Source organism: Solea senegalensis, linkage group LG15, assembly GCF_019176455.1.
Source record: "Solea senegalensis isolate Sse05_10M linkage group LG15, IFAPA_SoseM_1, whole genome shotgun sequence".
Taxonomy (NCBI): Eukaryota; Metazoa; Chordata; class Actinopteri; order Pleuronectiformes; family Soleidae; genus Solea; species Solea senegalensis.
This window is the reverse complement of record NC_058035.1, coordinates 11724403-11776488: the sequence shown is the minus strand read 5'-3', so window position 1 is coordinate 11776488 and position 52086 is coordinate 11724403. Positions and strand designations below refer to the sequence as shown.

General features: G+C 40.3%; 2 protein-coding genes across 6 annotated transcripts; one reads left to right on the top strand and one right to left on the bottom strand.

The window, feature by feature from the left end:
• Nucleotides 1–3251: 3251 nt before the first annotated feature.
• Nucleotides 3252–17520, bottom strand: LOC122782170 (exportin-5). 2 transcript variants are annotated; one of them, XM_044046410.1, is made up of 33 exons: nt 17278–17519; nt 15962–16083; nt 15800–15872; nt 15381–15518; nt 15028–15210; nt 14859–14885; nt 14569–14754; nt 13632–13708; nt 13473–13517; nt 13253–13343; nt 12848–12931; nt 12634–12759; nt 10941–11031; nt 10710–10838; nt 10496–10611; nt 10259–10414; nt 9249–9290; nt 9058–9147; nt 8715–8914; nt 8522–8624; nt 8248–8429; nt 7740–7840; nt 7545–7641; nt 7300–7436; nt 7092–7189; nt 6913–6959; nt 6482–6594; nt 5815–5874; nt 5612–5706; nt 5415–5522; nt 5159–5296; nt 4402–4566; nt 3252–4170 (listed from the first exon to the last, which is right to left on the bottom strand). In XM_044046410.1, exons 1-33 carry the CDS (start codon nt 17377–17379, stop codon nt 4021–4023), a joined length of 3672 nt encoding a protein of 1223 aa, XP_043902345.1. In that variant the 5' UTR covers nt 17380–17519; the 3' UTR covers nt 3252–4020. The 2 variants fall into 2 exon arrangements, with proteins under 2 accessions (XP_043902345.1, XP_043902346.1); XM_044046411.1 differs by having other exon boundaries at nt 4067–4170; nt 4261–4566; nt 17278–17520.
• Nucleotides 17521–18959: 1439 nt separating this feature from the next.
• Nucleotides 18960–46843, top strand: LOC122781736 (apoptosis-stimulating of p53 protein 2-like). Of its 4 annotated transcripts, none has more exons than XM_044045705.1 (21): nt 18960–19053; nt 19352–19474; nt 30150–30297; nt 31407–31520; nt 32888–32958; nt 33514–33615; nt 34527–34701; nt 34836–35017; nt 35134–35298; nt 35520–35552; nt 37069–37116; nt 38221–38404; nt 40552–40674; nt 40818–40939; nt 41051–41456; nt 42535–43379; nt 44120–44257; nt 44345–44478; nt 44611–44777; nt 44906–45105; nt 45769–46843. In XM_044045705.1, exons 2-21 carry the CDS (start codon nt 19448–19450, stop codon nt 45808–45810), a joined length of 3426 nt encoding a protein of 1141 aa, XP_043901640.1. In that variant the 5' UTR covers nt 18960–19053; nt 19352–19447; the 3' UTR covers nt 45811–46843. The 4 variants fall into 4 exon arrangements, with proteins under 4 accessions (XP_043901640.1, XP_043901639.1, XP_043901641.1 ...); XM_044045704.1 differs by having other exon boundaries at nt 35514–35552; XM_044045706.1 differs by lacking the exon at nt 35520–35552.
• The last annotated feature ends 5243 nt before the right edge of the window (nt 46844–52086 follow it).

The following is a 52086-nucleotide window of genomic DNA, read 5'->3' as shown; positions in this document are numbered from 1 at the left end:
AGTCTTACAAATTCAAATTAATACACTCATCTGCTCTCATCTCACTTTATTAGCTACATAGGACACCAATTGAAATGCAGGATTAAGACCCAGGATGGTCTTCTGCAAACTGCTTCAAGGTTTTTGATGTGTTCTTATTTGTCTTCATACATAGCTTGGTAGTAAAAGTTGTTTATGTGAGTTCTTGTTGCCTTTCTATCATTTTGAACCAGACTGTCCATTCTCCTTTGACCTCTGGCATCAACAAGGCATTTTCACCTAGAGAACAGCCGCTCCCAAAATATTTTCTCTGTAAACCCTTGTGATGGCCAAGTATAAAAATCCCAGCAGAACAACATTTTCTGAAATACTCATACCAGCCTGTCTGGCACCAACAACCATGCCACGTTCAAAGTCACTCAAATCACATTTTTCCCCAAATTATGATGCCCACTCTGAACGCAGGCAGGTAGGATTGATCACGTCTGATTAGATATTTGCAGTCTTGTATAAAGTACCTCAAATGGATACTTGTTACCAGTGACTTTGGTAGAAGTTGAAGTCACTTTTTATAATATTACTCAAGTAAAAGTATATGGGGTAAAAGTTGCTAGAAATAAAAACAACAAAGTACAATACAGATATGTGATTTTGTACACAGTACAGCACAGTAAAAAAAAATATTACAACACTGGATATTAGCATGAACAAGAAGTTGGACAGGTGTACCCAGTAAAGTGGCAGTGATTTCCATATATTTTATCTTATATCATGTAAAAAAAACAAACAAACAAACTCCCTGCTGCAGTATTATTGGCCTTGTTGCTATTGAGATAAATGTCTCTTGTACCGTGTCTTACCTGAGTTTTGTTTTGGCCGACGTTATATTCACACCTGTGCAGGGACAAGGACTTCCACCTGCGTCAACTCTTGTTGCCGCCAAATCCGTGGGTGGGGCCGTTCGTTGGCACTTCCTGCTCCGTACTGTATATTTCCGGTGGATGGAAAGCAACCAACAAACAAACAAATAAACAACATTTTTGCCAAACTTTGTCAAGCCAAGTGGTGTTAGGCTAGCAAATGAAATAAGTCCTCGGTGTTGTTGGTCTCGTTCAAAGATGTGTGAAAGTACGATGAACAGAAAAAACACCTGTTTCACCAAATGTGGATTAAAACGTGAACGACTCTGCTGAAAACCAACTAACTTCCGGGTCTTTAAAATGTCTTAAATCTGATGGAATAAATATATAAATATATATGAATGTGATTTTGACTCAAAAATACACAAGACAATCTTGTTTTAAGTAAAAAACACAGTTTGTTAGTTCCATCAGTGCAATTTAACTGTGCGCTCCCTGGTGGCCCTTGGAGGTATTACATGTGGGCCTCAAACTGGGCTATTAAATTGTCCCATTTGTAATATTCATTAAAACATACTGTATATTATTTTCTTGGATCGAAAATCTAAATACAAATTTACTTTATTTGCACTTTGATGACATAAGTTGATGTTGATTATGGTACTGGGAAAATAACTTATATTTTGAATTAATTCATTATTTCATCCTATACTCTCACATAAGCAACAACTATTTTTTAGGTTTAGACAAGACGAATGACAGCTTTATATTTAATTTATTGGATGCCATAAGGAACTTTTATGTTCATGCATTGACAACTAAAAATCATAAATAATAATGTTGGTGATGGAAATATGTTTATTGCATGTGTTTTTGGAATGTTTTTTTATTTAAATGTAGCCTATGAACTGGACATGCTTGAAGATCTTTATCTTTTAAATAAAACTTTATATCCTTAGTCTATCACTAAAACTGAACATTTTATGACTTGATTGTACATAATACATATTAAAAAAGTGACAGGAGGTGCAATCAAAACAAAGTCACATACCCATTTAAGGTATCAGTGATTTATTTACCGCCACAATTTCAGTTGCAAAACATCAAATCAACCATATACAAAATGAAACGACATAACAAAACGTGAATTTGTCAACATAAAGCATTTATATCTCAATGTCCTTCCTCTAAATCAAAAACCAAAAGATGATTTATTTAAACAAAGTTCATACAAACCACACCACAAACTTGAAAAGTCCATTTCCAAATAAATCACTGTACTGGAAAATCTTAGTGTTGAACAAGCATCTTTTCAAACGGCCTTGTCAAAAAAAAATCATCACAAAGGCAGGGAAATCACGTCACTGGGAAATTAATGAGAAATGTTCCACTTTTTGGTGAGAAGGATGTGAACCTGTTCAAAACTAAATCACATCTACAAAATATCCATTTAATTTGGTTTGAATACACACAAAACATACTTTCATAACCACCATGATGTACTTTGACAGCTCCCTTAGAGCTTAAAAACAATACCTTGGACAAAACAGGAATGTAGTGTTGGTTCATTCAGGGTTGTTTTTTTCCTTCTTTGTGGCTGGCAAAACAACCAGCACAAAACAAAATAATACATTAAAAACAGATCACCACTACGTGAACAGCTATGAAACATAAAAACTTGGATTAAGCTACTCATTAGTTCAACCTTAATTCATCACTTTTTCCTCAAAGATACATGTTCGTTTGTGTCGTCGTTATTCCAGTCTTATGAGTGTGTAATGGCACAAAAAGCACCAGTAGCATTTGTAGTATGATATGTGATCTGCGTTAAATAAACAATTCCAAACAGTATTTAGGTCGCCCACACTGCATCGATATAAAGAACAGACTTTGTCCAACTACAGCTTAACATGTGCAACAAAGACAATTGTTGTTCATAATTGAATCTATAATGACCACTCATAAAAATACAATCCAGCTGCTTTTTTTTCTCCTTCCCTTGAAATTTGTTTCTATTAAATATTTTCACCCCGTTTTAGGGAACGTCTCACCTGAGGTACCATGAAAACATCCTTCAGCTTCATAAAAAAATCAAAAAAAAAACCTAAACTCAAGCTTGTCCAGTGACTGTAAATAAACAAATGTGTGCCAGGATTTGTCCCATATTTCACTTTTTGACCATGAACTTAACAGCAGCATCAGTGTCGCACTTCACATCACAGTCAACACCGACCTCTGAATTTACAACATGTATATGACGAGCTTTGGGTGTGTGGTGCTGGGCAAACAACGCTCAAAAATAAAAGAAAAGGCACAAAATAAAATGACTGAATTCAGAATCAAGGTCCATTTGTGGCATAGCAGAGCAAATATTTGCTATTTTTAGACAGTGTGTAAAATTTAAATGAAATTATTTTAATTTGGTACAAATTGAAGAGAAAAGTATTTTTATTTAATTTTTTGGTACTAGATAAGTATACAATTGCTTGATTGTATGCACTGTTATATTGACAAGAGGAGCCAGGTCATGAAGTAGTTGTAATGTTCTGATTATTTCCTATTTTGGACCTGTGTTTCCCAAACCTTGAAATGACGATCTTCTCATTGTCCACAAACCAAAACAGTTCAGTTTCAATCATTTTTTTGTTATACGGAAAAAAACCCAGAAACTATTCTGCATTCTATGAAATGTAATTATTAAAATAACACATTGAAACTGATTAATCAATTGTAAAAACAGTTGAAGATTCATTTAATAATCATTTCAGCCCTAAACTGAAGGCAACATAAGTCTCCAACACGGGTGAGGCGAGTGATATTCAGCTGCACCATGAAACGTTCCCAATAAATGTTGCTAAATTTTACACACTGTACCTTTAAAAAGACCTTTTTCTTTTAAAGCCAAGATAATTTTCTTTTCTACAACCTCTTTTACAATATGTACAGGAAAGATGAAGCAGAAGTATGCAACATGATTTAAAAGGGATTTTCTGTATAAATCTTGTCTGTAAAAGTGAGAAATGATGTAACAGTGAGTGGTGCTGTGGCATGTTATTATTATTAAGGTTGAAATGTTTTTAAAAATTAGTGGAAAAAAAACACAGAGTGTTGACAGGATTATTTTAGATCGAGACGAGTAAAACCCTCTTCAGTCAGTATGTCGTTGATTTGCTGTGTGTTCCTACAGGGAATTATTCTTTGGGGAGAAGAGAGCTGCCAGGCCCAAAGCTTCTTCATTGTTCGCTACATCTTTGTCTGCCTTTGGCTTTTTAAAGAGCGATGGAAGATTCCGGATATGAACCTCCTTCCTGAACTGCTGGCACAGGGCTTTCTGTTGGCAGAGCACAAAGAGACGGGAGGTTAAACCGAGCCGTTCAAGATCTACTAGAAAGAATTTCATTAGCCGAGCTGCCGCACGTACGATTTACAACACCGGCAGAATCACACTGCTGAGTAATGACTTGCACTATTACAGCCTGCGTCTCTGCTCCCTTACTGCCGTCGGTCTGTGGTGCCATGTCATAGAGTCGTGCTGCCATCTAGTGGCCATGAGTGACATTACCCCAACAGTTCCTGCGATGAGCTTCTTGAACTGGTCTTTCCTCCTTTTGTCTCCAGCTTTCTGGGCATTGGGGTCGATGAGCCGGTGATCGTACTGGTCCAAGGCCTCCACGCTGATGTTGGGAATCTGGGTCATTACAGTCCTGAGCTCCATGTAACGAGGCCGCTAAGAAACACGGACAGACGGATGTAAAAAGGCACAAGAGATGCAATCTGTGGAATTTAAGTCAAACTTGGGACCACATTGTATCTCTAAATCTAACTATCTCCACATATAAACAAAATTTGATTTAAAGATATACTGACAGACTTTAGACAAAATAATAATCAAAGGATACCTAAATTATTTCCTGTTTTTTAAGCTATAATTACTACTATTATTTACATACATTTTATTATTACTATTATTAATATCTCACAAGGGCTGCAAAGATTAATCGATAATCGTTTTCTCATTTTTCAGCTTCTTAAATGTGAATATTTTCTGATTACTTTGCTACATATGACAAAGAAATCATTAAAACCAAGACATTCGAGGAAATCCTAATTTCCAGGTTTGGGAAACACTGATCAACATTTTCTGTAATAATTGTGAGTTGCCGCCCTATATCTTACTATCTGAACTGCTTTTGTCTGATTAGGGTTGTTGTGGAGGTTTTATTTTAGTCAAGGGTCAGTGGGTTGGAAAATGAAAGACTTGGTTGTACCCACACTGTTCTGGCGATATAAAGCAGATATGATAGAAACATTGTTCTCACCAGGTTTTCATAGATGGTCATGGCCAGCTGAGAGAGCGTGGTATTGCAGACTTCGTGCTGCCCATGAATTTGAAGGCCTCTAAGAACGCTGGTGTAGAACCACGTGACCGCCTCAGGAAGAAGATTACCTGTTGTGACCTGGAAAGAGAAGGATAGGAAATATTTACATGTACACATTTAGGATACTTTGGTAAACTTCGAAACAACAAATCTCAGCAAACATGAGGTGTTAAAAAGGTTAAATAGTGTGTCGTACCTGCCGCAGAAGGGTCCAGCAGACCATGGAAGCTGTGCGGTGACAGTTAGTGGTGTCTTTCCATGACAGTGAGGCGAATGATAGGGTCAACAGGGACATGCAGATGTTCTGGGAGAGAAAAGGAAAAGAAAGAAAGAGGTTTAGACATAGAACACAACATTGTCCTTTGAATGTGACATGATGCGTCTTAGGCCGACCTCGTGTTTCATCAGGCATTTTCCCAGCTCGCTCAGCTCCTCTGTGGGCTGCGCAGGAGACGACGTCTGCACCGAATCCATCATCATTTCCTCCTCTGTGCTCACAGAGAACATTTCAAGCAAAAATGACAACAACGCTTTTGGTTTAAAAAAAAAAAAAATGATGCAACTTTTGCATCAAATGATGTCATTCGACTCTTTACCGTCTATTTCCTCCTTGTTTGCTGCTGCTTCAGGCACTTTTCTGGAAATGCAGCTCACAGCTTAAAGGAGAAAGAGGAGAAGAAGAAGAAAGAGGAGGAAGTGTTATGGCCCCATAAATACTCTCACACGGTAAAAGCTGATCAGGCACTTGTGTGCTACTCCTGAAAATCCTACACTTCATATTTTTAGTACCTTTTGAACACACAAAAAAGAGATCTCACCTTGTGATGCAAGACTACATTCAGAGAAATATGAAACGGTAACTCCACCATATGTTTAAGTCTAATCTACCATACTACTTGCAGTCATAGCTTTATCTATGAATTATATATATATATATACACTTTCTTCATGTGTTCTGAAAAATATGTGTATCTGCCAAGAAAAAAGTAGCACTTAAGTCCTAGATTTCATAGCTCAGTGGAGTATAAACAGATATTTATAAAACAGCACTAAGATCAATGTATTAAAATAGACATTTACACATTATGCTAAATGCATGGCGAGTTAAAACACTTATTTTACTGTCAACCTCGGCTGATTACATTTGGGAACATTAATATTAGAGGTAAGAAATTATCTTGGAAAATGTGATGATTTTCAACTCACTTGAATGTTCTTTGTGATCAAACTATTTGTGTAAGGCAACTGAGCAGTTAAACTTACTGAGAAGATCCATCACCTCCCTGGTGAGCAGACGCACCAGCTGCTCCTCCAACATCTCCTGTGTCACCTGGCTCTCCTGACAAACCACCACCTCCTCCTCCTCCTCCTCATCGCTAAAAAAACAAAAAAGGAGTCATCAATACAATTCCAATTCATCACGCAAGACACGATGCCATATACATATATATATATATATGTATATATATATATATATATATATATATATATACATACATACATATATATATATATATATATATACGTATATATATACATATATACATATATACATACATATAAATATATATATATATACACACACATATATATATACATATATATATATATACACACATACATATATATACACACATACACATATATACACACATTTATATACATAAAATTGCAGATTTAATCGCTAGACTCACTTCACAGAGGTTCTCTGGTTGATGACCTGCCACTTGACACTGAGTCTCTGTGGTACAAAGCAGAATAAAGACACCTTTAACTTAAACCTAACATAAAAACAGCTGTGACTGAGTGAATGTTTTATTTTTATTTTTATTGTGAGATTAGTGCAGAGAATGAGGATTATAGAGATTCTGACCTGCTGCATGTAGGCAAACAGAGGGCCCAGCAGGGGGCAGAGGAGAGTGTTGTAGTACTCCTGAGGACACGATTGCACCAACTGCCTCACAAACACCCGTATTCTTATTAAGGAAATTGACTGTTAACACTAAGCAGTGGCTCATATTTGTTTATGTAGAGCAACAACAAGATACAGAAACACAAATATACATCTCAAATAAGGATATGAATCATAGGGCGAAGTCGGTGGTCAGGCACATGGTCGAGAGAAACAAAAGCAGAGCCAGCTATTTCTTCAGCCAACCTCTCGATGGTGTAGAATTCCTGCTGCAGTGACGGACCAACATTTCCCAAGACGTTGAAGCTGTAGAGGTGAGGACAGTGGCAGAGGATGTACAATTTAATCAGAACCAGCATGTGTGGTATAAGAAAATGATCAGGTCTGTGATAAAACTGGAACAACTCCTCTCACCAGTTGTCATAAACTGTGGAGAAAAACCCCTGCATGCGCTCCAGGCTGGACCGATAAACTGGAGAGTCGTAAAAATCCAAAGGATGCTGAGAGAGACCTGGTGAGAGCACAAATTACGAGGGTTTAATCCCTTCTTTCTGTCTGATAAAAAAAGGGTTACTGCTGGAGAAGGTGTGCGCAGAGGGCTCCTCCTACCAAGAACTACATTCTTCTCTGCATCCATCACCTCATGGGCACGAGAAAAGGTCTCACTCAGACGAGCCATGTTCTCTGGCATGAACAGACTGTTGTGAGTCCTGCAATAAGGAACAAATAAGAGACATTTAGCCATTTTATAAATTAACCCACTTACACGTCTGAACTAAAAATCAAAAGGTCAGACTTCAAGGTCTTCAACACACTACAGCAGCGTTCCCCAAAGTTTTCATAAGGGGAGTGACCGACTTTCAAAAGAGGCCAAAATACTATGACCCAATTCACAATACAACTCATGTCAGAGCAACATTTCTGACCATTTTACTGCCATTTATTTAACACCTAATATTGTTTTTGAGTAGGTAAACTAGATGTTCACACAACATATATTTGGTCAATTAAAATAAAATCCTAAATCCTAACCTAGTCTCTAGGAATATGTATGCGTAAATGGAATAAAATGGGTATATTACAGTTTTAAAAAGGGTTATGGAAGCAACTGGCATACCTGATGAGAGCCAACACGTTGGGCAGCAAGAGCAGAAACTGGGCAGTGCATGGGTTTCTGTAGATGGGAGCTCCAGCAGGTGTGTAACCCACCACGAAGCCACCAGCCTTGGCTTCCTCCAGGTCTGCAGGCCACCGTGACCGTTTCACCACCCCCAACATGGCGTTCAAACAGAAACTCAGCTGGAGGAAAGGAATTCCAAAAAAGAAAAACAATGTGTTAGCACCATATACTGAGGGAAACCTAAAACGTGTCTAAAAACAACAAAATATACCTTTCCCCTGTTAACAACTGCCGTGTCTGCGTCTGTACTTTGCTCAGTGACGACCTGATCGGCTCCAACATATGACAGAAACATGGCAGGATCCCACAGTACTCTGAAACACAGGAGATCTTCTGTCATGAGCTGTGAAATGATTCACGAACAATTCAAGGAAAAAGGGGGGAAAAAAAAAAAACTCACTCACCGCCTCATCTCATCCGAGGTCCATTCTGTGACCACTACTGCCATGAGTTCTTCTAGAAAAGCCTTCTGCTTTGCAAAGTCTTTGAACTGGTTACCGATGAGCACCAGAGCTTCTATCAGCGCACACTTCTCCATGAAAGTCAGCATGGCGTCGTTTGAAAACAGCTTCTTCATGTGATTGTAAAACATGTCAAAACAAGGCTGGAGAGGAAATATACGAATATTAATTAAACAGCATGACCTCAATATTTACTACTCATCAGCTCTGTACACTTCAGGTGCACATGAAATCAATCAACTAAAAGCAAACAAGAACCATGTCATGCTGTATTAAGAGCATTTACCAGGATGATCTGTGGGTAATCACGGCAGATTTTGATGATAGAAGAACACGCGTGCCGCCTCACGTTCTTCACAGCTCTGGTTCGAGGTACCTAAGGGGGGCGGTTTCAGATTTTTTGGGTTGTTTTTTTACTGTGGACATCAACAATAAAGAAAACTGTAACTTTATATTTGCTCTTTGAGTGCAACTCACCTTACTGTCCTGACCAACCTCAAATGTGATGGCTTTAAATAGCTACGGAGACAAAAGAAAATTAAGTCTACCCATATCACAACTTCTCACACTGCTTTCTATAAAAAGACATATTGTCAGCACTGAGTTTGCCTTTGTGTACTGTTGCCTCTAGTAATCAGTCTGAGACACGAACTCTTATTGAAAGAATTACAGCCAATGTCTGGTCTTGCAGAAATTGCAAAGAAAAAAACCTTTAGATTTTAGCCACTTACCTAAAGAGGTCAATCAAATAAAACCTACACCTGCTTAAGTCTATGATATATTTACAAAATGTTATCCATGTTCTCTCACCTTAAGACGGCCTTTTTCAACTAGAAAATAAAATATCTAAACCACTTACTCCCCCAGACCAAAGTCCATAGAGAAAATTATCATTTTTACCTCAAAGAGACACTAGAACTACTGGTCAACTGCTGCCTCATTTGTTTAATTTGTGGCACTTAAATCAATCTGAACAAAGAGTTTGGAACACCTTAGTCACAAGATAAAACATTTGAACTTACTGACTGAGGCAGCATGTTTGCACACATGTAAAATCGCAGATTTTTTCCAATGGAATTTCGTGTGAATAGATCACAACGCAACACAAACTTTAGTTTACAGTCAGAAAATGCTGTTTCATGTTAGTGTAAAGCAGCAAACATGATAAAATCAATATTATTAATATGTAGACTCAAGCTGTCATAGATTTCATTATAAGAGCTTGTAGATATGTGGCTAAAATCAGTCTTTTTCTTTCTCCCATGTGTCCTGAGCCAGTAAGAGCGGGTGTGTCAATCTCTCAGGCTAGTTCATTTTTGATGAAGTCAGTGCTAAGAATGTGCCAGTACCTCATACAACACTGAAAAACATTCACTTTGATATTCATATTATGCATTTCCTCATGCCTGTATGTAGGTTTACAAAATACTATGTCGTAGAGACATACAAAAATACAATATGTAATAAATAATGAAAACTCGGCTGACCTTGTATAGGACCTGTGTCAGGAAGTGTGGTCTGTGTACAACAAACGGGAAGAGGGCAGAGATGTTGGTGAGCAAACAGGACAAGATGAGCGGGTCTTTGGTGTCGTAGTTGAGCACGACCTGCAGCAGCTCCACGCCCCGATCTATTGGCAACTTCTACAAAGACAGAGGCGGTTAGAGAGTGGAAGCACTCGCATCATTATGGTCTGACTGAATTGAATTGCTTTAACCATTTACCTCCTCTCCTTGACTTCTGAAGAGCTGTGCCACTGTGCACTCCATGAAGATGGTCATTGCATCCCACTGGACCACAGATGGAGACAGAAGGGAACACAGGCCCTCTCCAGTCTTGGCTAGTGAGGTTTGGAAAAAGGGGAAGTTATTCACCAATATATTTCATTACTATGTAAACTTGTTTTATTGATAACAAAAAGAAACTTCCAAAACTTACATGTGGTATCTCCAATATCGATGGGGCTGGAAATCTGGTACTGTAACCACTCTGCTGCTATCTGAAAGGCCTCCATGGGAACAATGCGACACGCGCTCCGCACCACTTCTCCCTGATGTGCTCGAAAAGCTGCAATGCATGAAAAAAAAAAAAACACAAGAAAACCAATAAGTGGTAGAATACTGAAAGTACTGATCACAACTGCAGTAAAGCCGAATCTATACAACATACAGACAAAGAAGGAGTTGAAGTCCTCGTCGCTGTCGAAGTCCACACGGGAGTACTCGCAAGCTGGATTATCCTCTCTCGATGGAAATCCAGTCTGAAGACAGAAAGAAATGACAGAAAGAAACTCAACACCATGTGCGGCTCGCTACGTAAAAACAACAATACTAGCCCAGACCTTCTACAGCGGCTCCCTGTAGCTTTGACAAATAAAGGAATTTTGCTTTTTCAATTTCAAAGCCTCACCTCTCATTTAGAGATCAAGGCGATAAATGAAGGTGTTTTAATAATTCATATTAAAACACAACTAAATGTATGCGTCACATCCGCTGTCTACATCAAATGTTAGATTTAAAAACCTCCCCAAACCTCACAAACTTGTGTTAGGAATATGGAGAGATACTCCAAACATTTAATGGAGTTATGTGTACATGGAGGAAGTGCACATATGGAATCCTGTCCATCTTTGCGTCCATGTATTACACACATACGGCTTTTACTACTAACGGAAGGACTCAAATAGATCTACAAAGTTCTGTGGTTTATTTCAAGGTAGGCCTACACATTTTCCTTTAAATTTTCATAAACTATTCTTATTCTCCAATTCTTATATAACTTATTACAGGATGTCATCTTCATTTTATGGGTGAAATAGGACTTGAGGCTCTAGGAGGTTGCAGACCCTGGTTTTAGACCCTGTTCAGACCCTTCCATCCTCAGTGATCCGATCACATGTGAAGTACACCGCCAAGTACGACTGTTCAACTCACATCCCCAAGCTGTAACCCTATATAAATCGGATCTGGCGTCCCTGCCCTTTATTCAAATACACACTGATGTTATAAGCGTTTGCAAGAACATGGTTATGTTTTTAACGAGATTAACTTCACAGATTTGTCCATTGTCATCGTGTTTGTGTGTGTGTGTGTAAGTGAGTGACAAGAGAGATGAAAAGAGACTCTCTGCGGTAACAGGAAATACATTTTAAAGGACAATGCATTGGGAGTATTCTCAAGTGTACTGAGTGCGATCTGCCCAGGATCAGATCACCCACGAAGGATGTTGATACCAGGTCTGAATGGGGTTTTAAATAGCATGCTGGCATTCTGGAATCAGAGGCATGACCTGAAACCAGAACCCTGATTTATACTTCATTGTGAGACACTTTTGTGTCAAGCGACAAACATTGCACATTTTTGGAAGATAAAATTATTACCCAACCCTTTCCTCAATGTCATCCCTGTAATTGATTTATTTGGCTCACAAACCACCTTGTTTTCTCTTACTCCTGTTTAAGTTTAAAAACCCTCCTCTCCAATTTAATCGGCTATTTCAACAAATCAAGTAGCATATAAATAGAGATGCAAATAAAGAAGCCAACTGAGGCAGTTGGAGGTGTGTGTGGTTGCCATGGACACAAAGGGACCCTTTCTTGCTGAAGCCAAGTTTGAAAGCTTCTTCCTACCGTTTTAATTTTTGTCGAGCCATAGTTACCAAAAGTGTCAAGCAACAGAGTAAAATAAATCAGGCTTTAGTCCAAATATGCGTCTCTCTGCTGTGCCGCCAGACACCACATGGACTCTGTGACTAACATCACTGCCGGATTAAAAGTAGAACACCACCACCCTTCACCCCATTCTGTGTTCACACAGTTAAACAGGCTAAATAAAGGCACACAACACTCAACACTCTCTCTCACCTTGACTAGGTTGATCATACACGCTTTGAGGTATTTGATGGCCATGTCAATGATGACCGGTTCCTTTGACAACGTCTCGTGTCTGAACAAAGCGCCCCACGTGGGCTGAGTGGACGACTTCAAGAACTGAAGATTAAACGAAGCGCAGATGAATTTCCTGTCCACAGTCAAACGCAGTCATTAAGATGAGAGCTTAGGCAATTTGTCACCTTACCTGACTGGAATGTGTAGTGAAGGACAAAAGAGCTTCCATGTACTTGCTGAGATTTGCAGGTATTTCAACCTCGACATCCGAACCCTGTGGCGAGATCATAGTATTTCTAATTCGGTTCACATCCCGGCAGTGACAGACAGGTACAGGTTTATCAACTGTACACCTTATTGTATGAAACCTGCATATATTATATATCTGTAAATATTATTTTATGTCACATGTTATTTCCAGATGTGAAAGAAAGGCAGAATTGTTTTTTGTTTTTTTCCATTTGGTTACATTGTCATTTAAATTGTGACATTGAAAATTAAATTGTTATAAAACAGTCCTTAATAAAAATGTCTTCAGACTCTTCACATTATCAAATCTGGTCCTTTGGAAGCCCCTGAATTAGGATCAACTCACCACTAATGAGAAGAGCTGTCCTCCCAGGGCACACAGGACCTGACACAGCCTCTTCAGAAAGATATAACGCCGTTCCACCACCTCCACTGCTCTACACACACACACACAGCATACACACACACAGGCAGGATTATAAATCGCAGCCACAAGCATTAAAAACAATGCTTAATAATTTGTTATGCATCTGTGCTCGAGTGAAAGTTCTAGCGTCAGTACTTACTTCAAATCTGTGGATTTCTTACGTAACGCCAGTCCATCTGCCGATCTACACACACACATGCACGCACACGCGCACACACAGACACACGCACGATGAATCAGTGATGGTGGAAATTTGCATGTTGAAGTGGGAATGATGCAGAGAAGCGGCTGTACTCACTGTGCTGCAGAAAGGATGTAGTGTATGGCCACATCATCAAACAGCAGCATGAATGGCTTCCTATCCTCCAGCTTTCCCTGTGGCACAATGACACACGTACTTACATCCATACTATTTATATATTTTTTAAATAATATTTACAGTGGCATGCCTCATCATTTCTTTTCATACTGACTAACAGGAAACCACAGAGAAAGCACACACGTTCAAAACTGAACAATGTGATGTGATAACTGGAGAATACTGACATGTCTGAACGTAAATCTACACTGTAAATCTACACATAATATCTAAATCATTTGTCCAATTAAGCACGAATAATGGAAAAATGGTTTTGTGATGAGCAATATTATTTGTAATGACTGAACTTTTCCACATATTTCATAAAGATCTCGTAAACAGCTGTAGCATTTAATCAATAGATTATTTATCAGCTTCTAAATAAATAAATATTTTATTTAGAAGCTTTTTTTCTTATCTGTGACTATTTTGTAGTTTCTTTGCTCTGTACTGACAGTTAACTGAATATTTTTCATTTGTGGAGAGAACAACTTTTTGCATTTTATGGACAAAACAGGTCATCTATTCATCGAAAAACTAATCAAGAATATTTTTGGACTTCATAACAATAAGCTGGACGTGAAATAAACAGAAGCAGAAACACAAAAGCAAACTGAGGTCATGGGTAATCCACTGATCAGATTAGAAGAAAAAATTTACACTTCAGGCAACGGATCCAAGACATTTTTCTTCCATTTTTCAATTATGTTGACAAAGCCAGAAGCTGTTTTTATGAAGCCACTTTTTTGTAATAACCTTTGTACTTGAATAAAAACGAACTGTATATGCTATTTGAAACTACATTTATTAGTCACTATCAAAAAAACAAATGGGGAAAAATTGGATTGACAACAGACTTGCGTTTACTGTGTCTCACCTTCCGGCTGACGGCAATGAGCAGACACTCCGCTGCCTCCAGCTGCAGCTCCGACTCACTCAGCAGAAGACACAAGATCTCAAGAAGGTGACAGTTTCCAGAGGTGATGTACACCAGGGACACCCAGTCTATGTAGCCTGCGAGTGTATTCAGTGTGGCCACAGCGACACGACAGTGAGCTCTGGCCTGTTAAGTAGAGAAATACGAGGGGCAAAAAAGTGTGAAATTGACATTATCAGGCTCACAAGAGGCTTGTTTAAAAAGCAAACGTACAGTGAGGTTTTTCTCACCTGTAGTTCCTGTCCAGGTACATCTTTCTGGATTAAAAGAAAAACACTGACTTTTGAAATGTTAAAATGCAAATAAAAATGCAACAATAACATGTCAACAAACAAGTACCAGAGAGATTAGATTTATTCCTAGTGACTACCACAGAATCAGAGCGGAGTTTCTACTGACCAGTCTGCGATAGTCCTCGACGTTCAGCTGCAAAATTGCGATCATAAAACTGAAAATGCTTTCCATGTTCTGGGTGAGCGTCTGCTGGATGTCTCTGCGTCGTTGAGCGGGCAATGTCTGAAAGGTGATCACATCTTCTGCCAGCCTCAGCAGGATCAACATCACCAGCTCCGTCTGTGCCTCCTGAGGAAGGTGGACATGAATGTACACTTTACTTTATTCTCTTTTAATGTTCAACCTTTTCAAGGCTTTAATGGAAAAATAATGGAATTTTATACCTGGACCCACATATTTAGTATTTGCACACAGGTTATGACATTTTTACCCAGTGTTGCACTGCATAAGTAACTCACCCCTTGACTCGTGAGAGCCTCCATCTCTTTCAACATATCTGGCCAGTGTTGAGGCCATTCTCTCTTTATCATTTCCACTGTGATTCGGGACAGGACGTCTTTGATGTGGCTCTCCTCCTCCAAAATGGAACACGTGCCCTGATAAGACCCAAAACAAGCGTCAACAACGTCATTATTGTCAACTGTTTTGATAAATGACAAACCTGCTTTTTGTGTTATTTTCAAATAAAAGGTAAATAATGTGATTTCAGCTTCGTAAATGAACGATATTTGCTTCTCTGACAGTAAAGTGAAAGTACTAGGAACACCAGACATTTTTTAAATCATTTTATGACATGGCAAAATTAATAGAAAAAGATAAACTGATTTAAATAATGAATGGTTTCAGCCCTACTGATAGTTATTATCACCACACTTACATTTGATAACAGCTGCATGGTACACTCCTTCAACTGGACTTTTTCTTGCTGTTGCATGTTGTTCCATCGGAATCTGCAGGAGAATCAAGGTTTCATTATATCATATTTAATTGTGTTATACTTGATTAATAAGAATAAGAATAAAAATGACGTTAAACTCACTTGATGACATGCTCCAAGATTTGGAAACCAAAGTGTCTAACTATAGCTGGTTGAGCTTTGTCAGCTAATTGCAGGCCACATGGGACACAGAAAGAGTTTCTCTCTTTAAACTCTTCATAAAACTGCAAAGAAAAGCAAAAGTTGTTATAAAATTTGACAATGACATAAATACTGCTTTCCTCTACACAAGGAACAATATGACCCAAATAATTGTGATTCACAAGATTATTGCGTTTGGAGAAATCAATGTGCTTTAATATATGTACATTTCTTCTGATCATTAAACATAAACAAGTGGAGGTTCAGTCCCTAATTTACCATTATTTGGAACGTAAACATAAAATGTCAGAAGGCAGTTTAACTCATCACTCTTATTTTACAACGAACATAAGTGACATGACCAAAAACATGCTACAAGATATTGTAAAAACATGTTACCAGGATTTGTAAAAGATATTTACGTCACCAAAAAGCTTTGAAACCAATGTTGTAATGAAGAGTTCTCAAACTCAAATGACATAAAATGTGCGTTTTGATATGGAACGATAAATAGTTCACAAATGGAATGTATTTATGATGCAAAATGAATCTGTCATTAATAAAAGACACACAGAAATAACTCGATATTAAGTGACGGGCAGCATGAAATTGAGTGGAGGGCTGGGGATAACATGTTAAATGAATTAAGAATTGAAATTGTTATAAATCCTGAGGTCCCGGGATTACTGGAAAGCTTCCCCTAGTGGCAGTTAAACAAATGACTAGGACTGTATGATAGCGAGCTGCTGAACAAGTGTTTACAAGTTACACACGTGAAATGCTAACTCACTTGTCCATCCACTTGTCCATATTGTGAGCGTTTATAGAGCTACATGGTGCTGCTGCTGCAACAGCTGCTTCACCGGCATCACAATAAACACAAATAGCAGCTAACGCATGGAGCTATTCAAGCTAACTTTAACGATGCTATGCTTAAATCAAAACAATGTCGTAAATTAGAGTTCCACAGGACAGTGATGGTGAATTGTGGTGTAAGCATTTCCATGAATGAATGAAGGTAAGTCGACAGCAGTAGCAGAGTGAGCGTGGTGGTGGTGGTGGTGGTAGTCAACCGCAAACTAACTGTCATCACCACTCACTGCGAAATTAGCCAACATTAACGAGCGTATCGAGAGCGTAAACGATTACGTGAGCGGTGTTTTTGACCGCTGGTTATTAGGTTTTAAGCACACGGTCCAACTTTAACCACATCGCTGGGGGAATAAAGCAAGCATGACAACTTGGAGCAAGCTAACAGTCCGTGGTAAAGATGCTACCTTTAGGGCCTCCAGTCGGTAAATTTGGTTTGTCTCTGCGTCCATCATCACATTGACAGCTTTAATGAGCTGCTCACACACGGCAGACACCTGGTCAGCCATGAATTCAGGTAGCACAACAGTGGAGGAGAAAGAGAGGAGCTCCCTTATGCAAAACCAGCCGCAAAAGGCAGCAGCGAGGAGAGGCAAGCTTGTACCAACGTGCACCAAATGTGCTGCTGCTACCACAGCGGGTTTTTTAATCCTTTCGCTTGCCGTAGAATCAGAATCCTGGGAGTTGAAGTTGAAGCGCCATTTTTTTTTTCAAAGATCGTCTACACGGTGACAGAGAAATCACTTCTGAGTTTAAATTGATACTATTTCATACATTAGCAGCTCAGTTAACGACAAAACACTGTTTAATCAAATGTAAATCGAGATGAAAGCCATTACCCCTTTTTGTTTCATTTTTTTTATCAAGAAATTTGCTCTGATTCGATTGTTTCTTTTTCGCGACACATTCAATTTTACAACCACTTCTGTGTCATTATTGTATTGACATAAACTTACTACGGAAGCCCGTTTCCGCCACATGGGAAAAATAGTGCATATCCAAGACATGCTAAGTCATAATTATTACATTTTAAGTCGTAATCATCTTCCAGATGTTTTTAGACTGTTGTTATTTCAGAAAGACAGAGAAAGTCAGGAAAATACATGTCCCATTTTATATTTAGAGAGAATTACAGTCCATTTATACATGAACAGTGACAGAAACCTGTAAGTTTAATGAATATCATTTAATTTTTAGTGATTTATTCAATGTTATATGGAGACATGTGAGAGCAGCTACTGTACATTTGAAGTACTTTACTAACATATTCATAGATTTATTTCACATTCGTTGTTTGATTGGCAGATTTTTTTCTCCCCTGAAATCATTTAGTTAAAAACTACAAACTTATAAACAACAATATTCCTAATTAAACTTCCTAATTATTCCTAATTAAATGTAAGTTTTTACATTTTACATACATACATTTTTGACAGCTGCTTTAGTCACTTCGTATGTAAACATATCCACGTCCATCTGTTCAGTGTGGAACTGCCACTTTTACTAAAGTGAACTTCTCTGAATCGTCTACTGCTATTCAAGCTAACTTTAACGTTGCTATGCTACAATCAAAACAATGTCGTAAATTAGAGCTTTAAAGTTCCACAGGACAGTGATGGTGAATTGTGGTATAAGCATTTTTTTATGAATGAATGAAGGTAATTCGACAGCAGTAGCAGAGTGAGCGTGGTGGTGGTAGTGGTAGTCAACCGCAAAGTGAACTTCTCTGAATCGTCTACCATTGATTAATTATTTATAAAGTCATATCAGCATGAATCAGTGAAGCCTGTCAAGCTGTCACGTGACAGTGGCATTAACTCCGCCCACTTCAACTTTAGCTTTCAACTTCCCAAAAACAGGCAGAGTGAGACATCTTACATCGGCGACATTCCGACAATGTCATTCGTCACCATGGATACTGTAAGCGTAAAAATGTTTCACACTGATTTGCTGCCTTTATTTTTGTGCTACAAAATATTTAAAGACGTTCGTGTTTAATATTGACACCGGAATGGTCCGGCAGGTGGGCGGTGTTTTGTCTTCTAGAACAGGGCGGAGCTTGAATTCCAAAGTGGAATGAGTTTCCTCTCGAGACGTCACTCTGGGATCGGCTGTGCCTGTGCATCGCCGAGCTTCACTGTCAGTCAGCGGGGGTTTCGGGCTGATTACCGTCGCTTCCTCGGGTAAGATAAAGCTGAAAAATACTGGATTTACTCCTCGTAGATTTACAAGTTCTTCACGATGTATGTAGTTAAGTATTTTGAGCGGTGTTCCGCGCTCGCGACAAAGCCACTGCACAAAGTTGTACAGCGATGATCACACACACAACTACAACGGAAACTTTGGTCGTGAAGGCCCTGTTGCAACAGGTCCACGGGATCAACACGTAGCAGCGATTGAGGATTGAGTGTTTTGTCTGTTTTATTTCATGTTGTGCTGAGTTATAAAGTCACCTAACGACGTGCTTTTTTTGTTACGCAGGACGCGAGAAAGTAGCCTTCCCTGGGATTAAAGAGGTCGCCAGTCCCACGGCTTTCGTCGAAACTACCAGCGGATTCATGCTGTGTTGTTAGCTAAATGCGGTACGAAGCTAAAATGATGCCGGTGAGTTTTTTGGATTAATTTACTACTTATTTCATTGTAGTCACCTGGATGTTTTTTTCTCGTTTCCATATTGTTGTGTTATCGCACTAATATCGCGATATTACCACTTGAGAATTACCTGGACATTTAAATAGACGTGGCAAGTTGATGCGATGGGGACAGTGTCATTACTATGACAACGCTGGCAAGTGTGTGAAGTTTATTATTAGCGGTGTGTATGTGCATGTGCTTGTGCCTGTAATTGTTACCTCTGTAAGACCTAACGAGGTAGAATCTAATTTCCGAGGAACTGGTTAAGTGTAGGGATTGTGGTTAGTTTAAAGTTAGGGTTAGGCATTAGCTGGTTATGGATAAGGTTGGGGAATCATGTCCTGGTTGCACAAATCTGTGTGTGTCAGAGAAAATGGACTATGATGTAGTCTGTAAAGTAAATAAATGTTGTCATCCATTGTTTACACTGCAGCTGACATCATTTGTTTACTCCCTGTCACAACCCCTCCTTGCAAACACAGTTGTTATATAATCCTTTTAAAACCCCTGCTCACTGTCCACTCCCATAGTTACATCTGTTCAACTTGAAGCTGCAACTAATGATTATTTTCATAATTGATTAATCTGTCGATTATTTTCTCGATTAATCGTTTGGTCCATAAAATGTCAGAAAACGTAAAAAAAAACATTGGTCAGGGTTTGTCAAACCTGGAAATGATGATGTTCTCGAATGTCTTGTTTTGTCCACAAACCAAAATGATTCAGTTTTAATGATTTATTTGTTATATGGAGCAAGGAAATGAAGAAAATATTCACATTTAAGAAGCTGAAACAAATCAGAAAATTTGTTTTAATCATAAAATGCTTGAAATCGATTATCATTGTCAAAGAAATATATCTAATCAGTCCTAGAACTTGCTGAAGTTAAAGTGAAGTTGAAGTATCTTGTGTACCTAATAAAGTGGCTTGTGAGTGTAGAGTAGAAGTGTAGTGGGACAGAGACAAGAATATCCAGTGTTTTCATTTTCATTCATTTTGAAGTGCAGCAAACAAAAGCATGTCTGTTTGAAGCAGCACACACATTCAAATTTTTCAATTTTGATGAAGTAAAATCTACTTCTTGGTGACACACGTCAGGCATTGTTTGATGTCGTCACAACTCCGTAGGCTATTGAGGCGCTTATGTTCTTGCCTTATTATGATATTTGCGTTACATCCCTTAGTTACAGTACTCAGTGTTGCAGTACAGCTTAACATTTACTTTACACGGCCAACTCCTCTATTCATTTGTTTGCTTATTGCTTTGTTATTATAAATACTTTGATATTGCCTGGAACACTCGGCAAGCAGAAGGTACCTGCCAAGTCTTGCTTGGCCTCCTGCCATTTTACCACTATCACCACTATCATCACCATCATCATCCCTCATCATCAGACCATTGCTTTTGCTGCAGTGCAAGCGTCTGTTTTTCACCACTTATTGTGGAGAGTGTGCGTTTACTCACTGCCTAGGTAGTGATTTTTTTTTTTTTTCCATGATGTCAAATTACTAATCTGTTGTTAGTTAGCACACCTGATGGTCAAGGAGTAAGATTGAGAATCCAGTGTGACATTAACGTATTTGGTTTGTACAAGTATAAATCTATTTTTTCCAAATAGTTTCTGGTAACTTTTCTTTAATTAAGGAATGTTACTTTGTTGATTACTAGAGATTAGTGCTGATATTAGTTACATAATTGATTAATCTGTCGATTATTTTCTCTATTAATGTTGGGAAATGTTGGAAAAACGTTGATCTGGAAATGATGATGATCTCGAATGCCTTGTTTTGTCCACAAACCAAAATTATTCAGTAGATGATGTTCTTGTTATATGGAGCAGAGACACCAGAAAATATTCACTTTTTAAGAAGCTCGAAAAATCAGAAAGCTTGATTTAATGATTGAAAAAACACTCAAACCTATATTCAAAATAGTTAATCGAATCGAATATTCGTCGTGGCCCTTCTAACAATTCATTATTTGAATGTTCGCATAGTAAAAATATGTGTTTGCTTTTTTAGCACACCCTTTCCGTTTATTTCCAAATCTTTTCCATCTTTCTTGTAACTAAGGAATTTGTACAGGTTATACAACTGTTGCCCTTGTCTGTGCAGACCTGTGCTTCCACTACAACAGCTTCATCATTCATTTTCTCAACAGTGGAGTCAGTGATACTTGCAGGACTCCTTGTCTAGTGTGTGACCTCACTCTACTACTGTAACATACATGTCATTGTCATTGTTGTCACAGACCTAGTTCCTAAATGACAACAATATAAATGGTCAATCGTACATGGTATTATACAAGCTCCATTGTCTTTTTAGACCACAGCAGACCGTTGTGACCCCACCCCCTTTTTTTATACCTTAACCTGAAAACTGTGTGTTTGATTGAGATACAGCTCCTGCTACTTGCCTGATAAATACAAAATGGCCTCCATCTGGTCATGTCTAATGTGAGTTATTGTCTTAGAGATTGCTCTCATAGCCCGTGACCCTGCTCGTACGGGGCAGGGGCTCGGGGGGTAGTGAGAATGTAGTGTCGTAATTGTTGGCTGGGTATGGTAAATAGGGGGTCACTGTTTTCAGAACACAATGAGCTGCAAGGACTTAAACAACTTGTTGTGGAGAGCACATTGTGAATGTGTGCCTGTTCTGTGGCAGCATCCTGATAAGAGATGCCCTACCGTAATTCAACCATAGCATGGGGTCGAAGTCATTTTCCCATGGCTTTTGTCGTGGCTGAAACTGCTCTTTGTCCTGCAGACACTCACTAATGCCACAATATTCAGTTTGAATCATCTGAAAGGTTATTAATAAATGTTTATTTTGGTATACTTTTAAAGTTGGTTGACGTCCCTGGGATCTTAAAAGAACGACAGCTTGAAAAACAATGTGTGAGCATCCGTCAAGAAATATTTCTGCACAAGCCTGCATTCAAATGTCGCAGGCATGAATCCATTATCACTTCCTCATTCCTCTCCCATGATATGACTTGCTTGCTGTGTAGATTTTCGAACAGATAATTTCTTGTGTGCCTGACCCGCCGTTTTTACTTTTGTGTTCACTGACCACACAAGTCGTACAGTCTCACAGTTGCCGGACTTTTGTGGCCGTGTTATGACAGTGGGAAATATGCGGTGATGCTCTGGGAAGCTTGGTTTTGCTGTGTGTCAACAGAAACCTGAGTAGGCTTTATCTGTGGCCACTACAGCCCTTGTGTTTACTCTGTGGGAGAGTATGTGGTGGTTACGTAAGCGGACAAGTGAAAGCCAAGGACATATGATGGCAATGTTTTGACTTTTGTATGATGAAGAGGAATAACTATAATTTATTATCGCAGTCTGCCGCCTGTCGGTTATTTTCTTGATTAATTGAGAAGTTGTTGAACAGACTAAAGAAACCAGAAAATATGAATGTTTAAGAAGTGCAACATTTTGTTTTTAATTGATTAAAAAAAACACTTAAACTGATTAATTGATTATCAAAATAGTTGGCGATTCCTTTAGTCATTGATTCATCAGTGATAAATCTATGTAATGACACGTTGTTCTCTAGTCTGCAAGTTGTAAATCTGATGTAACACCATCATACATACATCATACATACCTGGTGTGTGGTCTACTGCTGCTGTAGCCCAACTCCCTCAAAGTGTGATGTGTTGTGGGTTTATATTATATATCCTCAGCATGCTTTGGTTGTAACGAGTGGTTGTTTGAGTTACTGTTATCCTTCTCTCATCTCAATTTTTCTTATCTCATTTTCTTATCTCTGACATCAGCAAGGAATCTTTCTTAGAAAACCAAGACCATGCTGTGTTTCATTTTAACCACCATTCACTGTTCTGTTCTGATGCTGGGTTTGAACTTCAGCTGGCCATCTTGTATCATGTCCTCATGCTGCAGTGTATTAACTTGCTTGCACATAACTCAGCTGATTTGATGCTTGCATTCAACACATGTACCTAATAAAGTGGCTGGTTAGTGAAATGGAATACTGTAACAGTGTCACAAGTGATTTAGAGGAATTAATGTTTGCTGAGGTAAAAAAAAAAAAGAGATTCATGGTCGAAACTTAAAGCTTAGCTGAGTCTGTGAATAATGTCCTGTGAATACACTAACGCCACAATAGCAGCATAACATTAGCCTGGTTTCTGTATGGAGATCACGCCACAGTCTCCTGAGCAGGTGTCGGCTTACCCATCGTAGAGAACTGCATTTGTGAAAAGTGGACTGACACATTTATATTTGCTGGACGTCCAGAAAGACCCAGGACACAGTGACAACAATGCATCCAAATTAATCTAAATCGTGTTGGTTTGTCAGAAGACGTTTGTGGAGAAGTTCTGTACCAGTCAGTTTGTTGTCTGACCATGTTCATAGTTTATAGCAAACTGTCACACTTGATTCTAGTGACTAGAAGAGGGAGGTGGCCATACAGAGGGAAGTACAACAATTTGGTTTAAATGTGTATTATGTGGCACAGCAACCTAATTTTACATTTTGCACACATCTTAAAGTTAATAAAAATACAAATTCAAACCTGAATAGTCTTTAACATTGATGTACTATTGTAATTTGTCTTTTCGCCACCTATGTGTGTCTGAGGTTTTAAAACTTCAGAGGCATCAGTTGTATACTAAAAGCAATGTTCTTTTGCCAGAAACTCAACTGTTCATTTTTCATGCTACGTTCAACTAGTTCTTACTGCGCGGTGAGTAATAACTCTGTTCACAGACTTTTGTGGGAGGACAAACTATTGAACAGGGACTAAATTTAGACCCGAGTTCTATTGGTCCAAATCTATTTTATGTTCCTGCAGTGTAGCTTTGCCTCATCCATTTACAGACACCTTCACATATGACCAATTAACGTCCCTGCAAGAGTGTATATAGGGTAATTTTGCAAACTGTTTTCACAGTTTTGTGTCTGAGTCACTTATTTTTAGAGCAGTTTAGGGTAATTTTATTCAGCGCTTGTTATCTTCCAAATGCTGTCGTCCTTGTTGTTTTTCTGGACAACTTCATCCACCCATCATGTGGGCTCAGAAAAAAGGATACATCCTCTCCCAGTCATTTTTGACTCCCATTTCGCTTATCTCTCTCAGATAAACACCATGTACCATCTCATCACGTAGACCATGCAGGAACGGAAGAGTATTGCAAGAGTGCAGATTAAGAAGTGATAAGCTAAGTACTGCAATGCAGACAGGGAGAAGAGGTTGTCCTAATCTTGGAGTCACAGCTAGCTGCAGCTTCAGTGTGTAGTTAAAGCAGCTTGTTTTGTTTTTGTTTTTTTCCTCCGAATGTTGCAGCTGAATGAGGCGGCAGTGCATTCTGATTCCCTGTGCATTCTGCCGCTTGTTACGGCTGACCTTTTGTAATGCATTATAGCGAAAGCAAGTAAGAGAGTAAATGAGAAATGTGCAGGAATAATGTATTAAACCACCAGGGAGGTTTCTGCTGGCTCGTCTGTTTGAAGGACTGCTTCACTGGAACTGTGTCAACTCTTGAAGCTGTATCGGGTAGACACACCCACACATGGGGGGGGGTGCTGCTGCTGCAGTGTCTTAAAAATGTGTACTCGAACTCAGAGGTGACTTCCTCAACAAGACCTTGTTAAATCATTTGCTGACCACAGCAATACCTGTAATTGAAGATGTGAGGACAGACAAGCCAGCAGACCTGCAGATGTGAGGCCCCCTCAGATGTAGTCCAAGAAACTGTGTGTGTCCCCTGTTATCATCTGCTGCTGTCACCCTGCCTTATATGGTCTATTTTCCTACTTTCCCTGCCGTCCCATTTCTCCCTTTTATCAGATTATGTCATGTAGCTGTGCCAGTAAATTTCAATATATTATGAAGCTTGCTTGACACCTATTTGCTCTGACTACATCCATACTCCTCCTAAGCAGGTGTAGAGTCAGAGTTTTGTTTGATATATACTTAAACTATTGATTTGGTCTTAAATATTGTGTACTTGTTTTTTTTAAATATTTTATACTGCCAAAGTAATCAGCATAATTGATTTTCATGTTTTGAATTTTCACTGACTCCACTTGCTTTTTTGTGGCTCCTTTGTCAGCATAATGTTGTAATCTGGCCTACCCCAGTATAATATGCTTGGCTTTACAGGCTCTTCAGACCCATGCAACAATGTAAAAAAGCTGAAGTTTTAACATGTTTCTTTGCAATTTACCGTTTTGATTTGATTTTTCAACACGTCAGATTAAGTCCTGATTACTACCGACGTGGATGTTAGTTATTTTCATGTGAATGCGATGTGACGGGCTTGGCTTTCATTTGCTAGTTAACCCAGTATTGCGGAGTAATTTCATTAAAGTCCAATCCCCCTTATTCTTGGAAATGGGAAACTGCAGTGGTGGACACTTTTGATCAGTCTTAACTCTGTCTAATTGCATTTGGACAAAGACACAGATGCGGTAGAATTGACCATCACAAGGAGAGACTGCTTTTTCAAGGAAGGCCATGGATTGATTTGCTGTTCGGATTCTGAGGACTGTTTCTCTAACTTTGTTTACATTTTTTCAACCATAAGTATCTAAATGAACAACACTGCTGCAGTGCACTCGTTCGTTATCTGAACGTTCGGTGTGAGTGCGACGCACACCAACGCAGCATTCCTTACTCTAATTGGCTCTGTGTTCAGTGTTGATCTTTAAACTCAGGTCATCTCACATCGTGCTCTGTCTAAACAGCTGGAACGGCTTGAAAAGCCAGTTAACCTGCTTTGAGGCCCCCTCTGATTTTAACAAGAGGTTGCATGCAAACTACACAGTAAACAGCCAAATTAGTCTCCTTGATAACATAGTATATCAGTCCTAAAGCTTACTGGTGAAAACATTAAATTCTGTGCAATAAACCAGAACTGCTGTTACAGTATACGTACTGTAGTTCTTTGTATTTTTTCTTTCGTATGTCTTTCAGCAGGTGAAATAAGTACTGCCATCTCTCCTCCTCTTATGTTCTTATTATAGTGTCTGATTTTACAGCCTTTCATCTCACACACAGACTCACCTGTCTGTGTCCAGAGGAGAGATCCGGTAGCATAAGCCATTGACCACTTTGTAGCTTTATATCTTCTTTTATGGGCTAAAGCCATGTACTGAATTGAATAGTGAAAATCTGCTCATAAGAATGGAAACGTCTATACTCTTGTTCAGTCTGAAGTGTATCTCTCTTTAACTTTGAGGCATATTAGCTTTGACATAGCTGTGCAAGCTATTGCATTTCTGCTTACTATTGTAAGTCTGCCCCAGTAGTCTGTTGAAAGGCTATATTTTTATATATCGGATTAACTTAATCCCTGAAATATAGCCCCAGTGGCCTTATAGCTGCTCAGCTTGGAGAATATCTTTCCAAAGTGCAGGCTTCAGCACGAAAGGCCACATTTCTCTGCCGTGTCTATAATTGTCAGTCTGCAGTTCTGAGCTGTCACCACACCCAAACCCTGGGAGACGGCTCTGACTTAGCTGATGTCTAGATGGAAATAGAAATCTATCGCTTTAATAGAAATGGTAGCTGAAGCACGTCCCCTTCTCCATCCCCTGGGCCATGGCTTTGCCCTGTCTCAAGTACAAAAGGAAGTGCAATTCAGCAGTTGATTTTGTCATCCACTCTGATGGACAGAAGGCAAGTAGAGCACTTTTCTATCAAACCTTGTCATGTATAATCCACATTGGCACCACTTGGCTTCCAAGTCCTGCTGCTGTTTGTTTCTTAATTGAAATTATTTTACTCACTGTTAATGAACTATGAACTTAAGTTAAAACATAAATAAAAACACCTGGAAAATTGGGACCTGGCATTATTGAGAGTTTGCCAGCAGAAGATCGTCTGGGTCTGATGCACTGACAACACTGGGAAGGATTCCAGCATGTTTGAGCGAGGGCTGTCACCTAGGTCGAGCACTTGCCCGCTGAGAATTTCCTGTGAATTCATTTTTGGCATGTTGTTACATGGGCCCGCTTAGTCATTTTCTGGAATTGTGATAAGGGGGGCTGGTAGGAAAGCTAACGGAAAATGTGCAGAGTGACATTTGCAAACATGTGCGTCCTTGCATTCAGGCAATTTCAGCAAAAAAGCCAGGATCAAGTGCATTTATGAAAGCAGTTTTCATAAATGTTTCCCCCTTGATGATATATCAGATGAGATATCACCATCTCTTGAAAACGTTACCTGACACAGTACGTGTGCCGCTGCTTGGTTTGAAATGATTGAAAAACAAACTCGGCCTGTCATTTTCAATGTCACTTTCTGCTTTGTCTATTCACACAGTTGATAAATCTAAACATTGATGCTCTACCTAAACTCGTGTGATCCAATAATGATATTAAGCATGCAGATTTATGAAAAATGACCTGATTAGTTTGATTAACTGTGCATGTATAGCACATGTGTGCAGTGTCCCAGCCCGTGAGGAGTGACTGCAGGGATGAGATGGATGAAGGTCAGCGGCAGAGTGCTAACTCATCTAGATTGAGGCCCGGATTGTGTGATTGTGGCCCTGGATCATTAAGTTTAGTGCTGAGGAGAATGTGATTTCAGCACGGGCATTGCCACTCCCAATACTCCTTTCCTTTCCCATCAGCGTCTTCTCTCTGTCTTGTTTCTCACCCTCTCCCACCCTCCTCCCCCATGGCTCCGTTGTCTCTCTTTCACTCTACAAATATGAACAGGGTCATTTGAATGTCCTGCATTGCTGGGAAGTTGTGATGATGTCAGCTTTGCTGCACTGTTCCCTGAATGGGAACCTGCTGCTTAATGCAGACTACATGAAATTGGTGCCAGAGTAGGTTTTCTTTAAATTGGAGGTCCTGAGAGTTAAATGTTGTATACTGACTGATTCCAGTTTTGAAACTACATACTGCTAATAGTAAAATTGTCCTGAATTGGGGACAGGAAAGGACCAGTTTTCAGTTTATCTTTGTGCTCTGGGGTGGTCTTCCTTCACGCAGCGATCGTGTCTTCTATGGCCTGTGAGGAACACGGGGGGCAATGTCTGTTTTCAGCTTTCTGCACTGTAGATTACTGACAAGGATGACTCACTGCTGATTCACACTATTGATGGGGATCTTTGGATTTGCATCCCTATGGAACGAACCAGTTGAGTCAGGTCCTCTGAGTCAGACAACTACCCCTCACTTCCACCTTTACCTCATCACCAACAAGGAAAAAAACAACAACCCTCTCTCATTGTGTTTGTCGCCAAGGAAATTTTGGAGGAAACGTGTCACTTGCCCACTCACTCAATAAGACTCATTGGATGAAGAAAAGGGGAGGATAAAGCTACTTATCTTAAGGCTGTTGGACTTTTGCTTGGTGCACCCCATACTTCAAAAGCAGCCTAAATACTTTTGTTTCTGCACCATGACTGCAGCTGCTCTGCACGCTCAAAAGCCCTTTGTGCTTTTGACCCCTGCTGACCTGATGTTCCCACCGTGGCCCCTGTAGACACGGGAGTTCACAGCAACAAGGACAAGAAAAAAAACAAACCTGACAGTAGAACCCAGAGGTCTAGACTACAAACAACAACACTATTCAAGCAATTGTCAGTTTTCCAGGTCAGGGTATGTCTTGGTTGTCTGTCTAGGGTCTTGATTTTCTCTTGTGGCACAATTGAAGTGGCTGTGAAAACTGTAAGCCATAACCCCGGGGCTGAAACAAGACAATTCAGTTACTTAATGTTGTTTTTTACCCCACCTCTTGTTATCATAGCCTTAACAATAGACAATATTGTTTTTCACCTTCACGTCAGTGTTTGTAGAGGTGTAAAATGTGTCAGAATATGACATTTCACTCCCCGATGTGCATTAATTGACACCTTAGTTTGACACAGTTACATTTCTTTTATGAAACTGTTTTTCCAATGTCAAAGATAAGCTGAAAATTAAAAAAATAAATAAATTTAAACCTTGAAAGCAACACAGTGGCTGCCTTTGTTTCAGTGTGCAGTATGACTGGAATGTTGCCACTAAGCATTTGGGAAGATGCTGTTTCACATCTCAGTTCTCTGCTCGGTTTCGGTGTTTTTATTTTTTTTCTGTTTTCTGCGGCAGCTGAAACCTTTCACATTCCACTTCTGTCAGTGACAGCTTCCCTACGATCGACCTTTTTTCTTTCTTTTTTTTTCCCCAAGCAGTGCTGAACCAGTCACTACCATCTGTCAGTTGCACACTGAGATACAAATCCAGCTTCTCTCAAGTCCTTAGTGGTCTGTTACTTCAGAGTGCCTGGCAGAGGTATAAAGCTAGTTTGTGTGTGCGTGCGTGTGTGTGTTGTTTTGTGTGTTTGTGAGGGATCTCTCACGGTGGTGACAGCACTAGTTAGCAGTTGGATGGCAAAGAGGAAAATGGAATTCTGGGAGCTGGCCTCTGATTTCTCTGTTGACACAGAGGAATGAGGACTGGGAAATGGATCCTGCTATCAGTGAAACACACACATTACTCTCACACAAACACACACTGAAGCACAGAAATAGTGGACACTGGAAACCAATTATAGAGAATTATGTGTTCCCGCTGCTTGTACTGAGGTCACCATGGTTCTATATCTTTTGTTGCTATTTATCTTCTCTATCTAATCTTACTGCCCCTTCCTCTCTCTCTCACTCTCCTGTTGTCTCCAGATGTTCCTTACAGTATACCTTAGTAACAATGACCAGCATTTTACTGAGGTTCCCGTTACCCCGGATACGCTGTGCCGGGATGTGGTGGACTTGTGCAAGGAGCCAGGAGAGATGGACTGCCACCTGTCTGAGATGTGGCGTGGATCTGGTGAGTGACGGCGCAGGTTTATCACGTGTCAAGCATCAACACAACATGCAGAACATAATATTAAAAATGACAATGTGTTTTATGTGTGTGGTGCTGTTGACAAAATGCTCAAAGACACTTGTCTGTTATCATGTTTGGCTTCATATTTCCTTAACCTGGTCTGTCAAAGCACTTTGTAAACGTTTTTTCTAAAAGGTTAAAATACACACACACACACACACACACACACATACAAACACAACCGCGGATTAAAGTGTAGCCATTTTCAGGAGCCTTCAGTCACATGCATGTCTTGTTTGTGTAACATGGTTGTTTCCCAAGAGACAGGAGTCGTGTGCGCAGACACTTGTTTGTCATCTTCTTTCTTTAACTGGAGGCAAATTGCTTTTCTGTGGTTTACTATATGTGGAGGTCAGCTGTGTGGTCAGCTGCTTGGTGATTTTTTTTTTCTCAAGGGTTTATCTCTTTGGATCTACAATGCAAATGAAGTAGGAGCCATAATCCCTGCCACAAACACAAGTACCCAGACACTCAGGTGGTGATGGGAGGATAAGATTTCATGCCTGCCTTATTTCCTTCATTCCCTCGTCTTTAAGAGTCGGCGAGTATTCAGAATTGTATCTCAAGGAGTCGGGGCTTTCTAGCCGTTTCCATGGCGATGCTGCAATAAGAGTGAATAAAGTGGCAATTATGGTGTTTGAGTACCTCCAAAAGTAGTCTGAAAAAAAGACTGCGAACGGCTGCAGGCCCCTGCTGACTCCCTGACAACGTTGCACTGATATTTGTCGTCAGATATTGTTATAACGCTCGTCAATTGTTTTTCATAATATTTATAATTTCATTTACCTGTACTTGACAGTAATGTGTCAGGCTGTTAGTGTAATGCTATGGGTTTAAGAAAATGACTGAGGAATACACAATGAGCCATTTTACTTGAGGTTGTCCAAGACCGTGCTTCAAATGTAGGCTGGCACTTTGAGCTTTGCCCCAGATTTGTATTATCACAGGTTTTTAACCATGCCAAACCGAATACAGGTTTTACTGGTGTTTGTTCTCCTCGCACCTAAATGGTGATGTTTGTTTTATTTTCTGTGTTCTCCCATGTGCAGAACGTGCTGTGGGCGATGGGGAGCGGATGCTTGATGTGCTCCAAAGATGGGGTCAGCACAGGGCAGAGGTTCGCTTCTTTCTGCGTCACAACCGAGCCCCTAGCAGGGAGTCAGGTAAGGGTACATTTCCATAGCAAATCCCAGCCACACATAAAACAAGCTGCCTGCATTTCACAGCAAAATAGACAGTCAAAACTGTTTGTCACTGCAGTTGCAATGTCTATATCTGTTTCAGTTGTCACAAACAACACATCCCGGGCCAATTCAAGTCCCTGAATCTCTTATTATTCATTTTATTTAACAAACCAATTGTGGATTCATTTTGAAGAGTCCTGGTGTTTTATTGAGTACAGAGTAGTATTGAGAGAATTTAGAAGTATAACACTGGCCAGAGAGTCGTTGTTCGGACAACGGCTCTCTGCAGAAAAACAAAAGTATTTGACACTAACTTGTTAAACTTCCTGAGACAAATGCAACCCACGTAACATACTGTACACACTCACAACTCTGACTAGAGTAAAAGACATTTACTTCAACACAAGTCGAATGAATTAGATCACATCTTGCCTCTGCAAATGTTACTCTTAATACTATTAGCCAGGAACAGGTTTTACATTTGCAGGCCTGAAAACCTTGAGTAAGCTTTATTTAGCTTGCAGACCAAGTTAGACACGGGGCGTCTTACTCACATGGTCATAAGCCTGTTATTTTTCAGTTTTTCTAGGAACACAGAAAACTCTAGTATTTTAGACTTTCACTATCCTCTCAGCCCCTAGTTGCATAACTAAGCCATTTTACCCCTCACAGCTTGAGTCTGGCTCAGGGATTAGATGGCTGTTTTCCTTTCCTGTTATCTTAGACTGCTCTTGTTTTCCCATACTGTTGCTCTGTCTCTGCAATACACGTCTGAATCATATTTTTGTGTTAATACATTTCTTTTAATTATTTGTGGAAAACAGCATTGTCCTGAATTGAAGTCTCCTAATGTGTGTCATTGAATCGTAGCATTGTCTAATGTTGTAACATGTCAAGGGTCGTGTAAAACTATTATGCAAGCTAAAGGGCTTTGGTTATAGGCCAAGCCTTTAAAGATGGGATCTGACCCCGTCAGCTGACAAACGCCACAGTATGGTTATAAGTGCATTCATACACACACAGACGGATATGTATTAGTTTAAATCCAGAGATTACTGCAAGTCACAATGAGCGCTGATCCCAGTTGTTTCCCAGAGGAGCTGAGATCTACTCCCTCCTCTGCTGCCCAGTGAAAGCCATACACTTACATGCTTCTGCTCTTTTGTCAGAGACGGTTATAGGCAACACAAAAAAAAGAAGAAGCAAGAAGTACCAGTCATTTTCACAGCTGAAAGGCCACTAGTTTGCTCAGTTTGCTTTTTCTTGCACTGAGACCGTCGCCGTTGTGGAAGCTATGCAATAGATTGTGACGTTGAATGGAGTCTCCTGTTGTGTTGGTTGTTCAGTTGGATCAAGAGGCTCGGAGCCAAAAAGGAATGGAATGAAGGGTCCCCAAGACAGGAGGATGGAGAATGGCGTAAGTACTTATATTTTGATTTTTCGAGTATCTTATTTTGTTATTAAAACTAGGGCTGTATAATTTCAGAGAACATTTGTCCTCTAATTTCCAAAACCTTGATAGGAAAATGTGCCTTTTTACAGCATGTGAAATTACACTTCCACAGCTCACTGTAGCTTTAAGATGTTTTTTTCTGTTTATCTGATATGTCACTTTTTGTACTTTACAAAAAGTCAATATGATGACTTGCCAAGGAGTGCAAATTAATTCAGTTAAAAAACAGCCTGTACTGTGTGAATGCTAATCTGAAATTAATGAGAACATTTTCAGAACAGCATTACTATGAAGTCAGCTTGTCAAGCACCTTTTTATTGACTGACATCACAACTTTTGATAGCCCAGAGCTAGTTCTGATTTTCTGACTCCCCTTTTCGTCTTTTATTAGATTTATATTCCTGTACCAGGAATTCATGTCCATAGGTGCTTTTCACGTGATTGCCTCAGCATTTGGAATAAACTACAATGACTTAGAATGTATATATGCCTTTTGTCCTTCTGTTCACCCCTGTCCAGGTGGCGACACCTCGGATGGACATGACGCTGGCGGAGCTTCAAGAGATGGCAGCCAGACAGCAGCAGCAGATTGAGGCTCAACAACAGCTCCTCGCTTCCAAGGTGCATAAAGATGAAGTGCAAGATAAAAGCAGAGACGGGGACTGGGGACGAGAGGGTTGGATATACGGGGTGAAGGGTTTAAGTGGTGGAGATGAAAGTGAGCGCCAGAGCTGGAGAGTGGACTGAAGAAAGAGAAGTAATTGAGGGAAGGTGGCACAGGGAGGTGGAACACAAAAGGTACAACAACAGCTCCAGCACACTAAATAAAATAAAACCGACACTGTAAGTCAGACAGAGGGGATTTGGAGTTTGGAATAGACAGGTGAGTTGACTGGTGGATGACTTTGTTCACAACATATTGGTGACACAAAGAAAGATATTTGACAGACCATTTTTTCCCTCCTACACATTCTTCCGGCACTAAATTATATCTCTTTGCTGAAACAGGTTCTCGTACTTTATTTAAATATCTTAAGTTACTTGTGTAACTTCCTTTCGGTTCACACCCTAAATTTGCCCTTGGGGTAGCAACCTGTGTCACTGAGCCACATGTGTATTTAGATCCAAGTACTTTGTATGCCTGAGGGTAAGACAGCATGCCAGGGAATGTAACCTCAAGCAGTCATGTTACTCTCCACGAGTCAAACAAACAACAGACATTTCCATCAGCATGCATGACTTGACTAGAAGGAGACTGTTAGACTCCAACATCTTTACTGTATACTGTAAGATGCAGTCGTTCAAAACTGATATATATTCTCTTTGGCTAGATACAATGTTTTATTATTTAACTAGGTATTCACACATAATTATTTTTTGTTTAATAAAACGGAGAGATTTGTTTTAAAGCAGCAACACCACCCTTGAATCCTGGACACTCGGAAGTAGCTGCTGAGGAAAGCGTACAGAGCAGTGTGATTTTAACCATGTCTCTGACCTTTGACCCATGCTTGCGCTTCTTTTGTCTGCAGGAGCAGCGACTGCGCTACTTGAAGCAGCAGGAACAGCGTCAGCAGCAGCAGGCGTCTGAGCAGGAGAAGTTGCAGCGCCTCCGAGAGAACATCGAGAACCAGGAAGCTCGGCTCAAGAAGGTCCGGGCTATCAAGGGCCAGGTGGAGCAGAAACGCCTCAGCAATGGCAAACTGGGTGAGCTCAAGTCAAGAGTGCCTGCTCAGAATATGGCACCTGAATGACTGAATTCATTTAGCTAATTTGACTTGAATTCACACACACTTCTCACTGCCCGTCGCCTCTTCTCTCCATGCCTCCGTCCTTTCCAGTGGAGGAGATAGAGCAGATGAACAATCTGTTCCAGCAGAAGCAGAGAGAACTAGTAATGGCTGCGTCCAAGGTCGAGGAGCTCAGTCGACAGCTAGAGATACTCAAAAGTGGAAAGATGGAAAACTTCCATGACAACCAGAGCTCTGTGGCCGAACTTGACCGCCTCTACAAGGAGCTACAAGTGCGCAGAAATGCAGTTTTATTAATGGAATTCAACACAAATAGATTCATTTACTTCAAAAAGATAGTTTGTGCTAGTTATGTGATCTCTGTCTCTTTTTCCTTCTTGTTGATCAGTTGAGGAACAAGCTCAACCAGGATCAGAACTCCAAGCTGCAGCACCAGAGAGAGAATCTGAACAAGCGAAACCTGGAGGTGGCTGCCATGGACAAACGGATCAGCGAGCTCCGGGATCGCCTGTCAAAGAAGAAGGCAGCGCTCCAGCAAAAAGAAAACTTGCCTGTGAGTATGATGAAACCACAACATTCACATAAAGTGATACAGAATAGCCCCGTGTGTCATGATTCATAGTCTGTGAAAGGTCATGACGTTGTATCACATATTTGTCAGGACTGCTGTGAAATTCATGTCTATTATGATATCATTAAGTGATGGATCAGAGCTCCACCTAGTGGCCTTAGATAAAAGCTGTTTGTATTTTTCTTTACCTCTGAAAGCCACAGATGCCCCGGCATTCAGAGCGCATCCATGTCAACGTAAGGCACCTTATACTTGTTTTCCTCTGTGTGGGAAATAATTGTGACCTCATTTGGAGGAGAAGACACCTGTCTATCTTTTTTTCATTCTTTGATCCCTCTCTGGCTCTGGGGATTTATCATTACTCTGATCATGTCACAAACTCGTGTATGATTTTTTTTTTTTTTTTACACTCCCTCTCCTTTACTCTGCTGTACATTCAGTCTCATGTAATACAAACAACTCCTGAGGATGAGTGAGTAGTAATGAGTGCAGACTGACGAGCAGGAGTGTCAGGAGAGATGCTATCAGCTCTGGCTGCACTCGTCACTGAAACAGGAAAAGGGAAAAAAAAGAAGAAAGAAATCAGTTTACCAAAGAAAAACAACCATCATACTAAAAAGAATGTTTTCAACACACACATACTAGAAATCACCAGGTCGAACAATTAAGTCTGTGTTCAAACCCTTAGGGATGCTGAGAGTGGCCTCTGAGCTCTCTGCCTGGTGTCTTCCTCCTACTGTCTCCATTTTCCTGGGGTTGTTTTGAACACCGGTTGCCATGGGACGGCAAATGAGCGTTAGCAGACCTGTCTATGGGACTGACTGCGAGGAAGACAAATTAAGACGTTCACTTGAGGTTGAACACAAGGGTGTGAGGGTGACCAAAAAAAGAACAAATAAGGAATTACTCTGATAGGATGATGAATTATTTCAATTCACCTAAATTTACCATGTAGATTTTATTTTATTTTAGTCTGCTTGTTTATACAGTTTTCCTGTTTTCCTGTTTGTTCAGCTTATTGATTTTGACTCTAACTTTCTTTCTTTCAACCCAATTTAACTTTTACCCAATTAACTGCAATCATTGTTTTTTAACTTGTAATACTTTTGGTATCTTTGTACCACAAAGTACAAGAACAAATGTTTTTTCTTTCCTGTCTAACATTCTTAGCAGCATGATGCATACAATGTGAATTGTAACAAGATGTTACCAGCACTAGATTTAAAATAGAATAGTCATAATTCTAATTTTACACGTTTTCTAGAAGTTGTAAAGATAAGTAAGCAAATCACTCTCTTATCTATTCCATTGTTATTATTATTTTTTGATGTTGACATGTGTGATTAAGTAGGAAGAGAACAGAGAAGGTGAGCGTGCATGTGTGTGTGCATGCGTGTGTTTTGGAGATCGAGGCCTGAATAGGAGTTAGCCAGGAGGTGATTTACCCACACCCTGCCTGGAATCATAATGAGCGAGCCTTTTTCACATCGGCACAAAGACACACTCCATCCAGGCTGCTCTCTCCTCCTACCAAACAGCAAGTGCCCGGCTGACATCACACAACAGACACTTAGAACCATACTGACTGAAGAGAGGGACACGAGAGCTGCCAGATTAGTCATCTCGTACCGCCTTGGTCACATATTTCAGGGAAAAACTTTGAAAAGGCTCATATTAGATTGATAAAAAAAAGGGGGATATTATTTGTTTTTTTGAACTGCTGTTGCATGTTTGTGCTTTTGTTTTCTCAAGAATGGCTATCCTGTTAAAGAGAGGGCTTCAAAAGAAACTCATCCTCAGGTAATAAAAACAAGTGTCAGAGCTGAACACTATTTCTCTCTGATCTGATCGTATGCGTATGACTTCATTTGAGTATAATCCCATCAGTTCTGGGGAGGTTTTTTTTTAGCTTTAGAGTTGACACGTAAAATGAGCCATGATTATTTTGTTTTGAAAGGACAAACAATGTTGTCATGATGTCAACAGTCGTGAGAGAAATGTTTGTCCTTTAGACTTAGTTTTAAAATGCTTAGACCAATGAGCGTGTTAGCTGTGTTTGCAAAGCTTTATAGCATGTGATAGCTATCGATCGATACATTTTTTATAATCAGCATTGGCCAGTTATTTAACTAACTATGCATTTTTGTTCTCAGAAAGTTTATACATTTTTGATAATCTGTATTTAATATTTAGTTTATACTGTACATATAATGTTATTATTTTATTAAATACTGTATGTATTTGCACAAAAAACGGACCATTAGAATTGTTCAGTAACTGATTACTGATGTTCAGCATTATTTTTGTATTTTGTGTTATCATTAAACAGTTATATTTATCATGTGGAGGAAAAAAAAGAGAACTGCCTAAATATATGGGCCCAAAAAAAGGCATAAATTATTGGCCATTGGCTGTCATGATTTCTAAAAACTGGCATCAGCCATCGAGAAACCCATACTGGTCAACCGCTTGTGTGTTATTCTTATGAAGTTATTGTGTTCCAACATCAAGAATTCATCAAGTTTCTTATTAATTTGCAGGATTTTTGCTCAGTAACTGTAATCCATTTGTTTTCCTACTTAAACACCAGTTTTGTAAAGTGCAGAGCTGGTTATGATCATCTGTCACTGCCAAATTCTGTTTTCCAGAGTTAAATATCTCATTCACTGTTGGATGTATTGTCTCTCGGTTGAAGAATGAATCCTAATTATTTTGATCACCTGACTTATCATCAAGCTCCACCAGCAGATTTGAGTCTTGGCTGGCTTTGTGTGTTTTTTTTGTTTTTTTTTAAATCATACCATATTATTATGCCATGTTTTGGTTGCCATTGTATCACTCCAGCTCCTCCTCACTGACCTTAGCTGCTCTAACAGCCTCTTGTTTGTTGTTTCCACTGTACAGCAGCCCTCTGATGGCCAAGCTGGACAGCAGACAGGACCATCTCGTGTGGCAGCGGTCGGCCCGTACATACAGTCGTCTACCATGCCCCGAGGCCCAGTGAGACATGAGCTGCTCGTAAAACCAGCCTACCCTGACGGCACTGCCACCCTACCGACCCACGACCCACACAGCAAGGCCAGCGCAGGTGATTAACCAGACACAAATCACTGTCTGAAGCTCTCAACTCGCCTCTTTACTCAAACTCTCAGACCTTTACTCTTCCCCCACTGTCATTTTACAAAATATATTAATCAGCATTTAGAGGTGGTAACTGCTCAGTCTTTTGAACTTGCGTTTCTTGTGCTGCATAGAACCATGTTATTCATCCATTCATTCCCCCAGTAATGAAGCCAACACGACTGTCAGCTATGCTTTTCCTTCTATTTCATCACTTCTCTTACTCGCTCTGAAGTTGGCCCTTTCCTGCCTGGGCCATCTCATCTTTTATGATAATGAGTCTCTGTTTTGTCCAGTCTGCCCTGAGGAAGTAGTGCTCCTCAGAGTTTTTATCATCCCATTGTTTTTTGTAAGTGCTGATTCGGCTGAAGCTCCTCGCAGGTGACCCTCACCACCACACTCTCTCAACACATCAAAAATGCTTTAAGAGAAACTTAACATACATATGTCACCTGGTAATCAATAGTAAAGACTTCTCAACTCTCCAAGAAGTTCCCAGTTGCTGTTCCTCATAATTGTTGTTTGTCACCTTTTTGAGCTTTTGTTGTTTGTTTCTGTACTGAAATGTTACAAGGCTGTCCTGACTCCAGCAGGAGCAGAGGAGTCTGGGATACCTGCTGGTTGTGATGTCACTCTGAGCTCAGAAGGTAGCAAGCTACAGACGCTGTGTCCTGAACACGTTTTGCTGAGCTTGAACATCTCAGTCTCTTAGTCTCTTTACATTTTCTGAACTGTTTTGCTGTGAGTGAACCACATTTTGAGCCAGTGATTTTATTGAAATCGTTTGTGTGTGTGTGTCAGTGGTTATTGATGCACTGGAGCATGGGTGTAGGTCGCTGTACTTACAAACACTGAACAATTATTAATATTAGTAATTATTAGTTCTTTATCACTGCTGCTGTTTGCAGTGTAATGAAGGGAAATTAAGTCAGGAAAAACAAGGACGGACCAGAGCAACATATGCCATTTAATAATGTCACAGTGGATTCTGGGCCATTAGTGATATTTAAATGAATGATCAAACACTGAATTAGTCACTACACAGGAAAACAAAGATAGGTTTCCTCACTCTTGTTTCCTCTCCTGATGAGCCCATGTTTTCCTATTTAAAGCAATCCTTCCCACAGGAAGTAAAAGTAACAGGTTTTTTCCGCGTCTGTCATGATGTTGCATGCGATTATTTCTGCATGCCAAGTTGATGTGCATTATGGAGAGATAGGGATGGGCGGGGATGCAGAGGCATCTGCTCTCGGTGTAAACCCATTCCTCGTTCCTCTTCCACGGGAATATTGTGAGTAGTACAAATCCGGCTCCTGAGTGTTGTGCGTGTTGTGTGTGCGCGTGGCCCCTCGGGGGGCCCCCGATTGGACCCAGCTAACGGCAAGTCCAGAGCAAAGGGAGGTCTATAGCTCTAAGGCTGCTTTTTTTCTTGTCTTTTAACTGCATCTTCCTCAGAAGCCATGTTCTTGCTCAAGCCTCTGAAAGAGCTGCGAGCTAAGAGAAAAGGTACACACTTTTGTTTGTGTGTGCGCATGTATGACTGCTTCTCAGCAGCTTTTAGATTTTTATCTGTTTGTGTTTTCAGTAAAGCTTTGAAAGTTTTAGTCCGATAACATTTGGATTGAATCTATGGGACTTTTGACTGTTTTCTTTTTTCGCTGTTTGTCAAAGCATGTATTAGATTTCACCTCACATCTGCTGCCTAAAATGGGTCAGCTGGAACAAACCTTTACTTGTACTGACATTCTGGCTGGATTTTGACCGACTAAGTCAGGTGTTGTTAGCGAATGTGTGTCTATGTTGTACATGTACAACACCTCTCTGCAGGGCACAGACTGCAAGAAGTCACTAATGTTGCTTGTTTAAAAGAGCATCATGCTTTTGGGACAAATGAATGACGAGTTAAGAAGGAAGCAAAAATCGGACAGTTTCTTTTCTTTCTTTTTTTAAATCCAGGCTTTCTTTGCTTTGTGTGACTCTGCAGAGCACGACTCGTGTTTTTCTGGATTGATAAGGAAACCAATTTCTACTGTGTGTTGATGCATAGTTGGTTTTATTTCAACTTAAGTCCGAAATTTACTTCTAAACTCTGTTGTCCTTGTGTGCATTTCCTAGGTATTCAGCCATCCAGACTGGCAGACTGGGGTTCTTCAGGTCCAGACACCAATGCCAATGGTCATGGATCTTCTTCCACACTGCCACGAATGAACTCTCACTCCAGCTCTAACCTAGAACAAGGTAAGAGACACATACACACGCGCAAACATCATATGACACTTGGAGTATCTCTATAGTAATGGCAAAGGTGTTAAAACACTTGTGAATAGTGGAAGGAAAAAGCTTTCAACTGACGACTGTGTCAATGTGTGGTCTGTGAATAGATGAGACGGAACTGAGGAAGGACAGGAAGGTACGTCCATTTTCCATGTTCGAGCCAACAGAGATTCCCACTACCTCTCTCCGCAAAAACCAGAGCAGCGATGACCTGGTCCGGGACGCTCAGGTGAGAGTCAGCAAAAAAACACACACTTGCATAATGACTAATCAGTTTTGTTAATGGACCACATGAGCACACACTGCCATTCATTTCCTTGCCTTCTTCTCATCTTTCCAGTCTGTTCCCAAGGCTCCAGTCAAGGTTCCTCCTCCAGTCCCCACCAAACCCAAAGGCCCTGGTGTTGTGCCTTATGGCAAACCAGGCCTCAACACAGGCACTTTCCCTAAAGCCAAGCCCCACAGCCCGCAGCCCCAGACTGTCCAGAACCGCGCTATGACACCCATACAGAGCCAGACACTCCCCCTACCAGCCAAGCAGGACACTCCACCTGCAGCCACAGTGAGGCCATTCACTCCAGAGCTGCCTTCCTCCAAAGATGCCAGCCTGAGTAAGCCCCAAACCTTAGCGGCCAGCTCCATATACTCCATGTACACACAGCAATCTGGCTCAGGAAAGCCCTTCCCCGCTGCTTTGCAAGGTGCTGTCAACAGGACCCAGAACCGCTCCAACGGATTTGTCAGTGGTAAGTCGGTCCTCTTGTAACATCTCCTTTAGTGTCTCATCTGTGTTATTGAGGTCATTGGGATAAACAGGGTCATACTCCTCACCAAATACTGCAGTAGAAGCTGTTTGTCCTTTGCCTTAATACTTGAGTAATTTGACCGGACATTGAGTGCAAACCTTCACTATAGCCACTCAGTTTCCCCCAGTGTCAACACACTCTTCCAAAAGTCCTAATCCATATCTGGATCAAATGAAATGATTTTTTTCCCCCCCCTGGGCAACAGTATTCAGCCCCCAGAAAATTTGATCAACATCAGTCTTCTACTTTTTGAGTTACGCTCCTCACAAGTCACACAGTGTAGTGCATATTTCACTCAGGATTCATTCACTGTAACATAAATCTACCCTGCTGCTGTTTTCTTCAGCATACTGATCATAAAAAATATTCACACACCACTGACCCGGAGGAGCAGCAGTGAGAAAGACCAGGCCATCTGTTACATCTTCATTTCACAGGCAGCCGTACCTGCTGCTCCTGATAGGAATCCAGTGTTCTGTAGGCAATCAAAGCACTAGAGTAACCTCATATTTAAACTGACCTTAAGTTTATAAAATAGAAGTATATGCAAAGATACTTTATGATTGCAGCAGGGTCAGTAGCTGGTGAGTTTCAAGTGTATCTGTCAGTGATGTAAGCTCTGTTATCAGAAGTTAAAAGTAGCTGAATTGTTGCTTTACCTCGTGTCTAACTCTTTGATTGTGCATTTATACTTATTATATTGTTGTACTTTTGTTTCTTTGTGTTTTTACTCCAACTTTTCTTCAATGTTGCTGTTGTCTCCCTCTTTCTTGGCATAAAACAAGTCACTTCCTGTGTGCAGGAATGTCACAGAGCGCCACAAGGTCTAAACACCGCTATACTGAGAAACACAGAGTCAAACACAGAGCTCATTTGACAGTTGTTTGAATGTAATGGACCCTTTGTTAATATTAAACAGTTACACACTACAGTCTTAACTTATTCACGTGGTTACTCTTCACATGTGTTGTAAAAATAAATTGCAGTCATCACAGTTTCTTCCTGTCTTTGTTTATAGTGTATGGTAAACCAGTGATCAGTGGAGGGTCCCCGCATCCAGAGAACCCTTACATGGACCGTCGCTCCCCTGCCCTAGAATCTGAGGTTGACCACACAGGAGCCATCAGTGTGGGTCCCAGCTCGTCTGATGGCCCCCAACCAGAGACGGAGCGCATCCCCCGGCCCCTCAGCCCCACCAAGCTGCTTCCCTTCATTTCCAACCCCTACAGACATCAGAGTGAGAGCGACCTGGAAGCCCTGAGAAAGAAACTCTACAACGCCCCGAGGCCCCTGAAGAAACGCAGCTCCATCACTGAACCAGAGGGTCCCGCAGGGCCCAATATCCAGAAACTCCTCTATCAGAAGACCACACTGGCGGCAATGGAGACCACTGTGACCACACCGACCACTCCGACCTTTGCTGGTGAAGTGGAGAGGACAGCAGAGGGATCTGCGGGGCTACATGTTCAGAGTGGCGCAGAGAACCAGCCATCAGAGATGGGACAGACTCTGGAGGGAGGACAGCCCCCGCCTCACGTCCCAGAGGCTAATGTCTCTGTCCCTGTCCCAACTGAACACGCCAAAACGCCTCCAGCCATCCCAGAGACTGAGGACATTATACCCCCTCCTCCCCCGTCCCACCCTGCTCCCAGGCCAGATGACGCTATATTCCCACCACCACCCCCTGCTGGCTTGGAGGAAACAATGCCCAACTTGCCCCCTCCGCCTCCTGAAGGCTTCCTGGAAGAGTTCCCTCCCTACCCACCACCTCCATACCCCAGTGGAGCGGAGCAGGAGAGTTTTGGGGAGGACACGTTTTACATGAAGGCACCGGAGGTCACGGGTCAGGTCACACTTCCCCCGGTAAGAAAACTCCTGAATCGCAGTTGATGTGACGTTTTATTGTTGAATATTTTTCAGGGTTGTATGTATACGCTATACCTTTATAGATGATACTTATCTCAGGTTTGTGAGGAGGCAGCTCATGAGTTAATTAAGTGCACATTCTGCTTTCCAACAGCAGTGACCTGCTCTGATGTTATATAATTATTTATCCTCATCAAGTACGGCTATTGTTTCTGGGGGAAAAAAACTGCCTTGTTCTGCTTACACTAAGCCGATACCCACTCTACTTTCTCGTATGTAATTGGAGGCAATTAATGTAACTCCTCGAGTATGTTGTGGCAGGTTTAAACCCAAACGGCAAACCACTGACATTAAAAGGAAAAAGATGGGTGGATGCATAGATCGTACATTCATCCATCAATCCCAGAGTGGAAGTTTGGTTTTTTGGTGAAGTTTGTTTTGTATTATTCCCCATTTTTCCTTCTTAAGACCTACTTACCGACTTGAATCTACTCCAGTGGAGGATCATTGTTCCTAATCAGGTTGCATAATCACGGTTTTGGAGAAATGAACTTACTGCGGTCTTAGAGCTTATGCTGGTAAAATGGATTAGCATTGCACCAAGAGCTGGAAAAACAAGTCCCTCTGCTCTCAGTCTATACTGAACACATTGCACAGTAGACGCTTCCATTCTCTTCTTTCCTCTTGTTGTCATGGCTGTGCAAGTGATTCACAATTATGACTGTATGTTTGTTTAGGGAAAGAGGACCAACCTGCGCAAGACTGGCTCTGAACGCATCGACCACAGCATGAGGGTGAAGTTTAACCCACTGGCTCTGCTGCTGGACTCTTCTCTGGAGGGAGAGTTTGACCTGGTCCAGAGGATCATCTACGAAGTAAGAAATGTGGTTTATTTGGCATCTATTTTTCTCACTCTGTCAGGAAGATTTTGACGAGTCTACCTCGTGACTCCTCAATCACAGGTGGAGGATCCCAGTCTGCCCAACGACGAAGGCATCACAGCGCTCCACAACGCAGTCTGCGCTGGACACACGGAGATCGTCAAGTTTCTGGTTCAGTTTGGTGTCAATGTCAATGCTGCGGACAGTGACGGCTGGTAAGTTCAGAATCACTGCTAACACAGTTGATAATGGATTGTTATATCAAATTGCTACAGTATGAACTGCAAAAACGTGAATGTTGTCTACTTTCACCTTCACCTTTTCTTGTTCTTTCTTTGTTACGACAGGACACCTCTTCACTGTGCTGCGTCCTGCAACAATGTGCAAGTGTGCAAGTTCCTGGTGGAGTCTGGTGCTGCAGTGTTCGCCATGACCTACAGTGACATGCAGACAGCAGCTGATAAATGTGAAGAGATGGAGGAGGGCTACACCCAGTGCTCTCAGTTCCTCTACGGTCAGTGCCATCTGTTTTTAGTCATAATTTGTCACAGAGTAAATGTTTCAATAAATAGTTTGGAAATAAATACGTAAAATGGTTGTCAAAATCATTTATCTTTGTGTTTTTGTTCTGTCTAACCTCAGGTGTTCAAGAGAAGATGGGCATCATGAACAGAGGCGTGGTGTACGGTCTGTGGGATTACACTGGTGAAAACCCAGACGAGCTGTCATTCGACGAGGGGGAGTGCATGACCATCGTCCGCAGAGAAGACGACGACGAGATCGAGTGGTGGTGGGCGCGCATGGGCGACACGGAGGGCTACATTCCCCGCAACCTCCTCGGGGTGAGTCATTCATCAGTGACGTTATATTTAAGGCTACAACAGTCATTTTGAGTGTTTAAGTTCACTGATTTTTGAATATTTGAATAGTTTAAGGTTTATTTGCTTCACATAACAAACAAATTAATAATATAATAAAATAATATCTTTGGTTTGTGGACAGAACATGACATTTTATAATGTCATAATTTGGAGGTTTGGAAATAAACTGGCACAACAAAATTAAAAGTGCAGGTTTCCCAGAGCAGACACTTTATGGACCCTAACCCAAACAACTAATTGATTAATAGAGAAAGTAATTTTTTTTAAAGAAAGTAATTGACAAATTATTTGATTATGAAATAGTAATAATGGCGTGTTTCCAGTGGAGCGGAGCAGGAAAAAACCCCGAGCTGCTCCATCGTGTTGTTGTCTGTTGTGTTGCGTTCAATGTCATTGGTCATCGTCGGCACACCAGTGCGTTTCTCGCTGATGCGGCCATAAGGCACGGCACACACCACACCTACAAAGTAATAGTACTGTGCTCAGTTGAGATGCAAGCCTGACTCGAGGGCTTTACCGCTCCACACCACACCGTACTGTAACAGTACCATGATGGAAACACACCATATGTGTGTGTGTGTGTACTTTATTTATCCTGACGTGTCTTCTTATTGTCCCTTACAGCTCTATCCCAGAATAAAGCCAAGACAGAGGAGTCTGGCTTAAAACACAATGATGTCTGCACATTCCAGTCTGCCAGCACCTCCCAATATACACACACACACACACTGAAGGACACTGATGAAATGAAGAGATAAGGACAGACCAAATAATATGAAGGATCATCTATGAGCTCTATCTCTGGCACTTTTCTGTACCTACAACAGAAGGATTTTCTCGCTTTACATTTTCTAGGCCACACTGTGTGTACTTTATTCTTACGCCGCTAAAGGCATCGTTTTTTTCTTTTCTTTTCTTCCACTGTTTTTGTAATAAGCGTCTGAATTACCCGTCTACTGGACCTCAAGACATTTGGGATGTAAATGGAACAAGCAGTATTTTTATCCAGAGATAAAGTGATATTTTTTACACTTGTGAATGAACTATTCATTATTTTCTAACATGCGTGAGAGCTCTACATTGTTTGAGGTGTGTGAGTGGATGATGATGATGGTGACGTCTTAGAAACGTTGCCATGACAATCTGTGTGGGTGTTGTTTGTCGTCACCACGCCTCCTGTAAATACCTGCAGTAGTGGAGTTTCAGCTGTGAAATAAATGGAAAATGAAACAGATCGGTGGGGATGATGACGCATTTGATTCATCGCTGTCTCGTCTCCTGTATCGGCACGCGTTTGAGATGCCGTAACATACTGTGTATACATGAATTTCTGTCACATCTGTCTATCTGTTCATCTAGAAATATTTTTTACTGTAGTGATCATATTGTTGTGAGAATGACGACTCTTAAGAGGCCGTGAAGGAGATGCCATGCAGTATGTTTGTTTTTCATTGTAGCCATTCCATGACCATGCAGTGTGAGGTCACAAAGGTAAGACCTTCCACCGGAAAACCTGGATTTAAAAAAAGAAAGAAAAAGGACTTCATTCTCTCAAACATTCCCAAAACACAACGTATCACATATCTCTGTCAAAGCAGATGTATTTATTTTTATTTTTTCTTTAGCTATTTTTTTTTTATTATAATCACAAATGTACTGTAGTGTTTCAAGCATTTACAATAAAATACTTTGTACTTAGGTTATGTCGACTTGTTACTTACCGCAAAAGGGTGTTTTTAATCCGTTATCTATCGTAGTAAAAATCTTGTTATCTTGTTAAGACATGTTATCCTCTGAAAATAAAGGTCATTTTTTTAGGTATTCAATGATAATTTTTTCTTTCAAAATCTATTTTTGATTTTCAGATATTAAATATTATTTGAACTTATAAAGTCATTACAATACCAGAGGCAGACACAGGAAACATGGGACTCAATGTTTACTGTGTTACTGTCAGAAACATTTTATTTATTTATTTTTATGGGTTGTGGCACTTAAAGGATATACCAGTGGGTAAAGGAGAATACAAGAGGTACAATCTGCCTAATAATAAGCCTCATGAATGAAACCGAGTGATTTTGAGCCAGAAAAAACATTTAAATCACAAAGTTGGAGCTGCAATCACGTTTTTGGCAAATGGAAATGAAGATTTTATGGGCTGCACTGGCCTTTTATGGGGTATTCCAATGAGTACATAAGAATCAGTGAGGTGTAGCTTGCCAAATTTAAGCCTCATGAATGAATAAAATGAAGAAAAAAAACCTAGGTAGGAGCTGCAATCACATTTTGGCAAGTGCAAAAGTGCATTTTATTGGTTGTACTTGTTTAACAGTATTCCAACAAGTACAAAGAACTGGGTGAACACCTGAGGTCATACGAAACCTGCCATCCTGATGAGTAAGTGGAAGAATGACAATAAAGTTTAAATTGAATTCAACTGAATTAAAAGCACAGTGGGATAGTGGCCTGCATTGTTGCCTCACAGCAAGGAGGTTGGAGTTCATCATCTCCCTGTGTGTGTGTGTGTGTGTGTGTGTGTGTGGGGGTTTTCTCTTGTTTCCTCCCACAATCCAAACACATGCAGAGGTTAATTGGACACTCTACACTGACCTTAGGTGTATAAATGTGAGAGTTTGTCCAGGTTTTGACCCTGCCTTCTGCCCCCAGCTACCCGTGACCTTCATGTGGGGGATAAAGTGGTCGACAATGAATGAATGAAAACACTACTTTCTTCCAAAAGAAGTCATTTATTTTAGAATCTACATTTGCTGCCCTCTGGTGGAAAGTGAAGCTATGGTAGTATATTTTGCAGTAACCAGACTTTTGCTTGCCTTTATAAACTTTATTTTTATTTTTTTGTCAAACAATGATTCCAGGGGTAGAGTTTTGCAGTCGGTGGTTGGAAAACACAGGTGTACATAATGAAGTTAACGACCGGGACTGTTGAGTGGAGCAGAGCCATCGTTAGTGTGATCAGAAACACCTGGACCACTCCCACAGTGGCAGAAAGTCTGCTGTGGAAAAAGAAGATGCAAACATGAGTGGTGCCTTTGTTCCATTTATGAGTTTACTGTCCTTGGTGAAAAGTAGGGAGGGGATTAAAGACGCTCAAGAATGTCAGCGTTTCTAATTACACAATGTTGTACAGTCAAAACTTAATTTCCTTTTAATCACCCCGGCCTGCGAATGAGAACAAACAGCGTGCTCCCGACAGAGCAGAGCGGGGAAAATGAAGAGTTTATGATGTGTACAGCGCCGTAGTGAATTACACGTCTCAGAGGGAAGTAACATAGTTACTGGTGATCATTTACATATATTCAGTACACACATTCTGCACAGTAAACACATCTTTTTTGTATTCATTTTTAACACACAGCAACAACAGTCAATGAACAGTTTAGAGTGAAGCAGTTTGGTTTGATTTAGGGGAGGGGGGCAATTTAAGAACTTGAGGGGCATTTCCACCACATGTACCAGGCCTCGGAACACTTTCTTTGACAAGGCTCCAAGAATCATATTTAAAAACAGTTGAAACATATTGAAAACCTGGGAGCTGGGAGGAAACAGCAGCAGCTGCTGTGTTATGTTCATTTGTTACTGTTCAGGATGGTTATTGCAGAGGATGTGAAGGATTTCTAGTGGTACATTATATTTCTGTAGGAATGATTTATAATGCGTGACAGTCTTGTCTTGTCTTGTGTTCGATGGTGAGCAGATTGTACCAGGAGAAAATGAGAGTGAAGGTGAGAACTGATTCAATAAGTGAGCCGTTAGACCAAGATTAAGATGTCCTCGATGACCTGAGGTTTCCTCAGCAGGTGGAGGTGTTGTTGTTGTTGCTGTGCTTTTTTTGTGAATTGATTCAGTGTGCTGTGAGAAGGACACGAAGGAAAATTTTACTGCTAAACTTAACCATTTCCTCAGAAGGACCAGGTTTTGGTCACCATGAGGACTGCTGAGGTCCTGATCAGTTTCGTGTTTATGCCAGAAAATATCTTGCAGTGCAAGTACACAATAAAAAAGAATCTTAGGAAATGCTCTCACACCAGTTTGCAAATGAGGAGTTTGACCAAAGCGACAGGTACATTATCACCCGTGGCTTTAAACATGTTTATCCATGATCCACTATCTCCTGTTGTGTCTGATTTCTTAAATAATATATTGTGTTTACAATGCGATACATGTAACATGAAAACACTTCATGACTGGAATTTCAATGTGCTGGTTTGAAGTCCTGCAGCACGCTGTGTTTGCTGTGCAAGTCTCTGCAGCAGAGCAGCAGGCGGAATAAACAAGAGTCCACACTAATGTTGTTGTTGTTGTTATTGGCTGAGACACAATGGAAGAAAACTTACAGTAAATACTGATACTTGTGTCTGTGTGCGCTGTGATTTTATTTTACAGTGTTTTTGCTAAATAACACCACACCAACAGCCCACCACACTGTGCAGTATTTCAACCCTATGCAGTAACGTGTACACGCTACCGTTCCAAACACCGGGTCGGGACCCACAGATGGGTCCCAAAACAAACCTGCAGAATTTTACCATTTAGTAACAATGTATGTATATATGTTTTAAATAACGTGTATGAAATAATGTAATTAATGTACAAATTCAAAATGATATTAGATGTTTACAGAAATAGCTACAAATTACATCATGCGATTTGCATCATAATGATAATTGCATTATAATTGCATATAAGTTATTGCTTGTGCAATAACTTATATACTGATACAATTACATTTTCTGAAAATAATTATATTTTCCACTCATCTACAAAAGAAAACTTTGTTTTGAGTGCAATGTTAACACATTTGCAGTCTTGGACAAAGTACATAAAAGGGATACTTGAGTAAAAGTACCAGTATCTTTAACAGAAAATTACTTTGGTAGAAGTTTTTTTTATAATATTACTTAAGTAAAAGTCTTAAAGTATATGACATTTACCATAATTAAGTATCAAAAGTAATTATCTGAAATAAAATATACTTAAGTTTTATAAGCGAAAGTATTAAAAAGGTGAGGAGTTAGGATTGAGCCATAGTGGCCCAGTGGTCTTTACCAACTCTTCTGATTTTATTTGGGTAGCAAAGATAGTTACTAGGAAATGTAGTGCAGTGAAAGGCAAAGTATAAATAACAAAGTAAAGTACAGATATGTGAATTCTAACACACACTTAAAAACACTGCATATGTGTGGGGGACAAGAGTGCAAGCTGTGATGCAACTAATAATAAAACTGCAACATCCTGTAAGTCCACACATGGACGTCATGACTGGACTTGCTGTTGTGACTGTGATCAGCTTTTCTATTGTCATCATCGTCATCATCTTTCTCTCTCTCTCGCTCTGAGAATTCTGTGAAATGTGAGCGTCAAGGACACACACTGCTGGATTTCATCAGGGATTCACCAGTATTGCCCACTCACTGCCTGCATAATTGATGCATGCATTCATAATGAATTAAAAGTCCTGTGTCAGTGATAACGGCATCATCCATACATGGAATGATACATGGCTGCTGCTGCTGCCACTGCTGTCCCTCCATAATTGATATCTGCTGCTCTCTAGCAGGAGCCCTTTTTTTTCTGTATTGTGTTCATAGACCCACAGGGTGAATGAACACACATATAAATCTGTGCTTTTTCTATTGCCTTGTACGATATAATGACTCAAATTCCACATATAGCCCCTCCAGCCGTGTGTTTTCATCAGGTTGGTGTATCTCAGGGGACACAAACAGGGGATAGAGAGATGGAGCCATGGTTTCCAGCTTCAGTGAACACAACATCCACATTCACCCGAATATGAGATCAGCCTCACCGTGAAACTCACCTGATGTGGAACAGCAAACTGTGCTAGTGTTGTATTTAGTGACAACACTGCTGAAAGCTTTTTATTTTCAACTGATCTGAATCTTTTTAAACAACTGATTCTAATGATTCAGTACATCGAAAACAACTGCTTTACAAGTCACTAGTCTTGTTTGTGTGTGTGTTGCGTATAAAACGAAATTAATATAAAAAATTTGTTTTACACACTGGACCTTTAATGTTCTACAAACCTGCAGTTAGCAGGTTCAAGGGTATAATTGCATAGAAACGTTGCTATTATGAATGTGTCAGGTTTTGTCTCACAAATCATACAACAAGATAAGTTAAGATATTCCTTTATTCGTCCTTGTAGAAATAAGGTATTTGAATAAAGTGTATTAAATATGTGCAAGATGTACAACTATAGCTCCGCTATATGCAGTGTAAACTATATATTACTATAATATAATATTATAATGTACAGTATTACACAAGGAATGAGGCAGTACATTCCACATTCTAGTTTAACTATTTTTTATATTCTTAGTGTTAATATCTTTGTATATTGTACATATTTTGGTAATGCATGTATATTATTTATTATCTTTATCTTTACTGTCTTTGCTGCTGTAACATTGTAAATTTCCCCACTGTGGGACAAATAAAGGACTAGCTTATCTTATTTTATCTTATCTTATATTAAAGAAAACAAATGGTTAATGATAATGGGCCAGCACAGTGGTTCTCAAACTTTAGAAGAGTATTTCTGATTTTCCAAGTACCACCAGAGGAAGTAGTGTTGATGTGTGGCTGAAGCTGGGGCTGAATTCAGAGAACATAGCTGAGCGATTTGAAGTGCAGGTCAGGAACTATGAGGAAAACAGGTGTACAAAACTCAGAGTAAATGTTCATAAAGGACACAAAGGTGGCTGGATATACATGAGTGATTTGATAAAGAGTCTATGATCTGGCAGAATGAGGAAGCAGGTATTTGTAGGCAGAGCTCGATGTGGATGCATGACAGATGGTGACCTGACACCTCTCCTTCAATCATACACAGGCGGAACAGGAGTGAAGGGGGAGACCGTCAGCCCGGCAGCTGACAGATAACACTACATTAAACAA

Coding starts and splice junctions, on each gene's coding strand:
- LOC122782170 (XM_044046410.1), bottom strand. CDS start 17,379: ATGGCTGACCAGGTGTCTGCCGTGTGTGAGCAGCTCATTAAAGCTGTC. Junction 12,760..12,847: donor TCACTACACATTCCAGTCAG/GTAAGGTGACAA, acceptor TTTAATCTTCAG/TTCTTGAAGTCGTCCACTCA. Junction 6,960..7,091: donor TGTTTGCCTACATGCAGCAG/GTCAGAATCTCT, acceptor TTTGTACCACAG/AGACTCAGTGTCAAGTGGCA.
- LOC122781736 (XM_044045704.1), top strand. CDS start 19,448: ATGCGGTACGAAGCTAAAATGATGCCG. Junction 31,521..32,887: donor AGCCCCTAGCAGGGAGTCAG/GTAAGGGTACAT, acceptor TTGGTTGTTCAG/TTGGATCAAGAGGCTCGGAG. Junction 44,479..44,610: donor GCTGCGGACAGTGACGGCTG/GTAAGTTCAGAA, acceptor TTGTTACGACAG/GACACCTCTTCACTGTGCTG.